Source organism: Xiphophorus maculatus, chromosome 5 (genome assembly GCF_002775205.1).
Source record: "Xiphophorus maculatus strain JP 163 A chromosome 5, X_maculatus-5.0-male, whole genome shotgun sequence".
Classification (NCBI taxonomy): domain Eukaryota; kingdom Metazoa; phylum Chordata; class Actinopteri; order Cyprinodontiformes; family Poeciliidae; genus Xiphophorus; species Xiphophorus maculatus.
The window spans coordinates 31063519-31133293 of NC_036447.1; the positions used below are offsets into that span (position 1 = coordinate 31063519).

A 69775-nucleotide genomic window follows, 5' to 3' on the forward strand; every position below is an offset into this window, starting at 1 on the left:
ACACACACTGGCTAAAATAGTTTTTTTTTCTTAAAATTAAGTCAAAAAGCAGTGTAGTTAGACACTACGAACCATTTATTAGAATAATTAAATTAAGCAAAATTATCTCAGACACTACTGGTTCAGATATTTTTTTATTTTGAAATTACCAAATTTATTCAAGTATCTTTTAGCTCATAGCACACAGCTCACACAAATGATTAGAATTTTGATCAAACATATGCAAATTGTTGTAGAAGTTTCATCATTGCATTGCATCAAATCCTATCAGTTTGTTCTCTAAGTTTCACAAGACTTCTTTACAAATTTCTCTTTAGTTTACTCAAGCATGCACTAAAGCCACAACTCTTGTAATTAATGTACGGTACTCTGCTGGAATGTGATGAACCTACCAGACCACCTGGGAGAAATCACAGTAAAGACAAAAAGGCAACAATGCTCTTTAACCTGTTTGACATGCCCAAAAGTCTAATGTGAAGCAGAATGATGGTGGTTAATTCCAGTAAAGAGGAGGGGAAAATGTTCTAAAATAAAGAAGGATAAAGAAGGTAATCAGTATTTAAAAGAGAGGCAGCACCGGAGGTCAGGCAGGGGTGAAAGTGGACAGAGGCTACCTGCTGGCTTTTTCCATATAAGGTCTTAGTCAGAGCAGAGAGCCAGGCCTGAGAGTTTCTCTGTGAATGTGTGAGTGAGTAAGGCAGGGAGGAGGGCCTACTGTACGTTTGTGTTGTAATTCATGTATTACTCATGCATGCTGCTGAGTTTTGAAATAGCTTAAAAACAGAGTTCAGATAAATTACTGAGAAATCTCAATGTGGTAAAATGTATCAAAAATATAAATAAATAAGGGGAAAAGAAGTTCCTGCAAACACCATTTAAATTAAAACCACCAAAAACACATGTATACCCTTAAAAAGAGCTTCATTCATTTCCTCAGACTAGTCACATGATCTGAGCTGTGCATTTTTCCCTCCCCATGTGACATCCTCCAATATCTCCTTATATGGACGTCATCCAAAAGCCCTCTTAAAGGGATGGTTCCCTGCCCTGAGTCTATACTTGGTGCTTGTGAGTCTAAAGCAGGATAATGCCTCTGTGAAAAGCCAACTCCCTGATCAGCTCATTCAGCCAGCCTGGATGCTGTCCTCAGCTGTGGTCACTTCCTACGTGCGTGTTTAACAACGGGAGAGAAAAAAAAGAGTCCCTATAAAACCCTGCTTCCCGTCCCTACTGGTGAGCTGGATTCCATATATCCTTATTAGGAACCCTCAGAGCTTGAAAGAATTCCCAGTGTCAGTTTATAAGTCTTCCCCCAGTGCCCTAATTAAGTTAAAACGGCGGCCTAACCCTGCCTCTCATTCTCAAGAGGAACACTACAATATTTGTTCAATTTTAGATTTAGTTTTTACCCCAATAAGTTGAAATGTTTGCCATGTTTGCAAGGTGAGCACGCATATTAAAATGAGTCATAACATGGCCACATAATTTAATGCCAACTCACCTGTTATGTATCATGAAGCCAAAAGGTGTTCCCTGCTCACCTATTACACAAGTGGTAACACGTAATGAGATTTACAGTCTGCTGAGTTTTGATGTTAAACACACCTCAAAATGCCCACGTGTATCTGTCACTCAGACCACTGTCATTGTGTGTGAAAGTGTATTAACATGGCTGACAGCAAACTTGAGATTGTAATTTTCCAGTTTATCTGTAGTAACTATTGTAAGCCAGGGCTTGTGTTTCTAAACACATCTAATTCATCTAAATCAGACAAATGATGAATATAATGGTAGGATACTAAAAAACTAGTATGTTTATGGGTTAAATCATGACAAAATAGACTTTTGCCTTTTTCCAAAAGCCATTAAAATCCTAATGATGAAGGAGGAATAAACAGGTTGGTGTATTTCCCTGACCCTGACCTCTGGCTGACTTAATAAAACTAATTCTTAAAATTACTTACATATGGATTAAGTTTTTCTTTTTTTGTGGCGCTTTTCTGTACTCCAGTATCAAGCAGAGCTGGTATTTGCATGCTCCACACCCAGTGGTTGCAGCGGAGCCAATCAGAAGGCGCTGTGCGGAAAGTTTGCCTTATATGGAAAGGGGCTGAAGCTCGAGCGCAAATAAAGTCCAGGGAATTATTGGCCTTCATTGCAGTCGACCTCAGACACTCGAGCACTAAACACAGCGGTCCAGACACTAAGCTGATAACTCTCCTTCGCAGAGGTAAGAGCAACGGATGTGGAGGATTTTTGCTGCACTTCTTTAATGGTTTCAGACTTTATACTGTTGTCGCTTTCGTCTTCAATGTTTTGTGATCTCGTTAAACGTATCTTTAAAGGTGGCTTAATTTGATACCCCAGAAAACCTTTCAGTGTCGGTGTTCAGCTTAGTGTCGTTGCATTTTTAAACGGTAACTTCAAAGCATCATGTTACCGCTCGCACTGACTTAAATCTGGCTTAAAACTGACCTGGCTTTCCAGTTGCGCATCAGCGTTAGTAACGCCTCTGATTCCTTGGCTTTCAGGTTAAGGTGCAACTTGTCTTTTTAAAATTAAAAATGGTTTGAGAAAGTGCAATTAGAAGCTGAGAAGTTATATTCAGCATCTTAAAAAGCCACGTCTGTACGACTTGGTCGATATCGTTTACTTCAGAAAATGGCTTTATTTCTTTAAGGGACTGCATATGCGACATTTGGATAATTTATTCTGTCCCAGTTACTCCGGTGAAGGGTGTGGCCGCCTGTCGGTGTCGCGTGAGGCTGGGGCTACTGCCGTGATGACTTCCGGGCCGGTGTGCCACTGCTGCCTTCAGGCTGCCCTCACTTTTTGCCTTTTATGGCCATGTCCAGACCGGTCGAGAAACTGCCTTTTGTTTCACAGCTCTGGATTTGACCGAGGATTTACTCAACTGCGACACCCAGCGTTCAGACGCTACAACAAGACTTTCAGCTACTGGATCTAAATTTTTCTTTCCCTCTTAGAAAATGGAAGATGAAATTGCAGCCCTCGTTGTTGACAATGGCTCTGGAATGTGCAAAGCTGGCTTTGCAGGAGATGATGCTCCACGTGCCGTCTTCCCCTCCATTGTTGGTCGCCCCAGGCATCAGGTATGAACTTGCCTCCTTCTCCCTTCATCTGAAAACATGATTGCAAACCTTATAGGGTGAAACTAAAACACTGCTTTTCCAGGGTGTGATGGTTGGAATGGGCCAGAAGGACAGCTATGTTGGTGATGAGGCACAGAGCAAAAGGGGAATTCTGACCCTGAAGTACCCCATTGAGCATGGCATTGTGACAAACTGGGATGACATGGAGAAGATCTGGCATCACACCTTCTACAACGAGCTGCGAGTTGCACCTGAGGAGCACCCTGTGCTGCTCACAGAAGCCCCCCTGAACCCCAAAGCCAATAGGGAGAAGATGACCCAGGTAACTAGTGTAATGTCTCTTCAAAGCTTTCTATTTGCAGGACTGTCTTTAAGTATTTCTTGGTCTTAAACTCCTCCTGTTCCTCAACTTGTAGGTTTCTCTTCCCTGAGCTGAACTTTTCATCTCTTCAGGTTTCTGTTTCCCTGCACTGAATAAATGACTAGATGCAGCATGGGCAATGAAGTTTTCAAATTGCACGTCTGTAGATTAGTTCTGACTAATCTGGTTTTCTGCTTGACTAAAAATGACAAAGCTCTGTCTTTCTAACTTTTTCTCAGGACTCTTGAATTCAGTGAGTAACAGTCCCCTCTCCTTCCAGATCATGTTTGAGACATTCAACACACCTGCCATGTATGTAGCCATCCAGGCTGTGCTGTCCCTGTACGCTTCTGGCCGAACCACTGGTATCGTCATGGACTCTGGTGATGGTGTGACCCACACGGTGCCCATCTATGAAGGATATGCTCTGCCTCATGCCATCCTGAGGCTGGACCTGGCTGGCAGAGACCTCACAGACTACCTCATGAAAATCCTGACTGAGAGGGGTTATAGCTTCACAACCACAGGTAAGCAAACTTCTCTGTTCACTGGAATAAGTTGCCTTAAGGTAATCTATGCCCTGACCATGTCAAAACCTGTTGTCCTCTAGCTGAGCGTGAGATTGTGCGTGACATCAAGGAGAAGTTGTGCTATGTTGCACTGGACTTTGAGCAGGAAATGGGAACTGCTGCTTCCTCCTCTTCATTGGAGAAGAGCTATGAGCTCCCCGACGGCCAGGTCATCACCATCGGAAACGAGAGGTTCCGTTGCCCAGAGGCCCTTTTCCAGCCTTCATTCCTGGGTAAGTTGCATTAATCTTTTAACAGTTGAATGCAATTTTTACTTTTTTGTTTTAAACAAATCACTCTGCTTAACAGGTATGGAATCATGTGGCATTCATGAGACTACCTTCAACAGCATCATGAAGTGTGATGTGGATATTCGTAAGGATCTGTACGCCAACACCGTGCTGTCTGGTGGTACCACCATGTACCCTGGCATCGCTGACCGCATGCAGAAGGAAATCACTGCCTTGGCCCCCACAACCATGAAGATTAAGGTAAGATAGAACATGGCAAGACCTTAATGCCTTTGGACTGAAACATTCTGAACAATGGAGAGTTCTGAATTTCAAATTGCTGCTTGTCTTTCCAGATCATCGCTCCTCCAGAGAGGAAGTACTCTGTGTGGATCGGAGGCTCCATCCTGGCTTCCCTGTCTACCTTCCAGCAGATGTGGATCAGCAAGCAGGAGTATGATGAGTCTGGCCCCAGCATTGTCCACAGGAAGTGCTTCTAAAAAGACTTTCAGTTCTAAACCTGCCACCTTCCCAAAAAAACACTGCTCCAGCCCAAACAGGTTCTGCATACCTGCACCAACACACTGTGCTGAGCCGACACCTCTTCCATTCTGTCATCACTCTGGCTATGACACTATGGCCCTTGATGGGGTGACACTACAGGAAGTAAAGAGCATCCCTGGCGGTGTGAATGTGTGAAACATGTCAGTTGTGTATGTCATTCCAGATGTCTTTGTTCACTACCTTATTTGCCTCTATGAAGGTTTATTCTCTGTTGGGCTTACTGTGTATTGCTTAATGTATAAATTATGTAATCTGAACTTTTTTTTGTTGTACTCAGCCTTAATATTTGGTCCAGTTTGTCATCATGCAAAAAGGACTTTTACATTTTGAGGTGTATGAAGGTTTGTGCATGGGGTGTTAAGTCTCTAATGTACACAACAGCCCAATAAAGCGCACATGTTTGAGATTTCTGTCTGCCTGATCTTGAGTAGGGTTGGGGGGGTTGGGTGGTTAAATGTGCATCTAAAATCAAACCTGTTACTGGCCTAACTCTGTATAACTAGTATTAATGCCTCCTAAGTTTAAAATGAGGGTCTTCAAAAGCTTTACATAGGAGAGCAAAAAGTTAAAAACCAGCAAAGGATTATTTTTTTTTTCTTTAGACTTGTAACAGTCAAGCCAAATTACTAATCCTGCTTGCACATATCTGCCAACAATCTTCAGTTGGGTGCACTGTTTGAACAGTTGGGTGAACCCAAACTTTACAACCATGGCTACATGGCAGTTGAGTTTGGGGAATGAGATGCACTTCCCAAATTGTCCAAGTTGTATTTAACTGTGCAAGGAGTCTAATTTGTAAATGTGAGGCAAGATGGAGTAAAAATGTATCTACCCTTTTAGTAGGGTGGGGCATGCAATTTATATAGCTGAAGATTTTACTGTATTTGTTGCACATTTAAAATTTTCAGCTAAAGTACTGTACAAAACATACCACAGACCTACATACAGTCATTTTTGTACATTTCTATTGGTTGCCTCCTGCATCACTCACCTGATTTAGAGGGTAATTGGGCTAAAAATGGAAACGCGTCAAAACGCCAAGCTAAAATCTAGAGCTATAAACTTGTGTACGACATTTCAAAGAAATGTCAGTTTCTGTAAAGAATAATACCAACTTTTTTTTTCCTCAGAGGATGGATAAGCTGTGATTAAACTGGAAAACTAAGCTAGGTGTCATGCATCAAGCATTTATCTTGAAATTTATGATGCAGTTACATGGGTCAATGACTCACCATGGTACACTTATGTTTAGCTTTGATTTAGAGCTCCATCTAAAATCCGTTATAAAAATTTTATAAATTAAAAATGTAAACTCATTCACTATGCAACATAATTCACATGTGTATTCTGTGTAAGGAGTTGAGCTTCATTTCTTATAGCTGGTCTAGACTCCTTTTTCATGAATCACTGCATTGATGGAGGTGCCTTTCACATTAAAGTGTTAATGAAACCCAACATGCTTTATTGGTGGCCTTCAGCTCATCACCATTTTATTATTCCAGAGTTTTTCCCCTTTCCTTTGCCAATTCTGCATATTCTTTGTGTATTTTAGGTCTGAAGAATTTGCTGGCCAATCAAGCACAACTAGACTGTTGTCTTTAATGGAGGTGTTGGTGGCTGTATGGACAGGTACCAAGTTCTGCTCAAAATTGAAGTGGATCTCCATAAAGCTTGTGAGCAGATAGAAGCATAAAGTGCTCTAAAGATGGCTCCACAGACTTTATGACTGAGACCAAACAGTGGACTAACACCAGCCGATGATGTGGTTTAATTCCCAAATTATTACTGACTGAACAATTTAATCGCCTTTAATCACCCTTCTCTATCTGACTTTGGGACTTTAATTCCAAATGAAATGCAAAACTTACTTTTTATCTTAAAATTGGATATCCTTGGTTTGTTCAGGTAAGACACGTTATCTACCTGGTTAAGAAGTGACTGAACTACAGTTGTAGCTCATTGGCCTGTATGCTGGCTGGCTCTTTGAAGCACAAACTCCAACCACACTCTGAAGGGTGTAGCTATCCCTCCTACTTAACCACTCCGTTATACAGTATTTCAGGATGAGAATGTGAGGTTTAAGAATCATTCAATTTAATAGTTCATCTGGTGTGGGGAGATTTAGATCTTTGTAGGTTGATGAGTATACGAGAGGCAGAAAGTCATAAGATCTTGTATCTTCTACCTGTTCCTTTTCAAACAAATTATGTAAAATTGCATGTCAATGGGCATGATTATTTTTTTTTTCTGTTTTTACTTTTTGTCTGTCTGAGATAGATAGATAGATAGATAGATAGATAGATAGATAGATAGATAGATAGATAGATAGATAGATAGATAGATAGATAGATAGATAGATAGATAGATAGATAGATAGATAGATAGATAGATAGATAGATTCTTCATGAACTTAGATGGCGGTAATGCTACTTATAGCTTTTGCCAATCGCCAATACAAATCACGAAGAAGAGAACGACCAGCAGGAAGTTAGTCCGTTCATTAAGATCTTCCCTGTGGTGCAGCCGCAAATATCCTCCGTGTAGCAGCTAACGGCAGCCTGTGGTTCGGTGTTTAAGCAGGAGGACTGGGACATGAAAGGCACGAGGGTTTAATTTCTAATCAATGTTTAGAAATAACGCACCAGCCATGACTGAGACTGTACCTGGGTTTATGGAGGGAATGGATCGACAGATCGAGCAGGTAGGTAGGAGAGGTTTTAACAGGGCGGGCTGGATATCTTAACTAACGTTTGTTAATTTAATCGCTTCTAAGATCAAGACATTCTGCTTAGTTTACCCTGGAGGTTTTTAATATTCAGATATAGAGAAACAGACTGGTAGGCATTTTGAAATGGTCTGGTGGATTAAGAGCGTAAAAGAAAAAAAAAGTAAGAAAATGTTGTCGACGATGCATTTCTTTTTATTATGAAAAATCATTTATTATCATAAATGATTATGCAGCATATTTTTTTGTACAAAATCTAAGTTACTGCATGTGCTGTCGCATCATGTAGGGCACATACACTCTGCCACAGGAAATGTACACGCAGTGTGAAAAGGTATCTGCTCTATATGTCATGTTTATTTTTAGGTCATAAATTCCTAGCTCAGGTTATTGTGATATCAGACAAAGATCATCTGAATTGTGTGACAACAACTACAATTTAAGTGTTTAGGATAAGAGCTTTGGTGAGACTTAGGCTGGCCTCTTTGCATTGATGTTTTAATATTAACACAGGACAAAAGCAGTTGAGTGAATCGTTAGGTTTTGAGAAACACACCGTTTGCCCAAATCCAGATAAATGCAGGCAAATCTTAGGGGCCCAAAACAGCCCAGGTGTTCATTAAAGCAAATAAGTGAAATATTGTTGGATATTCTTGAACTGCAGTGGACCAGTAGACACCCATTGACCACTGGAAATGGGCACCAGCCCCCCTTGCTTCTCTGCAAGGATAAGTGTGTAGATATTGGATGCATGGATGAACCAGAACATGGAAGGCATTTACTTTTGAGCTCCTGAAAGGAAAAGAGTGTGAGTTCCTTCAGCTTCCTAGCTCAGGTTAAAAAGAACCGCATTTCTTTACTGAGTGTCAGGAAATTTGATTCTGTAGATTCTGCAGAATTCTATCAGCAGTCCTGTCGCCAGAAACAGTCCTCACTTTGACTGGTTCTTGGTTGAAGCAACAACATATTTACAAATGTTACGGTTTACAATATCTTTTATTGGGTTATCTCAGTGAGCTGTCTCGTTAACTGACTGATATAACGGATCTTTTGTCTCTCTGCCAGGCTTTCTGTTACCAGGACACCATGTCGTCTGGCTCGGTTGGGATGTCGGATCTGTCTGATGAGATCCTGTTGTGTATCCTTCGTCATGTTCCAGTGTGTGACCTGCTGACTAATGTGGCAAATGTCTGCCAGAAGTTACACACACTTTGCTACGACAAGATGCTGCTCACAAACGTCAGATTTTCGGAAGAATATCGGGTAAAGGAATTAAAAGTCTCTTACATTCTTTGGAGATGATAAGACATTTCAGGACTGAGAAATTCTTTGTTTTAACTTTGTGTTTAGGTCAGAAACAACCACATGCACAGCATATCAAATACACTTTTTTTAGGAGATATCTGTACAGGTGCTCATGAGTCATAAAACCTTCCCTAACATTGACGTGTAAAACAGGCAGCAGCTCTGGTTTTAATAATAATAAGCCTTGTTTTTTCATTTTTTGTTTCCAGGCTGACGATCAGTTGGTTCGTCACACTCTAAAGCTGCTAGCCAACCACGTACAATCGCTCAGCCTCAACAGCTGCTACTGGCTGTCAGCCTCCACCTTAGACAAACTGGCACGATGCAGAGGAGTAACACATCTGGATGTAACCGGCTGCCGCCTCACCTCCCTTTGCCTGTCGCGTCTCTTATCCTCTTTGTCTTTGCTCAGATCGCTGGCGTTTGATGTTAGGTCCTGTTTCAACTCCGCACTGCTCAGCTCGGAAGCCGTTGATTCACTGAGCCGCCTCACGGAGCTGAGACAGACTCTGTTTACGCCGAGCTATGGCGTAGTGCCTTGCTGTGCTCAACTTCGCAAGTAAGAGTCTGTGGGATCAAAGGAATTGTGAGAAAATTGTAAGGTTAGGTCTTATTATGCACAGATACATATGCTCTTTGTATTTCTATTTCTGTAATGACATCACTAAAACTGATAACTGAAAAGGGGTTACAACTTATTTGTATCACTACAGACAACAATAGAAGCTCATAAAGCTCTCCAGAGAATAAACATCCAGCTTTTCATACACAGAGTATGAAGAATTTTCATCGCTGTGCATTTCCAGAATAGTGATTGCCTCATAGGTCAGTAACTGTCTTCATTGATGATATGAATCTGTCAATAACTGTCTAATAGTAAAGTCCAAGTTTATAACATTTATTTAATACTGTGTTAAAAAACAGTGTTTTTTTCTCCTAAAACCCTTTTTGGATGAGAAATATTAACGGAAATGAACTGATAATGTCACAAAAATGTCATCAATTTAATCAGAAGATCCAATTTTTCTAAATCAAATTAGAATAAAAACCTAACCTGACCTGACTGAGAAAAATGGATGTCATTTTTGGACTCAGCGATGCAAAATAATCCTAATTCAGTTGAAAAAACATAAACGACTTCCAAAAAAATCTCTTTTTGTTATCAACTGTTCCACTGGCTGTGAGGGGTATGTTTGGACAGTGTTAGAGTTGACTGTTTGCCGTTGTGTTTCAGGCTGATGCTGCAGTTTGACATTCCAGATGTGACCAGAGAGGGCATCGGTGTTTGCTGTCAGCTGATGGTCGGCCAGAGCAGCGTGCCACATTACGAACAGCTGGAGGAGTTCACGGCCAGACTGGCCCCAGGAGAGGTGAGTTATTTGGGATTCCTGTTAAACTATCCGTCTGATTCCTGTAATGTACGCTTTAAGAGATCAATCGATGTCTTTTCTGCACCAGGTGAACCAGACTCTGCTCCTTCTCTACCTTGCCGTGTTTAGCGTTCACATTCCAAAGCACCTCAGAGTTTTCCTGGTTTCAATTCCTGGTCCCAATCCGGCTCACTGGCCCGCTGCTCCCTCGCTGGCTCAAAGCCTCGGTCGGCGCGGAGACCTGGTGGCGCTGCAGCTGCCACGCACCTGGCTGGATCCACTGTCCCTGAAGCGAGCTCTGGAGGGAAACAGCCCCAAGCACCTGAGCTTCAGCCGCTGCCCTGCGTTGTGGCCGCAGGTCTTCCAGTCGCTGCTTGGCGGTGGAGTCAGAGATGCCGCTCAGCTCGTCAGCCTCAACCTCAGCGGGATCAACCATGTTCCGTACTCGGAGTGCAGGAGTGTGGAGGATCAGCTGGTTGCTGAGACAATGGGCCAGGTGGCTGCAACCTGCTCCAACGTTAAACACCTGAACCTGATGCACACGCATTATCATCACGAGTGCTCACCTGGGCTGGACGGACAAACACACTTGGGTGCCAGCCTGGGCAGATTCAAACACCTGCGGTCTCTGACCCTGCCTGCCTGCGCTTTGTCAGATGGTGTAAATCCCAATCACACCTCAGTGCGCAGCTCAACTCCCTCACTGCTGTTCCAGGGACTAAAGAAGGCCCCGCGTGTGGGTCTCCAGAATTACAGACCTGATTCGGAGCCTTCGTTCGCCGGGGACAGCATTTCTGGGCTGGTTTTGCTCACAGCTGGCTGTCACTTTTTAGAAACCTTTGAGCTCATCGGTCCAGGTTTTGCATCGGCGCTGCCTCGGCTCGAGCCGTGCACCCGTGCCAGCGTGGAGCCTCGTGGGATGTGCGCTTGGGCGCGAGGAGTTGGAGATGTGCACCTAGCAGCGCTAGACGCTTTACCTCGGCTGCATCGCTTGACTCTGGCTGGACTCCCTGGAGTCCTCAAAGGAACTGGACTGGTACAGCTGACTAGGAAGTGCAGAGACCTACGGGTGTTGTCCTTAGCCAACTTGGGATCTCTGAAAACCATGAACTACACAGCCTCCTTGCTGGAGACACTTACACAGTGCACACAGCTGCAGGAGCTCAGGTCAGAGGATGTCTTCGACTTTTCTTTTCCTTGTTCAGAAACATTTGGCTGTGCATGGATGGTGAATTCATAAACATAACCACATATTCCTTTAATGTAGTCTTCAATTTAGCTAGCATTATCTCAGTCAAGTTGGGATTTATATGCAGTCAAGGAAACGCTGGAATTTAATCTTAAGATTTGCAACTTATCAATAAGAACACCAAAAGATGAGAATTGAAGCAGTTTTTTCTGACATTGTCTGAATGTGTCCTTCCATTCATCCAACCATTTTTTGTCTATCTGTGCATCTAATCGTCTTTTAACAGATCCATCCATCCATCCTCACAGTGTGGTTTTCTGCTGAAAATCTGAAGTCTTCATTTTTGTTTTAGGTTAGAGCAGCCATACCTAAATGCCAATGCGTCTTTCTTTGAGGCCTTGTCCAGCTGCCATCGCCTGCAGCGGCTCTGTCTCATCTCCCGTAGCGGCACCTTCGACTCTTTGGCCACAGAGACCTTCATGGAGCGGTGTTGCCATGTTGTAATGTGCCACATGTTCATGGGCGGCACCCTGGCTGCCTGTCGGACACTGCAGAAGTCCCTGCTGGACAAGTAAGTGAAAATTAAGTTGTATTTACTGATTTCTTGTGCTTTTATTGTTGTGTCACACTTCAATGTTTCAAACTATCGAATATGTGTTAATATTAGATAAATATTACCTAAATAAATACACAAAGGCGTTTCAGTGTGATGACTCTGAAACACCTTGCCATTTCTTTATAATTTTCATTTCACCGACCCACTAATTGTAAATTCTTTACAACTGGTGGTTCGCTGGTTCGATTCCCGCTCCTCGTTGGGCCTTTGTTGTGTTTGTATTACATGTCCAAACACTAGGGGTCACTGCCATGCCAGTATCAAATGTTATGGGGTTTATACTCTTCTTCATGATATGTATGTGGGTGATGAGCATGGCAGAACAAAGTTGAGCAAATAATCAAGAGAAGTTATTTTTACTGACTAACACTCCGCCTCTGTCGCTGTGTCCTCGGGGAAAACGTCCACCTTGCCTGCTGGTGTTGGTCAGAAGGTTCGATGGTGCGATTATAGCATCATCCAATAAATTGGAGTCAGTTTTGTGCTTTCTCTTTCTGTTAGATTTTCAGCTGAGCGTTCGGCACTCAGTGTGGTCATCTACCCGCTACAACACGAGGACCTGCCCTCCGTCATCAGGGGCATCTCACTGACGCTGCTGGATCGGATAACTTTGTTTCAGAGCCATGTTGCGCAGCCTCCACATTTATCACCCATGTGACATCACCAGTGATCTGTAACGTAATTGCTGTTGCTGAAAATAAAATTTTGTGAAATACTATCTGTCAAGCTTCTGATTAGGTAACAGCAGCAGTGTAAAAGAAATACATCAGCATAACTGTTTTGGGTAATAATGGTTTGTTTAGTCGTCCATCTACACATGGTGCTGCTCGCGCATCTCAATAATAAATCACTTCAGTTGCTTAGTTTCTGTTTTAAAATAAGTGCCAACAATATTTGTAGAGAATGAAACTTTGTAAATGAAGCTGTGACACAACAAATGGTTTTTTTGGAGTTTTTAAATGATTTCTTGTGTGCATGTATTTTTCTACAAACTGGAAGTTTAAACAAAAGTCCACTTATAATAATGGTCTGTTCCTAAAGATGTGCAAAATATGATTTTTATGAATGAAAGTGTAATTGTTGCATATTAATTTCTTCACATTAAGCCACAAACATTTCCAGTTTTCCTTGATGAATCAAACCTGGTTTATTTCTATTTAATACAGAAATATCCTTATTAGTGATTATGCTCACTGTTTGGAAGCTCTTAGTCTGATATTTTAACTGTTTTGTGCCATGCTTGAAGTATTTCATAAAAATATGATTATCAAAAAGGAATCTTTCTGTTTTTTTTGTTTGTTTATTTTTTTTATAATGATTCAGTTGTGTAGTTTAATTTCTTAGGACAGAAAAATATTTACACTCTTTGTGACATTTATGGAGAGGGAAGGTTATTTACTTTTCAGGACAGTTACATTTTTCTCTTTTATTTGCAAGTAAAATCACCGTTAAAAGATGGTGGGGTCCCCTTACAGGACCGTCTCACAGTACATCCACTTCATAAACTATTTTATTTTGTTAAAGGTACAGCTGGTTTTACTTCAAGACTATCGGTTTTTGTTGCAGCACACATCCAGACCTCTGGCATTACATATAATTCGGAGTAGAGATATTCCACATATGGAGCCTTCATTGGATGTAGTGTGGGCTAAAGTGAACTTAGCGCCCAGAAATCCTGATAATAATCAAATACATTACATTGTTATACCCAATTTTATATATTTAACTTAAAAAAACCCTCATTTGATTAAGGTTGTTGATGATCCGATATTGGCAGGGGGGGTTTCATACGTTTTGGGAGTGCACCCCATGCAATTATCTTTATGACCAGTAGAGGGCAGTGTGTGCATAAAGTCTAGCATCACGGCAGACAGAATAATAGATTAATGATAGAATCGATTAAATGTGGGACTAGAAGGAGTTTTTTCGACAACTTGTTTAGCAGGAAGCAGAACCATATGTTGTGAACACATTGCATCGTCTAAATCCTCGTTTGTTTGCTAAAGTCTGGCGAATTTGCTCTCTAAATTATGACTCGGTTTCTATTTTTCAGGTCTGGACTACTGCGTCATTGAAGCATGGTTGTTCGGGTCAACATGGTTTCCTCCAAACAAAATTCGAGATTTTATATTTTAAAATAAATTGACTTTCAATTTATTTTAGAGATAGAGAGTCACCACCGTGAAAGCGCTTAAAGATGTTAGCTGTTAGATGTTTACGAGACTGGAGTAAAATATCTGTGACCAGGTTTTCTTTTTTCCCTTCGGAGGCGGGGATTCTAAAAACACATCTAGGAGGTCTCAGAATACCAAAGCGCAGGTTCGCAGTCCTCTCAGCGGCTCCATGTCGGCTCCCTGTCAGGTTTGTGTCCCTGTCCGCCTCTGTCGGAACGGATACTGGAGCCTCACCTGACCGGGAAAACTTCGGCTCCTTGTCTGAGGACATTTCCTCCAGGAGGTCGTTCAGGAAGAGCCGCCCGGACATCCAGGACCTGCGACACCGGGAGGATTTTATGGAGGAGGAAGAGGAGCTGAAGAAACCCCACAGAAGGACTGCGAGGAGAAACACTGCCTACTGGTACTTCTTACAGTGCAAGAGACTTATCAAAGAGAACAAGGTTTGCCTTAGTGAGCTGTCTTTGCGACTTCCTTCACCTCTTTTCTCTGTATTAATGTTTTTATTTGCTCCACAGCTGCAAGAGGCCTTGGATGTTTTCAGCAGCAACATGCTGAAAGAGGAGAGGCTGCAGCCGGAGGAGTTCAACTACTCTGTGCTCATTGGAGGCTGTGGTCGAGCTGGACAACTCAAACAGGCCTTCAAGCTCTACAACGATGTAAAGTTTAATATCTGCCTCTCTTGTCATTTTTGTCCCCTGCCATCATCCCTGTTTTTTCTTTTCTTCCTTGTTGTAGTTCTTATTTATTTCCAGTATTTTGAGATTTTATGTTTTTAAATGACCAAAAAGAATTGTAAAATCTGAAAAGTTGAGTCTGAAAAACGTTTGTAGTTTTTACATGTGGGAATCCAGATAAGTGGTGCTATTTTAGTGTTACACAATCTCACTGTTTTTGTGCTTTTTAAAAAAAAAATTATTTGACTGGAAATATTTTCAAACAGCCAAATTCGTTGGATGTTAAGCCTGAATATTGCGTATACCAAAACTTTTCATACTCTGGAGTCTAACCCTCCAGTTTACAGACCTTCCTAGTGACCCAGTCAGTGACCTCTGTAATGCTGTGTGTAATTGTTGCCGTGTCCTTCAGATGAAAAAGCGAGGTCTGGCTGCAACAGATGCAACCTACACCGCGTTGTTCAACGCCTGCGCCGAGTCGCCATCAAAGCAAGCCGGACTCCAGCAAGCCCTGAAGCTGGAACAAGAGCTCCTGCGTAAGAACTACCCTCTGAGCACCATTACGTACCACGCTTTGCTCAAGACCCACGCCATCACCAACCACATCCAAGCCTGTGTTCACACACTCCGGGTACGACAGCGACCTTCTCATGTCAGGGTGTAAGACGTTGCATTGCGTCTGTTAAAGAGTTTTGCTTGTCTTTGTAGGAAATGGTGAAAAATGGACACACTGTAACTCAGGAGGCGTTTCATTACCTGCTGATGGGCTGTTTGACGGACAAAGACACAGGATTCAGACTGGCTTTGCAGGTAATTCTGATTCTCCGGAGCGGTGAGCATTTTTTGAACTGACTGAATATTTTTAGTGCTTTTCAAATGCTGCCCAAATAACTTAGTTGCTTTTGACTGAACCAGAGAGTATACAGTACATAGTGCCCTCCACACTTATTGGTACTGCTGATAAAGATGTGTGAAGAAAATGTAAATAAATGAATATTCTGTCCAAAACAAAGCATTTCTTATTTTGTTGTTTAAAGATTGTCGTTTTGCTGCTTCTGTTAACTGCAGGTGTGGCGTCAGATGCTGCGGTCGGGGATTGTCCCAGACTCAAAGAACTATACTCTGCTCCTACGAACAGCCAGGGATTGTGGGATTGGCGATCCAGCCTTAGCATCAAGTGTTCTGCTGAATCCTGACTATGAAATTTGGAGGGAAAAGGAAGATGCGTCAGAAGCCAGTTACAAGGGTGTAATAGACATCGACCTTCTAGAGAGGCAGCTGTTTCTTCAACACAGTCAGACAAACAACAAGCTCAGTGAAGAGGAGAAACCCACCCATCTTATGCCAGTCAGACAAACTGAAAACATCTCACTGCCTTCTGATATAGTAGCCGACTCTACAGCCCCTAATCTGCTGGACCTTTTTGAAGGCAGAAGAGGGGCCATGCTCACTCTCAGCTCTGTAGACACAGCCTCTGACAGGTTGGCCCTTATTGGTGGAGCTAAAGGGTTCCTAGACAAGATGGAGGCTAATGGACTGAGTCCAGACCTGAAAACTCTGACGCTCTTGGCCGACATGATGGAGCCTGGCCACCAGTCCCTGCAGATGCTGTTAAAGGCCGCCAAGCAGCATCAGGTGAAGCTCGACGTCGCATTTTTTAACTCCGCCATCCGCAGAACTGTCAGAGTGAGCAACCCAGAGGATGTAAAGGTAACAGCACACACAAAACCAATCAGAAACGAAGTGAGTGTCAGATCCCCTTGAACTAGTTGCTGGTGTCCGTCTGTGCAAGTTATATTTGACCTACATGAAAACATGAGACAATGTTTGCATAATTACTTTTACTCTATAAAGCTACCACCTGTACTAGCTAGAGATATCTAGAGTAACTTTAAGTTCATGACATTTTCTAAAACACATCATTAGAGGTGCACTGAGTGCAGTTTTCTGGCTGATCTAATATGCATTTCCATGTGTTTATGGTTCATATTTATTGTGATTCTGTGATTTCTTGGCTTTCTATTTTTAATACATTTTCACACAATTCAAAAACCTTCTATGCATTGTCATAACGGGGTATTTGTGTGTAACATAACAAAATGTGGAAAAGGCGAAGGGCTGTGACTACTGTATATGTTATGAAAAACTATGCGTGTGTATATATAGTTTACATTCCTACTCTCCCCAGGCTGTGCTGCATGTGATGCGACAGAGAAATGTCAGCCTGAATATTCAGACATATGGATGTCTGGCATTAAGCTGCGATCGGCAGGAGGAAGGTCTGCAGCTGCTAACAGACATGCAGGTGACACTAAACAACCTGACACTGCACACAATACACACACAGCTGTTCTAACCACTTGACGGGTAGTAAACTGGTTTGCTTATCTCTGATTGTTTCTGCAGGATGCAGGATTTCGGCCCAATGTCCATGTGTTCTCTGCTCTGATTGGCCGGGCAACTCGGAGACTGGATTACATCTACCTGAAAACGCTCCTGAAAAGCATGAAGGACCTGAGTGTGTGGCCTAATGAGGTCATCATCCGGCAGCTGGAGTTTGCTGCACAATATCCTCCCAACTACAACCAGGTCAGAGCAAAAAAAAAACAAAAAAACAGTATAAATCATTTTAAATAATATTGTTTTTCACACCTTCCAGTATCATCCTCTTTAGTGTCATTTTCAGATGTTGCTTATTTTCTCATAATTCCCCTCTTTAATTCCCTCTCTCTTTGCTCAATCCCAGTATAAATCCAGAAACAACTACCTGGTGCACATAGATGGTTTCCGTGGTTACTACCAGCAGTGGCTGAAGGATTCAGCGGCTCAGAGCACTGAGGTGGAAGAGGAGCAGAAGGAGCAGAAGGAGCAGTCGGTGCTGCAGTGTGAGTCAGGCGCTGCGGTGGACGGACTGACTGAGGCTCAGAGGAACCACAGAGCAGCAGCCAGGAGACATTTTTCTCGAGGGAATAAGAAAAACATCTCCCAGTCTTATTAGGCTTTATCAATATGAACGCACTTGGGTCATACAATGGCTGAAGTCAGGAAATGTGGTTTTGTATTGAAAATGTTGATGTTATTATGGTTTATCATAAACTTGATACATTCTATCTGGTTTTGTCTTGTGATTGGTTGAGTTTATTATCCTTTGCGGTGGGACAGGCCAGTTGGGATCCAGTTTCAGATTTCCATCTGTGGGTGTAGAGTGAAGAGCTACCGCTGCCAGCGAGACAACCCCTCAGCATAATGCTGCTACCACCCTGCTTGACAGTTGGTCTGTTCTTGGGTTTGAAGTCCATTTGAAGAACCCACCATGACCAGCCACAAGCTGAAATGCCCCTCAGCAGTTTTCAGTCAGGTTTTTTTCTTAATCTGTTTAGTAGATCATGGCGGATTAAATGACAATAGAAGAATACCATCAGACTCGCGACTGTCATTAGAATGGAAATCTGTTATAAGTGCAGTTCCCGTTATAAGTTGTTATAAGTTGCAGTGCAGTATAAGTGCAATACTGCATAAGTTTATGCCGTATTTAAAGACAAGCAGTCCTGTAACTTGTGAATTTCATGGATTTTTTCTGATCTTAAAATATCTATGTACAGTAAGTTAATACTTTTACGCCAGGTAAAAATTATGATTTGAGATTTTAATATCTAGAAATGAAACAATTCAAATGAGAGTTCTGTCATACACCCATTTAAAAAAACTTCCTCTTTAATTTAAAGCCATAACTGAATTTCTGCTGTAAAGATGAGCAACTGGGCCAGCAGAGGGAGCCATACATCTGACATTAAGGTAAAGCATGAAGAGAAGCTTAAATGTGAATGTAATGTATGCAGAACTTCATAAACTTAATGTTATAAGTGGTTGTTTATTTAAGAAGTATAAATGTCTAGAATAAGAACCAGAAGACACAAGTGGTGACATGATGAGAGAAACTACAGCAAATAAAGTTTTTTTTTTCTTTTGTTGCTCCCAAAAAGCGAGTAGACGGCATCTAGTTCTGTGTATGATGAACATTGAAGTTCTCCTGCAGGAAGCTTTGGAGATGTTTTACACCATTAACATTCTCCTTACTGTGCAAAGATAAACTTCAGTCATCATTCAGTCTGTGGTAAAAAGGAGTTAAGTCATATTTGCACTTCAGATAAATAGAAAGATCTTTCACACGTTTGTGTAAACCGATAAAGGTGGTTGAATATTAACTCCAGTTTATAGCCTCAGAATCATACAAAAATGAAATGGGTAATAATTAAGCTGTTGCTTTGTCACACCCTTAGTTTATGAGCAAGACAGCAATGAACAGAGGTAAGAGGAAAACAAGGACTTAGATGCAGGTTCCATACAATTTGCACAGGTGAAGGACGGGAGAATTTCAAAGAGTTGGATCAGTTAATAAGAGCCAACCATGATGCAGAAGAGGAAGAACCTGTTCCATAAAGAAAGCAGTTTAACATGTGACTGTCATCAGTTTCTAGGCTCTTATTTATGCTTCTGTTTCTGCTGCAAACAATAAACATGTTAATAAAGATGAATGTGAACTCAGACTGTGGCTGCCGTCTCCACTACAAAGTATTTTGATTCCAAAGTAATGTGAAGATTGTTTATCAATGAAAAAAATTGAGATTGTTTTCTTTGCTCCGTTTTGCAGACTCTCTGTAAAATGTAATATTGAGTATTTTTATTGAAATGAATCCGCATATTCTTTGGTGCCTAAACATTTCAACTTATTGTTTGGCTGCTACATATGATGATGTACATGATCGATATCAGTTCGATAACTGACCTATAGAACGGAGTCGAAAAGAAGGTGAAAACTTGAAATGAACCCCTCTGTTCATAATGTGCCTTAACCCTCTATGGCATGGCGTTGCCCTCAGGCAACAAACCACATAGCTGTACCTCACATTGCTCCTTTATTTTATTTTTTGGGGGGCATGATTTTTGACATATTTTTGTCCAAAAAATAGTTCTTTTATGAATATAGTTTTTGTTTGATTTGTATTTCATTTCTCATAATCAGTGTAGACAATCTTGGTGTTCTAGACCAATGTTACCCTGAGGCAACAAACCCAAATCTGGTTCCAGGAGGTGTCAGAGTCCGATTTTATGATTGACATGTAATTAGGGACCACCAAGCTCCCAAAGAATGCAGGAAAATATTTCTTCCCCACAAAAATAAAAAGTCATGCCATAGAGGGTTAAATAGAGCAGTTATTAAAATATCTAAACTATGTTTTCAGACTGTTTTCATGTTCCCTTTTTATGGAGGCTTGTTTGCTTTGAAAGTGAAAAAGCGGAAATATATTTCTTTCTTCACTTATGCGACTTGACGCAAGGCCAGTCCATCACATGTTTTCATTCCTTTGGGTGTAAAAACTTGCTACCTTGAAACAGAAGCGAAAGAGGAACAGAAATCTCGGGACGAAGGTTGTGTAGGAAGCCTCATGACCGCAGCCACAGGGAACTTGCTAATCTACGACACTGAAGTTGGTATCTGATTCAAGCTTCTGCTTTAGTGAAGAACTATTACACATTTTCCCCCTAAACATTTACTCCACTGATGTTCAATACGTTCAGGGTGAAAAAAGGTAAGAATCACCCTTTTCTAATGGCATTGCTGAAGCGTATAAAACCTGGAATGAACGAAGCTTTTACTCACAACATTGTTTTAAATAAACTTTAAAAAGTGAATTTTTTCACAACAAGCTCTTTAATTCCTATTTGAAAAAGTAAGAGCAGCATGTTAAAGTTCAGACTACAAACAACTTTTCAAAACTATGACATGGGTGTTCCACAAGGATCTATCTTGGGACCATTGCCATTATGTTATACATTAGTGACTCACCACAAAACTGCAACAATGTTCAGAGTCAAATGCATGCAGATTATGATGATACCTGCAAAGACTGTACAGTAAGTAGACCACATAGGTACTGAGTTTGCCATTGTGTTACCTGGCAACGCCTGATAAACAGTGAGAACGCACCAAACGTACCACAAGGGAATTTAGAGTGACCAATTGACCAAACATGTTTGGAGTATCTAGAGACAACTCAGGCTTGAAAAGATCAATAATAATAATAATAATAATAATAATAATAATAATAATAATAATAATAATAATAATAATAAAAATAAACACTATTACAATAGGTCTTCCCAGCATTTTTGCTGCTCAGGCCTAATAAGACAACAATAATAATATATTATCTATTCATTATGTAACACACTTATCCTTGTGGGGACATGAGGGATCTACATATGAGTTCACCAGGCCGTCACAGGCAACAGAGACAGTCAGGACAAACAACCATGCACACACATCTAAGGAAAATTTAGAGAGACCAGTCAACCTGGCAGTCGTGTTTCTGGACTGTGGGGGGAAGCCGGAGTACCTGGAGAGAACCTACGTATGCACAGGGAGAACATGTAGACTCCATGCAGAAAGAACCTGCCCAGGCAGGGATTTGAACCCAAAACATTCTTGCTACAAAGGACAACTACGCCACTGTGCAGTAATATAATATAATATAATATAAATTATATTTTATATTATTTTATTTGCACAGTCTAATTTGTTTGGTTCTGTCACTCAAATCTCAAACTGATTTACATTTTTTAAGCCTGAAGGCCTTAAGAACTGTGTAATAGCCCTTTATTTGAAAGGGCTTCAGAAGAACCGATTCTGAAGCTAGAATTCAGACGCTAACTTCAGCGAGATTTTCACACTGTAAAGTTTTTAGCGCGTCAAAGACTGCAGCTGATAAATAAGACGCAGTTTCCGTTTGCTTCAGCTTCTGGCATATCCATGTCTCACCATGGCCGAAAATAACTGCGCAGCGTGTTTGTAACTCTCCGGCTGTTATTATGCTGTCCAACAGAAACAGCTGACTCACTGACAGAGAGCCAGGCTGAGGCGGTTCCACGCCGCGACATGGCGGTGTCCGACCCACTCGTTCCTGCTGCTGCCTCAAGGTGAAAGTCGACGGTGGGATCCTCCGTGGGCTGAGCCGTCACCGACTGAAGATGATTGGCTCACCGGACCTGCTGCCCTTCACCGGCAGCGGGGGGTTTGAGGAGGACGGAGAGGAGCCGGAGGTCCACACTCTGCCTGAGGAGTTCTCTGTCCGCCTTTTGCCGCCTCACAGCCCCTGGAGAACAGCAGCCCAGTTTCACCGGGACTTTATCCTGGTGGCTGAATTCTCGGAGCAGGTGAGCGCTTCATTTCAGGTTGATTGGACTCAGTCAGTCATTCTATGTTTACTTTTTATGTAAATAAATAAAAACCAACAAATAACGAAATGAATGAATGAAAATGCACAAATGACTGATTAAATCAAATACTAAAGAAATAAGTGAATGAGAGAATGAATAAGTAAATTAATAGGGAATAAAATTAATACACAAGGAAATGATAGAGATAGAATAAACAAGCAAGTGATTGAATGAATGGATAATTAAATCCACGTGCTATTCATAAAATAAACGAGTAGTTATGTAGAATAAATGAAAGAATGAATTATTAATATTATATATAATATAATATTATTAATGTCGGTGTTTGTGATCTTTGAAGGGATCCGCAGAAAGTACATTTAGGGCCCAAACGTCACATACTAAAGATTAAGGTCAGATCTGTGGTTTCCAGCTAAATGTATATTATTCAACATGACACCTGAAAATATGATCTGGTTCTAAACCAACACTGTCTGAATCCGTTCTGTTATTCGGAATCACAGAACTGTAAAGTTTTGTGATTGTAAAACACAATATTGATAAAGGTTTTGAGCTATTTCTCAAAAAGTGTTTAAATCACTGTAGAATAAAAACTGTCCAACTGACCTTTTTAATTATAGGCAAAAACACAAAGATAAGCCGTGGGCTACTAAAGGATTACAAAATGCATGTAAGAAAAAGAATAATCTATATAAAGAATTTATAAAATATAGAACTACTGAAGTTCTACGTATATTCAAAACATAAAACCGATAAAAATGAATGAACTATTATGAGAAAATGTAAGAAGGATTATTATCCTTCTTTAGGGTTCATAAGGGAATATAGTAAACAATATGTAGCTTTATAAGAAAGAAGTCTTCCGATACGATTCACCCTTAATAATTTAATTATTTTGACCAAACCCTGGATGAATATTTTGTAATGGTGGAGGATGGGGACAATGAGAAATACATCCTTAATGTACTTTAACCATGTAGACAAAAAATAAATTATTGAAATAGTTTATCAATATAAGAATAAAACAATCAATGTACTGGAATGGAATTAACATGACTTATTAAGAAAGTAACTGATGATATTGCAGACCAGCTGACCTACATCTGTAACGTGTCATTCATAACTGGAGCATTTCCAAATACTATGAACATTGCAAAAGTCATTCCTTTGTTTAAATCTGTCAATCATATTTTAATAATTATAGAGTAGATAGAGTAGAAATTTTGTCAATTTTCTAAAATACTATAAGAAGTGTTTAGTAAAAAGTTAGATAATTATATTGAAATTATCTAAAATAATTTCAATAAAAAGTAAACTGACTGACTGTGGCTTCAGAGAAACCAACATCAGTGGGATTGATGCAGTTAACAGAAGAAATCATAGACAGTATGGATAAAAGCTCATTTGTAATTGGTGTATTTCTTGTTGTCAAGAAACTTTTTGATACCATCAATCATGACGGCTTACTCAAAAAGCTGAGAAGGTTTGGAATTAGTGGGGTGTCTTTAGAAGCTTCATTGGACAAAGTTTATAGAAAGAGGTCATCAGAAATCAGATTTATTAAACATCATAACTTGTGGGGTCCTGCAGGGGTCAGTGTTGAGTCCCAAATGATTTAATTTGTATATAAAAGACACACTCAACGTATCAAACCTGCTAAAATACATTATATTTGAAGGTGATACTTAGTGTCTTTGTATCGTCTGTGCTGGAGAAAACACCCAACAACTCTCAGAGGTGGTCTCTACAGAAATGAAAAAAAACTAAAACATTGGTTCAAAAACAATAAATTATCATTAAATTAAAGAAACTTAAAAACCGCAATAAACAAGAAAATAATGCAATCAAAATAACTACTGACAGCGTTTGACTTAGAACGAGTCCCTGACATTACATTTTTAGGTACAACATCGGATGATAAATTTAGCTGGAAACCACAGATCTGTAAAATCAAAACTAGTCAAAAGTGTTGCTGTTTTGATAAGATGTCCTGGACAATGAATCTCTGAATACTTTATATAATACACTCATTGTACCACATTTCACTTATTGTGTGTTGTATTTGACTTATGTTCTGTGAAAAAACAGAACATAAGTCAAATACAACTTGCACTGACATGTCAGTGTGTGGGGTAGATTTATGGAATGGATTAGTGTAATAACATGAAATTATGTATTTTTCATGGTTGTATGATCTCACAGATGAATTAAATAACAAAAAAGAGCATTGTTGTTGCTGTTGTATGATATCAATAAAATGTCACTTTTTCAGGAAGTATTTCTCCTTTTTAAGAGAGAACTGTTCCTCGAATGATTCTTCATTAAAACAAAACACCAGTCACAAAGACAAACTCACACACGAATGTTTTTCTTCCCCCAATACCAAACCTTATGAGAAAAAGACAGTTTGTGCTCTTAGCTGAACCTCATCATCTTAATTCAACATAATTTAACAATACATTATAATGTTAGATATGGCTATGATGAACATCAGAAAAGAAACAAAATCCTTCTGTTACTCATCATATTACCAAACAGCAGTGGAGGTTAGTTAAGCATCAGTACAGGTTTTTGGGTAAATGTAAAACAAAAAGCAGTTTGTTCACACAGAACGCGGCTGTTCATTAGATCTTTAAAATGAAAATCCAGACTGGTGGTGTTGGTTGTGGTGTAAATGGAAAAGCGGAGCAAGTCATTTTTTTCAGAAAAGAATCCAGACATCTTGTTGCTCTCAATGATAAATTGGATACATCATCTTCTTCTGTCTTCCAGGTTGGTCCAAAGCCTGTCTTAACAATACCAAATGATCCAAAGGTCATCGGCTCGTTTGACCTTAACCACTTCTCCGTCCGCATTATGTCTGTGGACTACCAGGCGTCCGGCCCGGGTCACACAGCCCCTGCTCCGCCTGGACCCCGCCTCAGTTTCAGCGAGGACTCCAAGGTAATCCTGGGAGACTCAGCAGACGACTCGTTTGCGTACGTTCATCACCTGACCCTGTACGACCTGGAGGCTCGGGGGATGGTGCGACCTTTCTGCATGGCCTACGTCTGTTCGGACCGGACCAAGCTGATGGAGAACTTCTCTGAGCTGTCCGAGTGTTTTTCTCAGGCCTCTGACAGTTTGAAGACGGGAAACAGGCAAGCGTTCTCCTCTGAACTGCAGAGAAAGTTGCAGGAGCTCGAGTAAGTTCTTGTTTGTTTGTTTGTTTGTTTGTTTGTAGTAATAAAAGAACAAGCTGCTTCAGCTTTTTGGGATTGTTGCATCAAACCAGGAGGTTACCAATTCATTTTGAGTAAATTTGTCTGGAAGCTGATTGGAACAAATTCTAAGGATGCATAATTAAGCAAATTGGTATTTTGAGCCAATCAAAGGAAGACCTTCAAAAACAGACTTTGCTGTTGGTAGCGAAATTCATCTTAGTCTAGATGACGAAAAGAGAAATTATTTTTAATTATTAAATAATATTTCAATTTCCTCATTAAGTGGTTCACAGTCAAACAAAGAATGCAATATTCCTATAACCACATCCTTCTACTCCACACTATCAGAATTTGCTGTCATTATGTTGGCAAATAGGCCAATTCTTTCAAATGTTCTGCAGCATATTAAGGTCTGCGATGGGTAAAGTACAGCAGAACTGTCTGTTTGCTCAGCAGAGCCTTGAAACGTGTGAGAAGCATGGAGCCCCGTCAGGAGCCTTTTCCATGACGGGATGAAATTGGAAAATTTGTTACATTTTCAACAGATTTTTTGTTTCTGTTAACAAAAGAAGAAAATGTTATTTTGATGTTTCATATTTGGATGGCAACCTTAATTTCACAACTTTCAACTCTTTTTAACTAATAGATCATGTTATTTTTTGGTTTACTCACAGAACACTTCCAGGTAAATGTACTCACTCAAAAATCAAAACAGGTCATTTTCCTACTTTTAGTTAAACCAGACCTGCGTTCTTTTTACAAACAAAATAAATGTATCAAATCAGAAGCTTTAAAGATTTCTATATTTACTATCTGATTATAACAACTACATGTTTTGTCCTCAAATGTCTGGAATGTTATAAAAATGCTTGACAAATCTAGAATGTTGAACGGGAATATTTGTAGAAATCTTGGACCTAAGAGGAACTGTTCATATTTTCTAACAACCCCAAAACTGTTCCAGTCAGTTCAGCCTGATAAAGATGTAACGTGTTTTTGTGGAATTGGTTCAACTGATTCAAATAAATGTATTTATGTGGCAGTAATTCTTTATAAAGGTTTGTGTTGACACATTTCAAATTAGCAGTGCTAATAGAAGGAATACAGATTTATGTGCATGAATGAGAAGCAGGAGAAAAAGGTTTCCTACAGGTTTCCAGTTGAGGAGTCAGACTGCAGTTTTGATTGGAGATGGTGCCACGATACAAAGACAGGAGCTCAAATAGTTCAGAGTTAAAAAGGTTCAGTTTGAGATTGATAAGGATAAAGGTAGAAAATATGGTGGAAAAGAGGAAAAAAGTCCACAAAGGAGGATAAATGTGCAGTAGAAGGAGGAACAGAGAGAGACGATCCACTGTTGTTACACTTAAAGGAAGCAGGAAGAAGAAGATAAAAGTACAAATCAAAAAGTTTTTTTTATATCTAATTAGTTGTTGAGCACTAAATATTCAGATATATATTTTCTTATTTGCTAGATCTGTCTCAGAAAAAAACATTCAGGGTTAAATCTTGCATTTTGGTGTTTTTGCAGCCTGGATATGGCAGAAATATTCCTTTTTTCTGACTTTATTCTGTTCTTTTTGAGAAATAAAAATCTAAGACATATGGAATTGGAAGTGCAGCAAATGTGCAGAAAACCTGCTTATTCTGATTTCTCAGAACAAAGTGTGTGATTAAATTCTGAACAGTGAGGAACTGAGAGTTGTCTGTTGACTGAAGAATCCCTCTGACTGCTGCAGGTACAGACGGAGGGCCCTGCTGCAGGACACACACGCCTCCACAGGAGCAGGAGGCAGAGCTGATGAGCTGGAAGCTTTAGAGCATCTGATCCTGAACCACAGAGAGCTCCTTCGCCAGGTCACATCCTACCCAAACAGAAAACTCCAGCAGCCTGACTTCCTGCCCTACGACACGGCCGACCTGCCGCCTGAGCCGTCCTCTCCCTGCCTTCCCTCCTCTGCCTCCTGCAGGTCTGAGTCGCTTCTGAAGCCACTGGAGGAGCTCTGCAACTTCTACTTCCTGTCCCTGGTGAAAAACCAGCTATCAGACACAGAGCGGCGTCTGCGTGGCGACAGGAGCGTCCTGCGAACTGCTCGCGTCTCACAGCTACTGTCCAGGAAGGTGAAACTTACAAACTTCCTGTTTGAGCTGTGCTGCCCTGTGGATGCTGAGGAGGAAGAGGAGGAGGATGAAGCAGAGCGGGTCTTGGGGAGCACCGTGGGAGCTGTGGGAGGTCAATCAGAAAAGCATGGTGGGGAGTTGTTCTCCTGTGTGGAAGAAATACAGATAAAGATGGAAGGAGGGGGAGGCGGGAGAGCGACCCCTGACCCCAGCGCGTTCACAGACGTGATGGGCAGCGTGAGCAGCAGCGACAGCATCGAGGTTCTCGGGACGGAGAAGTCGTACCGGAGTCAACGCGGGGCCGTTGTGTCCGACAGCAGAGGTACGTTCTCAGAGTGATGGTGGAAGGGAAACAAAAACCTGCGTCTCTAAACGGTATGAAAGATTTTCTCCTGGCCTTTTGGAGAAAATTGAATGACTATTTTCAGTCTCTGATGAACCAAATTAAGAACAGCTGCACTGCTAAAATATAGAACCTTACCCAAATAGTTTTGGTCTTATTTCTAGTGCAGATATCTTAGCACGCTTGAGAGAAGATGAAACTAACTTAAAAACATATTTTCAGCAATAAATATGTGCTTGTTTTAAGTCAATAATTCCTGATTGTGACGCTTCAGACCGTCACAATGTTTCAGAAGTTGTTTGCTTGACAGAAGCTCAAGTGATGTCATCCTCTTGTGATGTCATCAATCCGAATGTACACAAGATACAATTTTACTTGTGTAGCATTTTTTTTCTTCAATGTTGCTTTTCAAAAACTGGACTTTGAAATCCTGGGTGATTAAATCTATACTTAATAATTCATCTGCATTTTAATTTCTATTGTACATGTTGGTGGAAATGATACGCCACCTCATGGTATCTTTAATACCTGCATGATTGATTGTGACTTTTATCAATCAAGAAAAGTTGTTCTAATCTCCTGTGCCGTCATCAAGCATTTTACATGATAAACTGTTTAGTCAAAAATCATATTTCGGAGACGAGTCAGTCTGATATGAAGCATCAGATTCTCTGACTCTAGGCAAGTTTTCTGAAACAATCCAGTCTGTAGTGTTAAATGGAATCGATTCCCAGCCTGGGGTCTTCCTCCATGGAGTCTATATGTTCTCCCTGTGCTTGCCTTAGGTCTCTCCAGGTACTCCCGTTTCCTCCCACAGTCCAAAAACATGACTGTTAGGTTGACTGGTCTCTCTGAATTAACCTTAGGTGTGTGTGTGTGTGTGTGTGTCCTGTCTGTCTCTGTATTGCCCTGTGATGGACTGGTGACCTATCCAGGGTGACCCCGACTCTCATCCTCACCAGCACCCTTTGGGACCTCAATAGGATGGATGGATGGATGGATGGATGGATGGATGGATGGATGGATGGATGGAGTTTTAAATGGGACATTTGGACTTTTCCATAGATTAAGTAGATAACAGTTTATTGTGTTATTTCCATCTTGTTTCTATTGTACAGTTAATGATCTGTGTCTCGTTCTCTCAGCAGAGTGGTACAGAAGCACATCTGAAAATAATTCAAACTATGCCTTTTAGCAATTTATCAAGTAACTAAACTTCCAAAAATGATCCATTTAGATCTCTGTGTTTTATTGCATTTTATTACAGCAATGATCCGATTGAAAACAGTCGGTTCAGCAGTTTGTGTTGTTCTGCACAGAAACCCGTGTCGGGACGACAGACGTGATTCTCCAGCATGCAGCAGGAGACGCAGGCCTTCGGCACCTGCGAGCCCCTGCCAGGCGTGCCAACAGCGAGGACAGCATCGAGGTTCTCAGCACGACTGAGTCCATCGTCCCTGACGACCTGTCCGCCATCACAGAGGAAGAGGCGGAGCATCACACTCTGACCAATGGATTTGAGGAAGAGGAAGAGTCAGAGGCTGACTGTAAGCCTGACAAAGTCCTCAAGGAGAAGAGGATGAAGAACACTGCTACTGCAGGGGACGAAAGTGGAGAATCTGCTGGAAGAAAAGAACTTTTGGAGGAAATAATGTTCAATGTACCAGACAAAGACAATTTACTCACAGAGAAGAGTAACGAAGTCCATAAAGACAAAATGAATAAACTGGTCCAAGGTAACACATTTACTGTACATTTAACAACATATATAACTATTTTATCCCAGGTAGTCAGATCTTCTTGTAATTTTTAAGAGATTTTTGGACTTAAAAATCTTTCAAAAGGTTTTAGACGACTTTACCTGCCAGTCCCTGTACCTGACATAAACTGTGCAGTGTGTGGTTCTGCTGGCACCAGCCCACAAACTCCTGCACTAGAAAAGCTTACCGGTTTTCTTTGCTGTAATCACGTGATGAATCTGTTTCCACGCAGCTGGAGATGCAGTGGAGTCGAGGCAGAAGAAGACGAGGCCGGTGTTTGACCTCCATGTAAAAATGGCTCCGAAAAGCGTCGGGGCAGAGGGAGCTCTGCGCACGCCGCCCTGCGCTCCTCTGAGGCTGCTCAGCGTGGACGAATTCTCCGACTGCACCAGCTTTACCAGCAGCTCAGAGCCACCATCTCCCACCACAGTCAACCTCACCAGCACATGTGTGGACAAGAAAAGGAGGAGGAGGAGGGCTGGCCTGCGAGCCCTCCGGTTCATCAAGCAGCTCTCCTTCTCCCAGCATGCCATCTTCTGTCTGCTGATTGGCCGGCCGCTGGTCGTCATCGGTGGAGACGAGCAGCTGGTGAGGAAGCTGGTGGACGGCTTGAGGCTCTTCCTGCCAGCTCCTGGTGCTGACGGGAGCGCCGTGATGTCATGTTTGGCCACGCCCCTCCAGCTGACTGACCTGCTCACCTGGAGGCTCATAGGAATACACAGGTGACTGTTATGTGACTCATTCATATCTCTGCATTGGTTTGTTGACATTAATTGTCCCAGAAGTTTTTGATATAAACTAGGGCTGCACTGATTGCAGTTTTCTGGCCAATTACCAATCTTTATGAAGCCTGACACGTCGACAAAAAAAAAGCAATTTATTTTGTCTGAAATGTTGTTAAATATAGCAAGAAAGTTGCCAGTAGTGAGGATGACGTGCAGACATGAGCTGGTGGGCCGATCTAACAGTCAAACCTCTAACAGGAAAGCAGAAGAAGACAGTGGCTGATTTTTAGACCTTTGTTGAAACAGATAAGATCGACTTCACATAGAAGTATCGGCCGATCACCAATCTCCCAAAATGAAGGAAATTGGTGCACCTCTAGTACCAATCAATACATTTAGAACATTTTGTAATCCTTCTAGTCCTTCCACACAGATTTGTTAATTAAGGTATTCGTGACCAGATAAAGCTGATCTTTCTTACACAAATAGCAGCTTTTAAGCTGCATGAAACTTTTGTATGTGTGTGCATATAATGAGGTCAGTAACTATTGTTGCACCGCAGAAAACATTTCAATAGGTGAGTCGATTCAGAGGCAAAGTTCCATCTGCAAGAACTTCATACTTCTATATGTCATAAGATCCTGCTTGGTTTTCTTCTCCAGATCATCTTCCAATGCATCATCTTCCATCCTTCAGTCTCTGACTCAGTTGAGTCGTTACATCGCTGTGCTGGACCTGGATCAGAAGACGCTGCTCTGTCCTTCATATGCCGGATCCCTGGTCAGCTTCCTAGCCAACCCTCACACCGGCATCGGCCGCGGCCTCACCTACCTGCTGCACCTGGAGAGCTGCCTGACTGCGCTGGCCAACCGGGTGCTGCTGCAGACCTTCACCGCTGCTTCCCAGCTTCACAGAGCCATCGCCAAGGAAAAGGACTCGCAGCAAGCACCACAACTCTGCAGCAGTGAAAATGATTTTCGAGTGATGCACTTTCTGACTGACCTGATCACGCAGCGCCACACCGGACATGGACCGCCGCCTTTCAGGTTTTCCTACAGCTCAGTGCAGCTTCACAGGAACACATATCCAACATAAACAGACTGAGGAGCGGAGCAAGATGCTTTTATTTTGCTACATGCCCTCCATACAGTGCCTTAGGTGTAATTAGCAGTTGCTGTATGTGCACAAAGGATTGTTCAAATGAATATAAATATGTGCACATTTAAGACTCAAACGAATATGAATGTTAACTCTCTACAGCCATCAGCTTGACCTGGAGGTGGACATGAAAGAGCTGGTGCAGACCTCCACCCTGAACAGGTCACCTTCCATCAAAATTAAATTACACCTTCATCATAAATTCATACATATCAATAAATAAGCCAAAGCAAACAAAACCTGTACACCGGATGGTTTCAGTTAGTCTGGTACTGTGACTTTAGCTAGTTTTTTCCTTTTTTTCAGAACAAAAACCTTTTTGTCATTTTGATTATTTAAGCTAGTCAAACTATGCAACCCTAAGTATAAATGTCATGATTATAGACGATGTAAAACAAAGCAAATCAGAGAAATCAAAATCTGCAATATTTCTTTTCAAGATTTATTTAATAAAATCCAAAGCATATGAAACCCTAAAATTGAGGGTTTATTTTTGTTAAGTTTTTTAATACCGACTGTCAGCAACTTGCATCCGCATAAGTGTTGAGCTTCCTAACTTTAATGCATAAAATAAACTTTTTCAACAATAATGACTGAAAGTTTTCCATTTTGAAGAATTTGCCTAATTTTGACTGCAAAAGTTTTAACCTAATAATATATGAACATTACTTTGGCTTTAAAAATCAAACAGCAGCTAAAGAGTGCAAAATTACTGGAATATATTTTATTTGTATATGTAATAGATGTGATATATTCTATTGTTTATGATTACTTTGAAAATAAAGTCAGAGAAAAGAACATGGCCAAACACTGGAGTCATTTATTAAACCAGATTATCTCAGAAATCATTAACACTGATGGCAGTTTGATTCCTAATGAACATGAAAGAAAATCATTAGACAGGAGCAGAAACAGAATTCATGTCCACCTTAGCAGCACTCTGCAAATATTTGGTTAATCTTCAAAAGTAGATTCAATAAGACTGTACAGCAGCAGAGCTGCTCCGGCTGTTTTAAATATGAAAGTAGAAAAAAAACAGTTAAATGTTTTTTAATAGTATGGAAATAATTATTTTTCCATCTGAAATGTTCATTTTGCTGTGCATGTCTGTAAATCAGACCTGCACAGGAAACTTTATCAACATAAGCAAATAATTAAATGAAAACTAATTTCAGTATTAGTTTGTTCTAAAGTTATTTTTTAAAGTTATCTTTCAGCTTTGTCTAAATTGTTGAAGTAGATGACTGATTTTCAAACTGCATAAAGCAACATATCTACAGGTAATGGTCTAAAACCAGTGTTATTGTACAGTGCATCAAAAACCAGTTTCATTAAATTACATGCAGAGAAATGGGTGAATTCAAACTGAAGATGTGTTTAGTGCAAAAATGTTTAGTTTAATAAGTGGCAACAAAAGTATGAAAGAGTTCTCTCTTTCTCTGTGTGTGCGCCACCTGATGAACATTCCTACCATCCACCGCGCTGCAGACAGAGGTTCAGATGTAAAGCACATAACAGCAGATTCTTACTGTTGCGCAGCGTTACTGTCATGGTGCTTAAAGTAAGCAAGAAATCCAACAAAAGTCCCACATGGCTTCACATTGAGATAAAAAAAAAAAAAAGAAAAAAAACCCCAGTCCTTTTTGGAAGACGTGGGCTCAGCACAGGCAAGATCATCCAGGTGAGACTGTAGAGCTTCAGAGCTGAACCTCTGAAGGAAACTTTACTTGGAAGGGCTTGATATCAACAACCAGCTGATTTCCTGCAGAGTTAAAAGAAAAAAAGAGAAGAGATTATTGGGGGAAAAGAACACAAACAGGCTGCAACAAAACCTGATTCACTTCTTTTTGCCTTTTTATAAACTGTACAGGGTTAGGGTTGCATAACACAACATTTTTTTCTTCCAAACAGAAATTTCTGTTTGAGAGCAAGGCTCCTTATTTTTACTCCCAGATCTTTGTTCTTACTTTAAAACAAGAAAGAAAGCTGAAAGTCGGCCAATATTCCAGAAGTGCTCACCATCTTCCACTTGGATTCATCCCAAAGTTCTCCAGGACTGATTGAGGTCAGTCAGGTTCCTCCAGGCCAGGCTTTGTGTTTTGGAGCCGGTTTGATTCCCAAACTCCTTTCATAATGTCAGAAACATCAGCAGATTCTCTGCACTACACTCTTTACTTCAAGTGCTGTTTCCATGGCTGCCAAGCCCAAACTTACCCCTGACCCCAAAAGGTCCCACTGCTCCGATGTTACTGTGCTGCATCAGGCACTTTGCCTCACACCTGCTGATGTCAGCTGCTTGGCCATGGAATTGATTGAGACACTTCAATTCAATAAATAATAATAAATGCCTCTTCTGCTGTTGAAATCCATTACTTTGCGCTTTATATTCACTGTGGGATGAAACCACCCAGGTGTGTTTTTTCTCTGCTCCCTCCCAGGACAAATGGCCACTCAGCTTGGTAACAGTAAGACCATGATGGTGATGTTGCTGCCCTGTTTGGGGAGCGTCTGGTACGCTCACAAGGGTTCACCAGCAGACAGAACAAATCTGAGTGCAGGTCACAAAGAGAAGCAGGTTTAGATCAGAGCAGGAAGATTCTGCAGACGGAGCAGATCTGAGCTCTCACTGTGAAAACGTGTGCTCCGAGTTTGAAAAGGGAAACTCCTTCCTAATAACTGAATCTGTCAAGAATATGCTACGGGACACAAATAGCTGTGTCCACTCACGTGTGCACCATGAGCACACACATGATCCCACCACACAGACTGACCACATTCAGGACCAGGACTCTGATCCGGGCCCCTGTCCTCCAGCTACAGGCATGTCCCTGCTGTTAAGCTCTGTTCATCAAGAAGTTTGAAAACCTCCATGTTGAGCTGAAGGTTTATGATATTTGTTACAATAACAAAAACTCCATTTGAATCAGATTGGATCATCAGGACGACACAGGCAAAGTCAAAGTTTTAAGGGGTATTCCACCACAAAAAATAACAAAAACACCCAAAAAAGGACAACCCAACCATAAAAGTCAGAATGAATCTGATGACAGTAGTAAATGATAAATACAACAACCATTTTAAATGACAAAACAGAAAAACATGCCTATCAAACAATGAAAGATGTGTTTTGCCTTTAATACCATCATTAGTGCTTTTGTATTTTGGACTTATCAAAATCTTTTTATACTGAACTTGCATTATTCTCAGCTGATGAAAAGGGGAAATAACACAAAAAGCCATTTTAAAATGTGGACCTATGGCCTAGTAGAGATAAAGCAGGTTTCATTTACTCCATTGTTTAATCAAGAAATCAAACTTTGGCTTCAGAAGAAAAAAAAATTTGCTCAACAACACAACTCATGATTTTGTATTACCAACACAGATTACAGATTCAGTCTTCAGGCTAAAGGGAAAAACAAACAAAAACCCTAAATTTCAATATTTCCATCTGAACAACATGGTTTTATTGAAAATGTTTTCTGAATCTGTGGTACTTCAATAATTAGCCAACATGGACTGCAGTGCAGCCAGATGTAAACATTTTTGACTTAAGGCCCAGGACAAAGCTCTGGCCCATCGCCATGACAACATGTCCTCATACCTGGTGTGTTTGACGACTCCTGTGCGATCTCCTTCAGGAAGGACTTGAGACGGTCTTTACTGGAAGTCATGCCATCACACAGCCACTGAAAGGCCCACAAGTTGTCCTGCAACACAGAATCAAACCCAAAAACCAAAATGGTTCATTAACACACTTTAGTTTAAAAAAAAACAAAAAAACATTTTCTTACATTAAGTTTTAATAATAGTTCAGATTTATAAATCACATAGGAATCTTAAATCTTATCTTAAATGTATTTTCTGCATTTGCCCCAAAATTTATTATATGATGTTTGTCAAATGGATATTTTAAAATGTAGCTTTTATATTAAACAGCTGCAATCCAAAAAAAATAAATAAATAAAACAAACAGAGTTCGGTGTGAATCATCCTAAAAGTTTAGCATAAAAATGCTAATCAAATCATCAGCTTCCTACAAAACCTAATAAGCTCTGGTTATCATAGACTTCATGTTGTCTGTGTTTGGCTGCTAGTGCCGACCTGAGGCTAATAACCTCATCACCAGCAACAAGCGCACGTTGTTTTCATATGGGGAGACGTTACCTTATAAGCATGGAGAACAGGCAGAGCTGGACTAAAAGAACCCTGAAGGATTCTGACACCCAAGGCTCCTGTTACCAACAGTAACAAGGCCTGATCTGGGTATGTCTGAGAACAAAAGCATACAACCTATTACCACAGCAGTATGAATGAGTCACATATTTGATACAGATATCTTTGCAAACTTACCCTGAGAAAGCAGCGGGAAATCTGTATGTTGTAACCCTGCTGATTGAGCTGGTCTATAATGGCATCCCGCGACTCCTGGACCATCAGGAACAAGACGGACAAACTTCAAACATTGAGCATTAATCGATAACAGATCCCGAGTCTCAGGAGCAACTATTAAAACTGAAGGACATACGTGTAGAAACTGTTGGCTGGGTACGGGCAGGCCAGTCGGAGAGCCATGAGGCGAGCAGACCACTTTCAGTAAACTGGTCCAACACCGAGACTTCAGGAGAGAACCGGACACAAATCTGTCAAACTGTCCAACACGCAGCCTCGCCACAGTTTATAGGATATAAATACGAAACATTTTAGGGTTAGTCATTTTTTTCCCACAAAAAATAGAGCAAAGTTGGAAAATCTGTGTGGGAAACACTAAGTAATGCCCTGGTACAGCACCATTTATACACAAGGTCAAGCTGCTTTTCACTACAATAAAGAAACTGATGTAGAGAAGGAGACAATATAGAAAAAATAATAAGAGATAATAAGAGAAACAGTCATCATATAAAAAGAAATATTTACTACAAATTCAATGATAAAGAAAAGTTAAGAAATGACATAAAGGAACTTATAAAACAAGTTTACGGAAAATCTGCAGTACACTAATGTTTTCAGTCCTGGTTGTTCTTTTAAGGTGTTTGAGACGTTGGATGAGCCGAGGCGTTTACACTGGTCTCATCTTACTCTGAAATGTATCTGAGGCCGACACAGTCAGAGCCCTGCTGACCAATAAGCAGCCTTTAACCCAGTCGTGGGTTAAAGGAGCCGTGATGTGAAGGCAACAGTTTGGACCTGGAGGTGCAAATGAACACAGTTGGGGTAAAACAAGAGGCTCCAGGAAAGTAGGTTCATGTTTTCTGGTCTCATTGTCCAAAAACATTTTTGGATCTTGTTTTGTGTTTCTAGGAATTATTCTAAACTTTGTCCTCAGACCAGTTTTTTTTTCTTTTTTAAGGTTTTGTTTCCTCTAGTGGCAGACAGAGAAGAGGAAGACATGCAGTGAGTGGGCCAGAGCTGGGAATCAAACCGGGAAAAACTACTTTGTCACCTAGTCATGTGGCGCCCCCATCAGGCCACTTTACAACACTTGAGTATTTTGATCAGTATAAAACATTTCAGCCAGCCTTTCCAGCAAAAGCACCACAAGGTGCGACACGCAGAAGAGCTAAAGACCTGAGAGCTCCAGCTGGACTACAGGCCTGAGTCACAGCCAACCTGGACTGTTCTAGAATCAAGAGGACAATAAGCTGAAAAAAGTCATTTGAAAATCAATGCATGCAAATCTCAATGAAATAAAGAAATGTTTAAGAAATTTGGACTAAAATTCAATCTAATTTGAGACAGATAAAATAAAACAAGAGTTAGTGATGCTAAAGGTCGTTCCACTAACTATTAGGAAAATGGTAAACTTTGTTTTTCCCCACAGCTTTTTCTATTCCTTTTAGCCATAGTTTAAATAAAATAAAGTTTTTACACTTGAAGATATAATTAACTTGTGTTTTTCTGCCCCCTGAACCATTACAACTGAAGAGTGTTTTTCTTTTAGCATAGAGATACGCCAGATATTCATGAAACATTTCAGCAGAAACGAGAGCTGCAGACTTACATCTGAGTAGACCGACGAGGAGCATCTCTGGGCTTTGAGAGCAAACTTCACCAGCTCAGACCTCTTCAGTGGCACAGCATCTACACACAGGAGACGTGTTAAAACCATTTCTCTTCACGTTTTGTTCAAAACAAACAATCTTCTTTCTGACCGTTAATCGGTTCCCAGGATGCCCCAGCGAAGCAGAGATGCTCCGGCTGACTGACCGTCAACCTCGGTGTCGTCGCCGTCTCAAATATCCGGAGGTAGAGGAGGAAAATGGCCGGAGTGAAACGGGAGGCGGGGGGGCTGGCCGGGGGAAAGAGGCTTTCCAATGCAGACCCAAACTCTCCCAACTTACACTTGAAGAAAGGAATGAGGTCTTGGAGGTGCCGATACCTGATTCCAAATCAGGAAATAAAACAACTTACTACTGTTTGTGTCTGAATGATTTACATATCTCCATCTAGGGATGAGCTTTTTCTTAAAAGAAACAGAAACAGCCAAAACCAAGGAGGTCTGAAAAATTGTATAAAGACCTAACAAATGGGAAATAGAAATAAAATACATATTTGGACGATCAAGTGGGTCAAAATCTTCTCTTCCAAAAGTGATAACTTAACTTGAGATGTTTTTTGAAAGACATGAAACTTACAACAGAAATTAACATTTCAATTTTCCTCTTGATTTGATCGAACAAGCTTACCAAGAAGTCTTTAAGATCTCAGAAATACAAGTTGATCATTTTGTTGTACCAATCAGAAAACAAGACAATGTGCAGAGGTAGAAATGTTATCTTCTCGATTAACTGGTTTCTGTGTTGATGAATAAAACTTTCTCTTTATTTACTCCCAGTTTGTGCTCAGACGTCACATGAATCCCAGGCTGGATCTTCATCCTGCTCACTGTGCATAGAGACAAAACAGACGCGGGTCCTCTTCCAGCCTCTGTTCCAGGAGCTGCAAACCTTTTCTTCACTGCTTTGACTGTGTGTGTATAAACCAGCCTCAGCATAAAGCCATTTTCTTGGTTTATATCCATTTTCCATCTTACTTAAAATAAATATTATCTTTCCCATTTTAAATAGCAGCTATAAGAAACAAGCCTCTTTGTCACATTATATTTACACCCAAAGAAAGCAGGAAGTCATGAATTACTAATCCGAAGTTTACAGCATGAATCAACTAAAACAGTAGAGCAAACATCTCATTTCATTGAAAGCAGTTTATAGTGGGACCAATAACAGCTGATTTTGTTCAAATCAATTGTTCCTTAAAGGTTTATTTATTCACAAATTAGCAAATTGGATGTCATTTTTTAAAATAAAAAAAAATAGGGCTGCACCAAATTTATCGGCCAGTCGATTTATTGGTGCCGATTTCCTTAATTTTTGGAGATCGGTGATTGGCCAATTTTGACATGTGAAGCTGATCTCATCCAGTGAGCTTTTCTACCTTGGCAAAAGTCTAAAAATCAGCCACTGTCCTCTCTTGTTCTCCCGTATGAGAGGTTTGATTGACAGTCCGGCCCACCAGGTCATATCTGGATATTCACAGTTAACAATAGTTACCTCGATGTTGCCAATTCAGCAACATTTCAGACAAAAAATGGCCAAAATCGGAATTGGTAAGTTAGGCTTTTTAAAGCTCTGTAATCGGCGATCTGAAAGAAAATTGCAATCAGTGTAGCCCTAAAAATAAGCATTTCAGTGAGATGCTGCTGCTATGTTGGAAGCCGACACATTTAGATGCCATAAAATGCTAAACACACTGGTTATTTTTATACAGCAGAACGTGGGTTAAACTCACAGTGTGGTGTTATCGGTCAGGACGACTCGCAGGTATCGACACAACTCTCTGTACCTGCACACAGTTAAAACACAGGATGCATCATCGTTCCTCTGGAGACTGACTGTATGGACAAATATTAACATGGTGTGAAGTAGCACACATGCTAACCTGGACTGAAGCTGGAGCAGTTCAGTTCTCAGCAGAACCACAGAAATGGTTTCGAGCAGGACGTCCTTCTTGCCCTTGTCCTTCCGGAAGCCCGACACATTCTGCCCCTTCAGCACCGACACCAGCAGGACGTCCTGCCAGTGTCGGATGGTCAGACTGCAGCACACGGATGAAAAGTTACGTCCAAATATGAAGCATTTGAACCTTTAGAGTTAAAATGCTTTGATACACACCTGTCTTTTAGCGGCCTCATGTCAGCTGGGAAACATATCCTGTTCTGGTAAAAAGTTTGCAGTTTTTGCATAAACAATGGCGTAATGTCACCCATTACTATACGTCTCTGTACTGATGATATTACTCTGGAAAAAATACCATAAAAAGCAAATTTATTATCAAAAAGAATGACTGGAAAAAAGCATGAATTATATATACATGTTAACATGTGTTTGCAACCAATAATGTCAGGTTCAGACATTCCTTTGTGAGCACCAAAGTGTGTTTACCAAAAGATATTAAAAATTCCTCAAGGATTATAAAATGTACAAACTTAATAATGCTGCATCACTATTCTTTACCTGTGCAATAATATTATTATAGTTTCAGAGATTGTAGCAGCTGAAGATGAACCCATGAACCTGTAAATGTTAAAGAAAGAAAATTCAGTGAAATAGCAAGAGAAGGTGAGTTTAACAGCTGATGATGTTCCTACACTTTAATTCCCAAATTCTCTACTTTTCCAGACTCTAATTAAAGTTTGCACTCCATTATTGGCCCATTTTAAAAGTACAAATATGGCATTATGTTATGATTTACTGTAGGAATATCAGATCTGACAACATCTATCAGGTTGTCAGGCAGGTGGAGACGACACGAAGACAAACAGATGATGAATAATGACTGGAAATATAAAAATACTCCACATTTCCATCATTAGCCCTTAAACCTAACAAATCCCACATCCTGAGTTAAATTTAGAAGCCGCCTCCAGTTTGCTCACCCCAACACTTGAAAATGTCTCATAAACTCTTCAGCAGCTCCAAGATGCAGGATGGCTGCAGCCCGACTGTTCTTTTTCTCAGCTTTATTCAGGAACAGGGTCACACACTCAAGCACAGGTCTATACCTGGGAAACAAAGAAAAAAGTTGGCTTATTATATGTTTTTAAATGATATAATGTCATCTGTAGTTTCTCAACTTTTTCAAGTAGGTCTCCTATAAAATCTTGAAAACTGAATAAGATTATTGCAGCACTTTTCACTTCTAAAGGCAACGCTTATTCGTTCCGCAGTTTTTTTTTTCAAATGTATTGTTTAAGTTCTGTTTTAAACAGCTCACCTAGAGCTCAGATTCTGCTGGTCCATTTTGTAATCTGGCAGCTTCGCCTGATTCAACGTAATGGAGGAAAACAGAGCCGACAGTTCGTCTCTGAAGCTTTGCAACATCGTGTCTGAAAAGGAGTTGGACAAATCAAAGTAAAAAACAAAGAGAAAAAAAAAGGAAACTTTAATAAAAGCAACATTTAAAATGACCAGACGCCTTTAAGTACATGATGACGTTTTACACCTGCATTACGAAGATGATGGTCGACTTCTGACAGGGTGAGGTTGAACCTCTGCAGTTCCCCCAGCAGAGCCGTGTTCCTAACGCTTTTCCAAAAGTCACTTTTGTTGTGGCTGTTGCAGTGACACGCTCCACTGCAGCACCACATTCCACACTGACACACAACCACGACACACACCGTTAGTTGATCACACATCTGGAATTCTTGTTTGATCAAAAACGACGCTCAAGCCAGCACAACTGATTTCAGAGACATTTTGAGGCTTCAGCTGAACCTGACAGAATCCTGGAGGAGTTTTATTGAAGCAACAACATCTAAAAAGGTGCAGCAGGGGCCCCACAAGGAGTAAGAGCAGGGGTCCCTGATCTACAGATTTGTAAAGCAGACATTTTGAAGAAGAAAAAAGTCTGAATCAGCAGATAAAACCTACAGAATAAACTGTACATATTGACCAGGAAAAGCCTGATCGGTGCATCTCTAGTAAGGGATATAAAAACATCCTCCTCACGCACCAGTGACGCCAGCTTGTCGCAGACGTAGCAGAAGCACTGATCACAAATAAGTTGATTATTGGCCATCGGAGCAGTCCTCTCGCAATCTGTAGGCCTGAGCAGGACAGAAAACAAGCAGTGATTGTCTGCTATGCCACGAAATTATTCTACGTTAGTCTGCGTTAGTGGGTCTGTGGAAGAGTTTCCTCACATAAAAGGGTGTATGGGGCAGTCGTAACGGGCGTGAGGAAGCACGTCAGGCCGACGGGAGAAGGTGACCACCAGGTCTTCATCCTGTGGGCTTACAGGTAAAACACCACCTGAAAAGAGAAGGATCAACTTTTTGTTGGAGGCATTCAGACAAACGAATCAAAAATATTAGAAGATTTGAAAAAAGCAACGTTACCGGTCTTCTTCACAGCTTCCACTTCCACAATGAGGCAGGAAGTGTCTTTATCATCTTCGTCATCACTGAGGATGATTATTTCCTCACTTTTTCCTGAGGTCCCCATCATAAATCTGTAAGGCAAAAAAACAAAACAAACAGAGATTCGGTTTACAAAGAGGAGTTCCGACACTCTCACCATCTTTGCCAGAGTAACGACTGCAATGGTTTTTAAAGGTCTCGGCAACGTCAATCACTTTCTAAGCACTACGCTATTTTCATTCGAAGGAAACGTCGCGCGAAGTACGAGAACCTATTTCACTCTTCCACATAAAATTCACTGCCAAGGTTTAAAAATGTAAACACATTTAATTAGCTACTTTACTTACCTGTAAATAACTCCAACGCCCCCGAAATATTTTGTTCTCCGCGCCAGCTGAGCTTGGGAGGATGTGGTCTCTTCTTCTTTGACAAACTTTTCGGCTCTTGAACAGCTTTTCAAGTACACCGCCACCTACTGTACACAAGCGTAAACTCACTTCTCCGAAGTGTTTCACTCTAAAAAAAAATCATGGGGTGTAAATATTTTATCTACATTTTTCAAATGCTTTTTGGCTCCAGTTCTCTGTCACCATCCTCTTTGCTTTTCTCCGTGTTTTTGTGCAATTTCAACAGAAATATAAATTCTTTTCCAAGGGCTTTACCAACAGGTTACTAAATATGACTGAACTATTCCTTTAAATAATTAAATCAAAAGGGAGGCGCATCTGCGTTCAAATAAATTTTTGTCACTGTAAATCAGTCCATTGCATTAAATGAAGCTAACAAATATACAAGGAAGCTGAATCTAGTTTTGCATTATGCGTTTCCCAATTCCAGTCCTCAGGCCCCCCTGCCCTGCATGTTTTAGGTGTTTCCCTTCTGTTACACACCTGGATTGAATCTATGGGTGATTAACAGGCTTTTGCAGCACTTGATGGTCATGCAATCATTTGAATCAGCTGTTCTGGAATAAAGGCACATCTAAAACATGCAGAGTAGGGGGGCCTGAGGACTGGAATTGAGACATGCAGTAAATAAAACACTATTGATCCTGTTTTTTAGCAATAAACAACACAGTGCTGCTGCCAATAAGTTTTAATGGAGGATTCAGCCAAATTCAAAGACATGTCAAACCTTTTCCTCACTCTGTTATCATCCCCTTAATGCATTTATTCTATTTAATTTATGTTGCTTCACTGTGTTCTTTGTTTTTCTTTCCCATAGAAAGTACTCCAGGCTCTTTGCTTATGTTTTTTTCCCTAACCACTGAAAACTCTTGGGTTAATACTTCCATGTGTAACTGTATTTCTTTCTTGGACATGGGTGGCTATTTAATATGTTTTCTTTAATCTTTTTCCCCATAAAGACTAATTGTCAAGTATTGCTTTCCTGGCTTTCCTCTGGTCCTATAGTCTCAAATGGCCACCAATCAATCACAGATTGCAGAAGATTTCTTTTTAAGCAGTGGAACTTTTTCCCTGTCACAATATGTATTTGCTAACTGAAGTGCTGTAAAGTCATTGGATCTTTGGAACTCCCTGATGTTCTCTGTATAAATAACTACTTACCAACTGGGATAAAACAATTAACAGATTTCAATATATACTTTTGATTAAATTTAACGGTTTGTAATTGAATAGTATCAGACTGACTGGAATTGGGTCAAAGTTGATACGACCTCTCCCTGTGTCTTAATCCCTGAGACGTGTTTGTTGTCAAATGGAACAATAGAAATGAACTGAGTGCAGAATAAAACCTAAAATTACAATAAGTGAAGTAGTAACCTATTGAGTCCTCTTTCTTACAAACCGGAAATAAAAAAATAGATTCTACAATGATCCAAATTATTGGAAACAACAAAGGAAGGCTTGTAGGAACAATGAATGTAGCAGGACAGATGTGGAGAAAAAATGGTCAAAATAAAATGTTTCTTATTGTTATTTTAGCTTGAACCTGTGGCAGTCTTTCCTTCTTGTCAGTTCCATAATCTCACTGGTTTACTTTATAGCTACACAATAAATAAAAAACATGTATTTACCTCTAAATCTAAAAGTCTCCAAAGCTGTTTTATAGTGTTATGCAGATGCTGAAAACTAAATCTGAAATAATGGAGAACAAATCATGAATATTAACACAAATTTAAGTCTACCTTTAATTACTGGGGAAGCTGGTTTATTTATCTGATTACCATTACTATACTGATGTGATATGGACAGCAAACACTATGCAAGATTGTAGGGTAAATAAGGACATTAATATTTTATTTGCTTTCATCCTCACATCCACACACACAAGAAACATTCAACCAAAATCAGATGAGATATGCCCACAAAGGTTACATTGTTTATGAAGTGCATAAAATGATGAAACTTGAGATAAATTAATGTTTGACATGAACTGCAAAGTCAAGAAAGAAAACACAAAATGTTGGCGCATGATTGTTTTTCAGATAAAGTTAAACAAATCCAAATGAGGATCAAACACATTTATCAAACCCATGCTGCGGAGGTTCTCTGTCCTGCATAGGTAGAGTATTCAAATGATTTTTAAAAAAAATAATGGAGCAATACTGCAAATACACAAACAGAAATAAAAGCCTTTAATTTATGAATGTGCAAAAAAAAAAAAAAAAAAAGGAAACTGGCAGCAGAGTTGCATCCCAAAGTATTAACGTTTTGTCCTCCATTTTGTCCATTGGCACGATTTGTCTTCTGTTTGGACTTTTCCCAGTTTAAGCATCACGCTGACAATCGCTCTGCAGACGCGTCATCTGCCTTGTCACAGGGACTGCAGCTGTTGGCATCAAAGGAACTTCTGAATCTCTGTGGAGGTCCAGGGAGTCAAATGAGCAATATGTCAGGATCTGACACTGCACAGTAGAGCATAAAGCCCATCTGGTCTACTTGATCCTCAGACAGACCATTGAGCAGATTGACGGCCGGTTTGAAGTAACTGTGTAACGCCTCCTGCTCTAGATGACCAATAAGCTCAGTGATACACTGCTGGAATCTGACATCAAGGCTGTTCTTAGACCAGTCGCTCTCGCTGTCGCTGAGGTGCAGGATCAGGTTGGTTAGCGGGGCGGCCTGGAGGTGTCGCAGAGGTGGGCTCAGTTTGCACACGGCCTTCAGGATTTTAAGCATCAGCCTGCGGCAGCCGGCGTCGCCGGCGTCCAGTTGGGCCAGGCGCCGAGTCTCCCAAGGGTAGAGGGAGAGGTGCCAGGCGTTTACCCAGGGGGAGGTGAGCTGAGGCTGGGCAGTCAGGACTACATCGCCCTCCCGGAGGACGGGCAACATGGAGATGAAGAGCGGTTGGTTGCTGCTCTCTGCTTCGCTTTCAGGCCTGTAGGATCACAAAAACAGGTGTAAAAACATTTTCACCATTTTACAATTTCAATCAGCTGATGATCAAAATCTGCCAATGTGCAGCTAGATCAACTCAAAAATAAAATATTTTCTGTTCAGTAAATACACAGTACCTCCAGTTCACTGGACAGCATTCACACATGCACATGCGCGCACACACACACCCATACCCCCACACACATGCACGCACGCACGCACGCACGCACGCACGCACGCACGCACGCACGCACGCACGCACGCACGCACACACACACACACACACACACACACACACACACACACACACACACACAGAGGAATGTGAATATCCTAAGCAGACACATGTAATCAAAAGCCCAGTTAGAGGCACACATTTGATAATAACATAAGGTTTCATATGTTGAATGTATCATTCTTAATACTATATATATTTACAAATAAATCCATCAAACTCTTGTTACTGAGGGAGGAAAACTCCATGAAAACTATTTTCAGTATCTGTGAGATACTTATCACTGCAGATAGCAGAAAATTGTTCTGTTTCTTCTTTTAGACTTCCAAGCTTTGTTATTTTGGAAATATGTTGGATTTAGCAAAGTTGGCAACCACATAGAAATCCTAAAGTTAATGTATGGATACAGAACAATCCATAATATGAATTCAACATTCACAAAATAAATCAGTTAAAAGTTAAAATGCAACATGTTAGTATACAAAAAGCTACCATGGGAGGAGCTCAGTGAACAAGTTTGAAACATCAAGGACACACACACACACACACCGGATCTCCAGCCTCAGCTCAGGCCCTCCCAGGACCGGTCTGACCTGACAGTCCAAAGTGCTGCTGATTGACGGCCAGTTTGCAGTTTCCATGACAGCCTTACTGAACATGTTCACCACAGTCTCTGCTGACAGGTAACCTCCCACCAAGTACCTACAAAATCCAAAGGTAGACATGTCAAGCTGAACACAAAACATATTCATCAGCAGTATCCCCCTGTTTTGACTCCAGAGTAACTGAATTTTGCTGATCCTAAAACTAAACAGACAAGCTAACAGGAACCAAGTTGTGGTTAGGTTAGTTAAGATAGATTAACTGTGAATTTATAATCAAATCAAAAGAACTTGTGATAATACAAATTAAGACCTAACTACTGTAGTCAATCGATTAAAAAAATATAGTCAGCTTAATCACACTAGCACTGTGATTAATCACGATTAATCACTATGCCTAACTCTCTAATCTTGAAATATCAGTATGAACAGTTGTGGTTCTTCCCTAAGCAAACTCATCCTTCTGCTGCACTCCACCCAATTAAAGTGCAAGCAGTTATCTGGGTTTTTGCAGCAGAAAGCAGGTAATGTAATCTCCTTGTACTCAAGCTTTCTCCACTGCACATGCATTCAAGAAGTAGCAAACTTGTTCAGGGGACAACTAGTAGATATTTTATATTCTACATCTCGGGTTCCCCTCCCCTTTCTGATGCTGCCCTGAGCAAATGCCCAGATAACTCAGATCAAAAAACCACCACGGTATGCACAGGTTCAAAAAGCTGTTTAAGAAAATGTTTTATTGTCTCAAACCAAAGATCTCTGAAGATTCTCAGTGTTTCAGGTTTTTAATACTCAGGAAAGTTTAAAGGAAGTCATTTTGTTTTAAACATTAATTTATAAATGTTTCTCTCCATTCATTTCCTATGGAACTTGTGGAATGAGGCAACAGTCCTCATCCAGTCGGCATAATTCATACATGTGAAAGTTTGACCTCATACATGTAAATGTGACACGCTGGCTAAACATTTTCAACTTTAGTTGCTGTCTGCTGTTGCTGAAAACTTTCACTTTTTGCTGTGGTTTGTTGCAGTGTGGAATTCATAATCTGCTGCTGTGAACTAGGTAACCTTCTGCAGGGGAGAGACTTTAGCTCGATATAAGTAGTTCAGTTAATCTGCACTATGCAATATTAACATCCTAAAATGTTCATTTTAATCGCACATGTTCACATTGATAGCCCTACTTACAACACACCATGACATTGTTTAATGTGTGTGAGATCACCTGTCCCAGTAACTGTGTCCTCTAGGGAAATATTCCAGGTTGATCCGTCGGACCATCCAGTGCAAAGGATGTGTTAGGAGCGTCTCCTCCCCAGGAATGAGGCGCCATAATGAAGGCTCCAGGTGCAGAGGCACCAGCAGACATGCATGGTCTGCACTGACCACCTAAATATAAACACACATTAAAACACTCTGGGAAGATTTTTGCAACACCCTGCTACAAAACAAAAAAAGATGCCAGTTATGAAAAACTGCATCTCCAAACAAGAGAAGAAATGACCATTTATGCAAAGTTACCTGTAAATCATCCAGGAGAGAACCTCCGAGGTTCATTTCTCCCAGAGGCATGTCCGGATGACGGCTGTGGAGAAAGCCCTGGATCTCAGTGCAGATATCCAGAGCCAGAGACTGAGCCTTCTCCACCTCATGTGGAGCCAGCACCACCCTGCTGGAGTAGTACTGCTGCAGACGCTCCTGAGCCATTTCAAAGACAATATTTGACATACACAATATTTCAACAAGAGACAGCAAAAGGAAAAACAATTACACAAGTCTTAAGATTGTTTCATTCATCAAGTGCATTATTTCATAGGCCTGTCGCAATAAGCAATAAATTAATTAATCATTAAAACAAACTCAATAATTTCCAATTGCATGATTTATTGTTCTTCTCTCCTTCTATCAAAAACTGTCTAGAGTCCAGTGAATTGTTCCCAACAAGCCACAGTTTTGACGGGCAATGTTTAAAGATAAATCTTAATTCACTTTATTTTTTGTTCTGTTGTTTTGTTTATTAATTTTGGATACTTAAATCTGGACTAAATATTAACCTGTGTGGAGTTGCAAAATTTATTATGGCGACAAGCCTAATATTTCATCTATATATGTGTTGTTAAGTGCAAAAAATGACACCAGGTAGCAATAACATAATGATCACAAATCTAAAGTGTGATTATTATGAGGATTTTTCTGTTAAAGGGACTTCAACAGATATTTGTTGATTGCAACAATCAACAAAGATTGATAAGGCTTTTAGCTCAGTTTCAAATGATTACATAAAAGCTCAATATTTACTTAGCAGCAGCATTTCAAACATCTAAAAGTGCAATATATAAGTAAAATGGAGTCTTCTTTAGCTTGTGTTCAGATACGTATTTTGCAAGTTTTATCAAAACTCCTCAACATAAACAGCAGCTCCCAACAGTGCAGGTGTTATGACTTGATTTTATCATGTAAGTTCTGATTAGATCAGAGGTGAACTGTACCTGCAGTGTGAGCACAGAAAGCTGGGACTTCTTAGACTTTGCTTCATGTTTAGGCTGAACTTCAGAAGAGGACACTTCAAGGTTTTGGCAGAGATCAGCTGGTTAGGAGAAAATAGCTGGCATGTAACATCAGTGTGTTGACAAAGAAAAATAAAATCAGGAAATGGTACATTTTGTGTCATCAAAATGTCATCCATACCTGTCTGTTGTTTAGTTGCCTTAGAGACGTGCTTCATTACAACGCCCTCTATTCCCTTCCTGAGCAATGTTGGAGAAGCAGAGACTAAACTCAGCTCTTCCCAGCTCTCTGCCATTTTCTGCTCCACCTTCTCATTTTCTGCTGCACGGCCTGCACGCTCGATCAGCTAAACACAAACACTCGTTTTTTTAGACCTCTAGTCAGAGATGAATACACCAACTATTTTCATATATTAGTTTTCCAAAACGGAAAACTAATTTACACCCCCAACCAGAAGTCTTTACATTTATATATATTTAAACGAATATATACAGTGTATATATATAAAGGGCAGTTGTTAAAAGTCAAAAAGAAGTGTGTTTCCCTCATGTTTAAAATGGCCTTTTAGATTAGAAAAACTATGTAGTCATAACACTATATGACTTTACTTTGGCATCCAAACTCCACACTACCAGGCCCTGAAATGAATTGGCTAACTTTTTTACGTAGAAAATTCAGAAAATTAGAGGGATAATCTGTGCATCAATATCAAGCCCACTACCAATCTGGACAAAATAACATTCTACAAACTCAACCAAAAAATAAAAAACTTAGAAGAAATTATAAATCAATTCAGCTCCACCTCCTGTCAACTATATATCATACCCACAGCTTTCCTTATATTTCTGCCTGTTATTGTAGCTGATCTGATTCAAATAGTAAACTCATAGCTCTTATCATGTGTTTCCCCCCAGGCTTTAAAAACAGCTCTTTTCAAAGCACTGATTAAAAAGAACAATCTGGACAGATAACTAAGAATTACAGGCCAATCTCCAACCTTCCATTCATCAGTAAAACTATTGAAAAAGCTGTTTCAACAGTAAAATGGCTTCCTAACGATGACAAATCGCTTTGATGTCTCTCAGTCCAGTTTCCATGAGGGCAGAGTTTAATGACATCCACATAAACACAGACTGTGGAAGAGTCACAATGTTGGTTCTGTTTTACGTCAGCACAGCATTTCACACTGTTGACTGAAGTGAATCTCACATAAAGAACAGAATTTCTTTCTTTCTCAATCCTGGGACACATCTTATTCAATATCGACATGATCCCACTAACTCAGGTTATAACAAGTAAGATTATTCGCTACCATCACTGTGCAGAAAACATTCAAGCACTGAACAGATGTATAAAACAAATCAATGAATGTATGTGCCATAAGCCATCAGCTGAATAGAAACAAAACTACAGTTATTCCTAAAGAAAAACGATCAAGAGTCAGTGCTGAGCTTCAGTTACTACCGCTAGAAACTACTACTGAACACCCCAAAGTTGTTGTATAGTGATGAACTCTGACCTGCATCCTCAGAGACACACAAAGAGTCAAGACAGCTGCAGCTGATCCAGAACGCTGTTGCTCGCATTCTCACTAAAACCAGGAAGATAGAGCACATCACACCAGTTCTAAAGTTCTTACATTGGAGCTCAGAGAATAGACTTTAAAATACTTCTGTTAGCTTATATATTACTGAAAAGATTAATACCAAAATACAGTACATTAAAAACTTGCTGTTGTTGTATCAACCTTCCAGACCACTCAGGTCTTTTGGTTCTGGTCTGAACTCAAGTTCAAAAGCGACACAACAATGGAATTCATAAGTAGAAACCTGATTATTTGAGTCATATGTCAATTTCTGCACCTCCTAAATCCCTTCTTTTCCACATGCATGACAGACAGACTGGTAAAGGTGTAGTGATGTTGCACTAAAAACCTCAGGAACACTTACTCTTTTAACTGCCAACGTAGCAATGCCCAACAGAGCAGCTCCTCCGACTCCCAGAACCAGCCGAGCGTTGGACAGCAGGAAGTCAATCACCGTGGCAACGCCATCTTCTCCTCTCCTTCGACTGCCCTGGAAGTTCATGGCTCGTTTTCTATGATTGGAAAAAAACAAATAACAGAAACATGTGACATTAGCTGTCAGAAGAGAACAGTTACATTTCTCTTAATCAATACATCTTTATTCCTAACACAAGAAAAGTCCGTAGTACAAAGAGATAAAAACAAACACATACAAATAATAAATATGATGATATGTTCTACATTGATCATTGAGTTTTAAATAAATAATAATGGCATTCCCCAATCTTGAGGTAGATCTGCCTGATCTCAGCAGCCCACATCTACACAGCTTTATTTACAGACAGATGGCAGTATTAGGCTCATAGTAGGACTGCAGCACTGTATGGACAAAGTATCATCTGCATACATCAGCTGATTTATTATGTGGTCACCAGCTACACAGCCTGTTATGCAATAATTTAAACAGCTTTGACAGTTCATACACATAGATGTTAAACAGGTAACGTCAACTCTTACTTCAGGAATGCAAAATACTGCAAGCTTGACAACTTAGGTGCATTAGAAAAACCTATATAGTCCACAAAGGGCTAACGATGAAGGATACTGATCCAGCGTTGTCTGGAAATGAATAACTTGACTTGCATATTTATCAGACAAAACTGAGGAACTCTCTTTGATTAAAGTTGAATAAAAAATCCTCTGAGAACCAAGACATATTCAATTGCGCCCAGTCTCAGTTTTGGCGATTGGCTTAAAATATTCATTGAACAGAATTGCTTTTCTTTTTCTTAGTTAGAATACAGATGCATAAGGTGATATCTTCCTCACTGTAAATCGCTGCTTCATTACACACTTTCATCAAACCAAAAAAAAAAAAAGTCGCCCATTGCACACCTTTTGATTTACCGAAAGGTAAACACAGCCAGTCATATTAGACTGTATTGTTATACAGCCTAATATCATAGTTTCAGGTCTGATAATTTAGCTTAAAACACGTTTAATCAATTACTGGCCTTGTCTTTGTGGACATACAAGTGTTAAATAATCTGATATAAATGCCAGAAACGTAAATAAAAATGTAAAAAAAGTACGAAGAAATCGAGAGCGCCCACACATCCACAAAAAGCTTGAAGCATTACTTTGGATTATGAAGTACGTGGCCTCTATTTCGGTCAGAAGAACAGGGTACATGCTCTATTTATAAAGCTGAACGTTGCCTAGGTCACACTAAGCTGAGTTAAATGTATAACCATCTTTCTAATGAAGTTTTAGTCTGTGCAACGACATATTTCAAAATAGAGTTCATATCTCAGTTTCACCCTGTTACAAGGCTTGAGGTCAAACTGCACCAGAAAATAATAGATAACAATAACAGATGTATTGTTTTGAAGACAAACATCAAAACATCTTTTGAAAGGCAACAAAGAGCAAAAATGTATTTTATTTTACGACATGTCCCGTCACTCTGAATATGAATAACATTACCTGGCTCTAAAATTACAAAGATATTTTACACTTTAATCCCCATTTCAAATAATAACGACTACCACTTCTGATAGCTAGTTTAGCTAGTTAGCTAGGTCAGCTCTAAATGACAGCCAAGTTATATAAGGTATTAAAAATACTCACCACTTACAGCAGAGAGCTGTGCGCTCCTCAAACCATGAATGTTTGGTGAAAAAAACGCAGTTAGCTACCTTTTACAAGAAAAAACTAAGTTCTTTTATAAACTGTCATAGCCATTATGCTAACAGCTGTTTGCTTTGACTTCTTCTTGTGTTCACTTCACTTAGTTTGTGGAGACTCAGCAGCTACCTCTAGTGACCAACCAATAATATTACAGTGAGCAGTAAGAACTTTATATCGCTAGTAAACTTACGTAAACGAGACGTACTAGTCATATTTCTCAAATTTTGGCTGTCAATTTCTAATTTTCAGATCAAACTGAAAAAAAAAATAGTTATTTTTTTCTGTGGAGCCAGCTTTCAATTTTGTGTCCATAAGACAAAAACTGTGTCTAGCTTTAAGACTAGTCATAAACTAATCTTGATGACACTGGCCACAGGTAGCTTATTCTGAGCTTTTTATGGGGGTAGGACAGACTGCTTGTTTCTTCTCTCTGCTTTTTTTTCTACTACTCTCTATTCATGAAATATTTCTAGATGTTTATAATAATGTATCAAATGTATGCCCAAGATACACCTTGCCCTTTGTTTCTTTTCTGGAGGGCCCTTTTAATGCTCCAGGTTAATAAAAATGGCCTCCAATTGTAGAGATAGTACTTTATCAGTTCCAGAGGACTCCAAGCACTTCACACCAGTGTTGTAGTCAAGACCATCTAACCCGAGACCAAGACAAGACCAAGACCAGAGTGTATCAAGACCGAGACAAGACCAAGACTTTTCGGGTCCAAGACCAAGTCAAGATCAAGACTGAGGGAAGTCGAGACCGAGTCAAGACCCAGACCCACGACCCGCGCTACATGACACAATAAAATATGAAATATGATCAAAATTGCTAATCAAATTGATCTGAAAGAATCACATTTCTATAAACACACCTTGATATTAAATACTTAGAGCTGAAATAAATTTAACCAACATTAAAAACAGAACAAACTCTTTGTTCTGCTTATCTAAAAAGATAATGCCATTGGCATTTGTCCATATCATTTAGGGTGACCATATTTTCATTTGGGAAAAGCAGGACAACTTGGAGCGCTGGGGGATCTCTGTTCCCATGCATAGAGATGTCTGTGGCATGCACTCACTTAACTAATGGAGAGTTTTATATGTTTTTTAATAATGCAAATTAATTTTTTTGTTTCTTCTATAGTATATTACATATATTTTACTTTCATTGAAAGGTAAAAAATAAAAGTAAAAGCTGTTTTCAGCCTCTGCTTATAAGTGTTTAAAGTTAGTCATATTGCTGTTGCAGAAAAACAAACATTGCTAGTTTTCATTAGATCTCATTAACTGAACCAAGCAACATAAAACATTGTCAACACTCTGCCTCTTAGCATGGTACTTTGCTTTGCTTTTCAACTTGGTTGGAGGTAGATCGATCCCAGAGAGACGACTTCAAACTGACTTTACAAACCATTTTAACTGAACACCAAGTTAAGAGGATTTTTGCCTGTGATGGGACCTTGGATTTCTTGTTATGAAGGGAGTTGAAAAGTTGTTAGGATATATCACAAGAGGCAATGACATTTTTGTAGAGAGCTCTGAGGACGAGAGATCAAACTACTATGATTTTGACATTGAACCCTGAAGACCAAAAGGACATGGAAGATTCCTCTAAGGATGAGAAAGTTACCATCAAAACCACAACTACGGATTTGACAGTAAAGGCATCAGAAGACTTTGTTGCTTTTGAAAGTGTCAATGGTCCTCATGACCAAATGGACCTGGATGTGTTTGCTTGCTCACAGTTTGAGTGAGTTACCTTTACAACCACACTACTCCAACATAAAGAGAAAATGCTTTTTCAGTGACACCAATGTGTTGACCCTGATACTCCCATGGTCAGTCAGTCCAGATGATTTAAGATATCCTTCAATTCCTGACCCAATCTTTGAAATTCCTGTAAAAAGTGGACCTCAGTGGTACCATCTGTCCTCAGTCACTTGCTGCTTGTACTTACCTGACAAACAGCAGGTTAGATTACCCACCTTTTTTCCAATTGTTGAAGAGCTGCTGTTGAGTGGCCCTCCTGGGGACTTCCTTATGCTGCTTTGAGATTTCAACGCTCGCGTGGGCAATGACAGTGAGACCTGGAGGGGTGTGGTTGGGAGGATCGGCCAGCCTGATCTAAACCAGAGTGGTGTTCTGTTATTGGATCTCTGTGCTCTTCATGGATTGTCCATAACTATTTAAATTTGTTCATGAGTATCCTCATATGTACAATATCCCATTTTTACATGCATGTATGAGTTGGAAAACAAGACAAATACAAAACCTAAATTTCTGCACATTTGTTGACTAACATTTACTAATTTAGATGTCTACGCATGCATTTTTAATTGACAATAATCTTACGCCAGTCATAACTCCTTGTGTTTTCATAGCAACTAAAACAAACAAAACCCTGACACAGGTTGTTTGACATCATCGTATCCATGAGAACCTCTGTGTGATGTCAGTGATGTCATAAATGTTCAAAGAGATACAAGAATTCTCAGTTTGTTTTTCAACTTGGTTGGAGGTAGATCGATCCCAGAGAGACGACTTCAAACTGACTTTACAAACCATTTTAACTGAACACCAAGTCAAGAGGATTTTTGCCTGTGATGGGACCTTGGATTTCTTGTTACGAAGGGAGTTGAAAAGTTGTTAGGATTTAGCACAAGAGGCAACAATGTCCTTGTAGCGAGCTCTGAGGATGAGAGATGAAAATACTTTGCTTTTGACATTGAAACCTGAAGACCAAAAGGACATGGAAGATTCCTCTAATGATGAGAAAGTTACCGTCAAAACATGGAGAAAGAAGGAGACCATCTCTGGTTCATCAAGTCTGATCATGATGAGTTTCATTTTATCTGTGCTGCAAACTAAGAGCTGTGACTCAGTTTGTGTCTCAGTTTGTGAGTTATGGTAACCTTCATCAGGTGAAAACTTCACATCTTGTCTAGTATTGCTTTGCTCACAGAAAACCTTCTTTTTGACAATTTGAAATATTTAAAACATTTCTCTTTTCTTTTTCTTGTGTATTGTAGAAGTTTGCTGTAATTTCTGACACATTTGTGATTAGTGTAAATTTGACTCACAGCTTTAAATATTTAACTAATGGAGTGTTTTATATGTTTTTTAATAATGCAAATTAAGTTTTTTGTTTCTTCTATAGTATATTACATATATTTTACTTTCATTGAAAGGTAAAAAATAAAAGTAAAAGCTGTTTTCAGCCTCTGCTTATAAGTGTTTAAAGTTAGTCATATTGCTGTTGCAGAAAAACAAACATTGCTAGTTTTCATTAGATCTCATTAACTGAACCAAGCAACATAAAACATTGTCAACACTCTGCCTCTTAGCATGGTACTTTGCTTTGCTTTTCAATTTGGTTGGAGGTAGATCGATTCCAGAGAGACGACTTCAAACTGACTTTACAAACCATTTTAACTGAACACCAAGTTAAGAGGATTTTTGCCTGTGATGGGACCTTGGATTTCTTGTTATGAAGGGAGTTGAAAAGTTGTTAGGATATATCACAAGAGGCAATGACATTTTTGTAGAGAGCTCTGAGGACGAGAGATCAAACTACTATGATTTTGACATTGAACCCTGAAGACCAAAAGGACATGGAAGATTCCTCTAATGATGAGAAAGTTACCATCAAAACCACAACTACGGATTTGACAGTAAAGGCATCAGAAGACTTTGTTGCTTTTGAAAGTGTCAATGTTCCTCATGACCAAATGGATCTGGATGTGTTTGCTTGCTCACAGTTTGAGTGAGTTACCTTTACAACCACACTACTCCAACATAAAGAGAAAATGCTTTTTCAGTGACACCGATGTGTTGACCCTGATACTCCCATGGTCAGTCAGTCCAGATGATTTAAGATATCCTTCAATTCCTGACCCAATCTTTGAAATTCCTGTAAAAAGTGGACCTCAGTGGTACCATCTGTCCTCAGTCATTTGCTGCTTGTACTTACCTGACAAACAGCAGGTTAGATTACCCACCTTTTTTCCAATTGTTGAAGAGCTGCTGTTGAGTGGCCCTCCTGGGGACTTCCTTATGCTGCTTTGAGATTTCAACGCTCAGGTGGGCAATGACAGTGAGACCTGGAGGGGTGTGGTTGGGAGGATCGGCCAGCCTGATCTAAACCAGAGTGGTGTTCTGTTATTGGATCTCTGTGCTCTTCATGGATTGTCCATAACTATTTCAATTTGTTCATGAGTATCCTCATATGTACAATATCCAATTTTTACATGCATGTATGAGTTGGAAAACAAGACAAATACAAAACCTAAATTTCTGCACATTTGTTGACTAACATTTACTAATTTAGATGTCTACGCATGCATTTTTAATTGACAATAATCTTACGCCAGTCATAACTCCTTGTGTTTTCATAGCAACTAAAACAAACAAAACCCTGTCACAGGTTGTTTGACATCATCGTATCCATGAGAACCTCTGTGTGATGTCAGTGATGTCATAAATGTTCAAAGAGATACAAGAATTCTCAGTTTGCTTTTCAACTTGGTTGGAGGTAGATCGATCCCAGAGAGACGACTTCAAACTGACTTTACAAACCATTTTAACTGAACACCAAGTCAAGAGGATTTTTGCCTGTGATGGGACCTTGGATTTCTTGTTACGAAGGGAGTTGAAAAGTTGTTAGGATATAGCACAAGAGGCAACAATGTCCTTGTAGAGAGCTCTGAGGACGAGAGATGAAAATACTTTGCTTTTGACATTGAAACCTGAAGACCAAAAGGACATGGAAGATTCCTCTAATGATGAGAAAGTTACCGTCAAAACATGGAGAAAGAAGGAGACCATCTCTGGTTCATCAAGTCTGATCATGATGAGTTTCATTTTATCTGTGCTGCAAACTAAGAGCTGTGACTCAGTTTGTGTCTCAGTTTGTGAGTTATGGTAACCTTCATCAGGTGAAAACTTCACATCTTGTCTAGTATTGCTTTGCTCACAGAAAACCTTCTTTTTGACAATTTGAAATATTTAAAACATTTCTCTTTTCTTTTTCTTGTGTATTGTAGAAGTTTGCTGTAATTTCTGACACATTTGTGATTAGTGTAAATTTGACTCAGCTTTAAATATTTAACTAATGGAGTGTTTTATATGTTTTTTAATAATGCAAATTAAGTTTTTTGTTTCTTCTATAGCATATTACATATATTTTACTTTCATTGAAAGGTAAAAAATAAAAGTAAAAGCTGTTTTCAGCCTCTGCTTATAAGTGTTTAAAGTTAGTCATATTGCTGTTGCAGAAAAACAAACATTGCTAGTTTTCATTAGATCTCATTAACTGAACCAAGCAACATAAAACATTGTCAACACTCTGCCTCTTAGCATGGTACTTTGCTTTGCTTTTCAACTTGGTTGGAGGTAGATCGATCCAGAGAGACGACTTCAAACTGACTTTACAAACCATTTTAACTGAACACCAAGTCAAGAGGATTTTTGCCTGTGATGGGACCTTGGATTTCTTGTTACGAAGGGAATTGAAAAGTTGTTAGGATATATCACAAGAGGCAATGACATTTTTGTAGAGAGCTCTGAGGACGAGAGATCCAACTACTATGATTTTGACATTGAACCCTGAAGACCAAAAGGACATGGAAGATTCCTCTAAGGATGAGAAAGTTACCATCAAAACCACAACTACGGATTTGACAGTAAAGGCATCAGAAGACTTTGTTGCTTTTGAAAGTGTCAATGTTCCTCATGACCAAATGGATCTGGATGTGTTTGCTTGCTCACAGTTTGAGTGAGTTACCTTTACAACCACACTACTCCAACATAAAGAGAAAATGCTTTTTCAGTGACACCGATGTGTTGACCCTGATACTCCCATGGTCAGTCAGTCCAGATGATTTAAGATATCCTTCAATTCCTGACCCAATCTTTGAAATTCCTGTAAAAAGTGGACCTCAGTGGTACCATCTGTCCTCAGTCATTTGCTGCTTGTACTTACCTGACAAACAGCAGGTTAGATTACCCACCTTTTTTCCAATTGTTGAAGAGCTGCTGTTGAGTGGCCCTCCTGGGGACTTCCTTATGCTGCTTTGAGATTTCAACGCTCGCGTGGGCAATGACAGTGAGACCTGGAGGGGTGTGGTTGGGAGGATCGGCCAGCCTGATCTAAACCAGAGTGGTGTTCTGTTATTGGATCTCTGTGCTCTTCATGGATTGTCCATAACTATTTAAATTTGTTCATGAGTATCCTCATATGTACAATATCCCATTTTTACATGCATGTATGAGTTGGAAAACAAGACAAATACAAAACTTAAATTTCTGCACATTTGTTGACTAACATTTACTAATTTAGATGTCTACGCATGCATTTTTAATTGAGAATAATCTTGCGCCAGTCATAACTCCTTGTGTTTTCATAGCAACTAAAACAAACAAAACCCTGTCACAGGTTGTTTGACATCATCGTATCCATGAGAACCTCTGTGTGATGTCAGTGATGTCATAAATGTTCAAAGAGATACAAGAATTCTCAGTTTGCTTTTCAACTTGGTTGGAGGTAGATCGATTCCAGAGAGACGACTTCAAACTGACTTTACAAACCATTTTAACTGAACACCAAGTCAAGAGGATTTTTGCCTGTGATGGGACCTTGGATTTCTTGTTACGAAGGGAGTTGAAAAGTTGTTAGGATATATCACAAGAGGCAACAATGTCCTTGTAGAGAGCTCTGAGGACGAGAGATGAAAATACTTTGCTTTTGACATTGAAACCTGAAGACCAAAAGGACATGGAAGATTCCTCTAATGATGAGAAAGTTACCGTCAAAACATGGAGAAAGAAGGAGACCATCTCTGGTTCATCAAGTCTGATCATGATGAGTTTCATTTTATCTGTGCTGCAAACTAAGAGCTGTGACTCAGTTTGTGTCTCAGTTTGTGAGTTATGGTAACCTTCATCAGGTGAAAACTTCACATCTTGTCTAGTATTGCTTTGCTCACAGAAAACCTTCTTTTTGACAATTTGAAATATTTAAAACATTTCTCTTTTCTTTTTCTTGTGTATTGTAGAAGTTTGCTGTAATTTCTGACACATTTGTGATTAGTGTAAATTTGACTCACAGCTTTAAATATTTAACTAATGGAGTGTTTTATATGTTTTTTAATAATGCAAATTAAGTTTTTTGTTTCTTCTATAGTATATTACATATATTTTACTTTCATTGAAAGGTAAAAAATAAAAGTAAAAGCTGTTTTCAGCCTCTGCTTATAAGTGTTTAAAGTTAGTCATATTGCTGTTGCAGAAAAACAAACATTGCTAGTTTTCATTAGATCTCATTAACTGAACCAAGCAACATAAAACATTGTCAACACTCTGCCTCTTAGCATGGTACTTTGCTTTGCTTTTCAATTTGGTTGGAGGTAGATCGATTCCAGAGAGACGACTTCAAACTGACTTTACAAACCATTTTAACTGAACACCAAGTTAAGAGGATTTTTGCCTGTGATGGGACCTTGGATTTCTTGTTATGAAGGGAGTTGAAAAGTTGTTAGGATATAGCACAAGAGGCAATGACATTTTTGTAGAGAGCTCTGAGGACGAGAGATCAAACTACTATGATTTTGACATTGAACCCTGAAGACCAAAAGGACATGGAAGATTCCTCTAATGATGAGAAAGTTACCATCAAAACCACAACTACGGATTTGACAGTAAAGGCATCAGAAGACTTTGTTGCTTTTGAAAGTGTCAATGTTCCTCATGACCAAATGGATCTGGATGTGTTTGCTTGCTCACAGTTTGATTGAGTTACCTTTACAACCACACTACTCCAACATAAAGAGAAAATGCTTTTTCAGTGACACCGATGTGTTGACCCTGATACTCCCATGGTCAGTCAGTCCAGATGATTTAAGATATCCTTCAATTCCTGACCCAATCTTTGAAATTCCTGTAAAAAGTGGACCTCAGTGGTACCATCTGTCCTCAGTCATTTGCTGCTTGTACTTACCTGACAAACAGCAGGTTAGATTACCCACCTTTTTTCCAATTGTTGAAGAGCTGCTGTTGAGTGGCCCTCCTGGGGACTTCCTTATGCTGCTTTGAGATTTCAACGCTCAGGTGGGCAATGACAGTGAGACCTGGAGGGGTGTGGTTGGGAGGATCGGCCAGCCTGATCTAAACCAGAGTGGTGTTCTGTTATTGGATCTCTGTGCTCTTCATGGATTGTCCATAACTATTTCAATTTGTTCATGAGTATCCTCATATGTACAATATCCCATTTTTACATGCATGTATGAGTTGGAAAACAAGACAAATACAAAACTTAAATTTCTGCACATTTGTTGACTAACATTTACTAATTTAGATGTCTACGCATGCATTTTTAATTGACAATAATCTTGCGCCAGTCATAACTCCTTGTGTTTTCATAGCAACTAAAACAAACAAAACCCTGTCACAGGTTGTTTGACATCATCGTATCCATGAGAACCTCTGTGTGATGTCAGTGATGTCATAAATGTTCAAAGAGATACAAGAATTCTCAGTTTGCTTTTCAACTTGGTTGGAGGTAGATCGATTCCAGAGAGACGACTTCAAACTGACTTTACAAACCATTTTAACTGAACACCAAGTCAAGAGGATTTTTGCCTGTGATGGGACCTTGGATTTCTTGTTACGAAGGGAGTTGAAAAGTTGTTAGGATATATCACAAGAGGCAACAATGTCCTTGTAGAGAGCTCTGAGGACGAGAGATGAAAATACTTTGCTTTTGACATTGAAACCTGAAGACCAAAAGGACATGGAAGATTCCTCTAATGATGAGAAAGTTACCGTCAAAACATGGAGAAAGAAGGAGACCATCTCTGGTTCATCAAGTCTGATCATGATGAGTTTCATTTTATCTGTGCTGCAAACTAAGAGCTGTGACTCAGTTTGTGTCTCAGTTTGTGAGTTATGGTAACCTTCATCAGGTGAAAACTTCACATCTTGTCTAGTATTGCTTTGCTCACAGAAAACCTTCTTTTTGACAATTTGAAATATTTAAAACATTTCTCTTTTCTTTTTCTTGTGTATTGTAGAAGTTTGCTGTAATTTCTGACACATTTGTGATTAGTGTAAATTTGACTCACAGCTTTAAATATTTAACTAATGGAGTGTTTTATATGTTTTTTAATAATGCAAATTAAGTTTTTTGTTTCTTCTATAGTATATTACATATATTTTACTTTCATTGAAAGGTAAAAAATAAAAGTAAAAGCTGTTTTCAGCCTCTGCTTATAAGTGTTTAAAGTCAGTCATATTGCTGTTGCAGAAAAACAAACATTGCTAGTTTTCATTAGATCTCATTAACTGAACCAAGCAACATAAAACATTGTCAACACTCTGCCTCTTAGCATGGTACTTTGCTTTGCTTTTCAACTTGGTTGGAGGTAGATCGATCCCAGAGAGACGACTTCAAACTGACTTTACAAACCATTTTAACTGAACACCAAGTTAAGAGGATTTTTGCCTGTGATGGGACCTTGGATTTCTTGTTATGAAGGGAGTTGAAAAGTTGTTAGGATATATCACAAGAGGAAATGACATTTTTGTAGAGAGCTCTGAGGACAAGAGATCAAACTACTTTGATTTTGACATTGAACCCTGAAGACCAAAAGGACATGGAAGTTTCCTCTAAGGATGAGAAAGTTACCATCAAAACCACAACTACGGATTTGACAGTAAAGGCATCAGAAGACTTTGTTGCTTTTGAAAGTGTCAATGTTCCTCATGACCAAATGGACCTGGATGTGTTTGCTTGCTCACAGTTTGAGTGAGTTACCTTTACAACCACACTACTCCAACATAAAGAGAAAATGCTTTTTCAGTGACACCGATGTGTTGACCCTGATACTCCCATGGTCAGTCAGTCCAGATGATTTAAGATATCCTTCAATTCCTGACCCAATCTTTGAAATTCCTGTAAAAAGTGGACCTCAGTGGTACCATCTGTCCTCAGTCACTTGCTGCTTGTACTTACCTGACAAACAGCAGGTTAGATTACCCACCTTTTTTCCAATTGTTGAAGAGCTGCTGTTGAGTGGCCCTCCTGGGGACTTCCTTATGCTGCTTTGAGATTTCAACGCTCAGGTGGGCAATGACAGTGAGACCTGGAGGGGTGTGGTTGGGAGGATCGGCCAGCCTGATCTAAACCAGAGTGGTGTTCTGTTATTGGATCTCTGTGCTCTTCATGGATTGTCCATAACTATTTCAATTTGTTCATGAGTATCCTCATATGTACAATATCCCATTTTTACATGCATGTATGAGTTGGAAAACAAGACAAATACAAAACCTAAATTTCTGCACATTTGTTGACTAACATTTACTAATTTAGATGTCTACGCATGCATTTTTAATTGACAATAATCTTACGCCAGTCATAACTCCTTGTGTTTTCATAGCAACTAAAACAAACAAAACCCTGACACAGGTTGTTTGACATCATCGTATCCATGAGAACCTCTGTGTGATGTCAGTGATGTCATAAATGTTCAAAGAGATACAAGAAATCTCAGTTTGCTTTTCAACTTGGATGGAGGTAGATCGATCCCAGAGAGACGACTTCAAACTGACTTTACAAACCATTTTAACTGAACACCAAGTTAAGAGGATTTTTGCCTGTGATGGGACCTTGGATTTCTTGTTACGAAGGGAGTTGAAAAGTTGTTAGGACTTAGCACAAGAGGCAACAATGTCCTTGTAGAGAGCTCTGAGGACGAGAGATGAAAATACTTTGCTTTTGACATTGAAACCTGAAGACCAAAAAGACATGGAAGATTCCTCTAATGATGAGAAAGTTACCGTCAAAACATGGAGAAAGAAGGAGACCATCTCTGGTTCATCAAGTCTGATCATGATGAGTTTCATTTTATCTGTGCTGCAAACTAAGAGCTGTGACTCAGTTTGTGTCTCAGTTTGTGAGTTATGGTAACCTTCATCAGGTGAAAACTTCACATCTTGTCTAGTATTGCTTTGCTCACAGAAAACCTTCTTTTTGACAATTTGAAATATTTAAAACATTTCTCTTTTCTTTTTCTTGTGTATTGTAGAAGTTTGCTGTAATTTCTGACACATTTGTGATTAGTGTAAATTTGACTCATAGCTTTAAATGTTTAACATAGGCCTACATAATCCTACAATAACATGATATTTACAGTCGGTTTATTAAAAATGCTTTTCAGTAAAAGTCAACAGCAATAACTCCAATAACAAATGATAATTTTATTCAAAATGTATTTATTAAAAAATGCTTAACAATTCCTGTAATGAATGAATAGCACCACAAAATGGGATGTCTTTGAGCGCGTCGTGCGCCACTTCAACAGAATGAGGTGCCAGAACACCATCAACAATAGCCTCGGTCTTAGTTCGGGCACAACTAAATTTTTTGGCAGTGTCTGAATCGGAGAGGGTCTTTTTCAACAATGAACTCGTACAGTCCATAGATCGATAAGTGTTGTGATGTTTCACTGTGTGGAATGACCTTGCAGCCTCCGCTGCATTCACTGCATCCTCGTTCCCTGGTTTAACAAAGTACTGTGTGACCGAGCTAGCACTACTCTCAACTCGGACAGCTGTTTTGTGTTTCTCGGTCCAGGTGGCTTTTCAGATCCTTTGCACCTCCATTGGACACCGAGACATATGTGCCCGCTTTGCACACTGTGCACAAAGCCTCCCATTTGTCTCGACTCGGTCTGAAAGCGGGGAAACTCTTTTGTAAATCGTCGGTAAACATAGATTTGCGCTTTGGCATGTTGTTGGCGTACTGACAGCCACGCTATCTATCTTCTGATTAAGAACAGGGCTGCCCGCACTGACGCGGCTCAGGGATTACGTCACACGCAGCGCCGTGCGCAGTGCCCTAGTGCCTGTAAATTTAATGGTCCAATGAAGGTAATTTAAAAAACAGGACATTTCCTCACTTTAAAAAAAAAAACCCGGGACGCCCGGGACAGGACGTGAAATACGGACATGTCCCGAGAAATACGGACGTTTGGTCACCCTAATATCATTCATGTCAGAAATCACCACTTTCTGCACCAGGGCCGGCCCAAGCCTCCATGGGTCCCTAAGCGAAATTTGGTTTTGGGGCCCTTTAGTTCTGCGAACAATGTGGACTGGCTGTAATCAACAGCTAGACTATTAGATCATTCGCACACCTGCTATAAACTTATTGCATCTCTGGCAGTGCTGTTTACATTATATCCTATGCATGTATAACATACATGTATACATTTATCGGCCAGTTGATTTCTGGGCACCAATTTCCTTAATTTTGGGGGATCGTGATTGCCCGATATTTAAATTTAAAGCTGATCTTATCCCCTGATCTTATTTTTGTCAGCAAAGGTTTAAAAATCGGCCTCTGTCCTCCTCTGCGCTGCAGTGAGAGGTTTGACTGACAGACCGGCCCACCAGGTCAGGTCTGCACGTTTATAGTTAACAATGCAGTAGCCATGTAGCCTGATGGAAAACATTTTGCTAGACAATGTCAAACATTGAGAAGTTTTAATTATTCTTATCAAACGTTATCAAACACGGCGTTTTGAAACCAAAAAAACCTCAGAAATATACAGAGCCAAGCGGGTGTAACAGACAGAAAAGTGTGTATGTACGTATGTATGTATGTATGTATGTATGTGAATTTTACCCAAAATAATAATAATAATAATAGTATGTATTTATAATGAGATTTTTCATCGATGCATATGTTTAGACCCACTTAGTGGTGTGATGATTAACTGCACGCAAAGGGTTCTTCAGGAGCTCTCACGGCTTCTCCCACCAGAATTCTGAGGAATGCTGGTGGAGGTAGGTGCAAGTGAAGCAGCTCTTCACTACTTTTTTTTACTTAGGGTCATATTTTTCTAGTTCAACAATTAACAAAATACTGTAAAGTCATTTAACATCTACAAATATAATTTGTAAAGTTTTCTTGTGGTTGGGCTGGAAAAATATGACCCTATGAGTGGGAGCTGCACCAGTTGGTGTTCGTGGCTGACCACTCAGTCACGACACTAAGTGTGTCTTTTATTTTTCAGCTGTGGGGCCACTTGCATGCAGTCAGAAGTCACATTGTGAAGAGTGTTTTATTCTTTGTCGTACTAGGTGGGTTCAAAGTAGAAATTAAAGAATATATTTTTTTAAAAATTATTTTGTGAATATTGTAATTGTTAACTGCTATGGCAGTTGACTGTTATTTTACTGTTTTGTGTTGTTGAATGTTATTTTTGGAATAAGACTGTTTTGTTTTGTTTTTGAGGAATTGTTAGCTGTTTTACTGTTTTAAAAACTATACGACCACATCTAAAAAAAAAACAAAACAGAAAGTTTGTGAGTGATGGTTACCTTCATCAAGTGAAAACCCCCCTGATGGGGCATTTCTGCTTGAAATGCCCCATCAGAACAAAGAAGTCCCCAGGAAGGGCTCGCTCCAGAACACCTCCAACGACTCCGAAAAAGGTGGGTAATCTAACCTGCTGTTTGTCACGTAAGTACAAACAGTAAATGACTGAGGACAGATGGTACGACTGAGTTCCACTTTTTACAGGAATTTCAAAGATTGGGTCAGGAATTGAAGGATATCTTAAATTGTTTGGACTGACTGACCATGGGAGTATCAGGGTCAACACATCGGTGTCACTGAAAAAGCTTTCTGTCTTTATGTTGGAGTTTCAGCTGTCACATCATTCTGCAATTCCACACATATAACAGTTTAGAAGAGTAGTTGTAGTGACCTCTCGTTGTTCCTTTGGTAGGGGAATGACAGGACCAAGGTTACGAATAATACAGGAAGACTTCTGACATTGTTCACAATAGTCAGTTGTGTTAAATAATATATTGGGCCAGATAGTGCAACATATAAAACAAAAGGACTCCTGGCTTGTCCCAATGTACAAGCCAGGAATAAATGAAACCTTCATGTTTCAGTGTTTCATTTATTTCATTCTGAACTGCAAAGACTTCATCTGGGGGAAATACAGTATCTTCCTGAATGGTGGATTGCTGTAAAGAAAAACCTTGCAAACAATGACGTCTCTGTAAAAAGTCCAGATACTGAGCCACAAACCTTCAGGTAATACTCAAGTTCATAAAGCTATACGTTGTGGCATTCGTCCAACAGTTGAAGCATGAGTTGGAAAATTTGTGAAAGTACATGGTTGGCTCAAGATTTGCATCCACTCTGTCGAAATCATCTGTGTCATTTTGAATTTCATCTTGTGAGTTTTCTTCTGCTGAAGAGGATTCTTCTAATGATGAATCCTCAGAGATTTCTTCGAAATTTGTCACAATTTCCTTGCTGTTACAGCTTGGATTCACATCCAGGTCCATTATGTTTTTGGAAAGACTGGTAAAGACATTTTTTGTAATATCTGTGTTGGCAAAGAGTTAAGTGTGGTTGTAAAGGTAACTCACTAAAACTGTGAGCAAGCAAACACATCCAGGTCCATTTGGTCATGAGGAACATTGACACTTTAAAAAGCAACAAAGTTTTCTGATGCCTTTACTGTCAAATCCATAGTTGTGGTTTTGATGGTAACTTTCTCATCATTAGAGGAATCTTCCATGTCCTTTTGGTCTTCAGGTTTCAATGTCAAAAGCAAAGTATTTTCATCTCTCGTCCTCAGAGCTCTCTACAAGGACATTGTTGCCTCTTGTGATATATCCTAACAACTTTTCAACTCCCTTCGTAACAAGAAATCCAAGGTCCCATCACAGGCAAAAATCCTCTTAACTTGGTGTTCAGTTAAAATGGTTTGTAAAGTCAGTTTGAAGTCGTCTCTCTGGGATCGATCTACCTCCAACCAAGTTGAAAAGCAAACTGAGAATTCTTGTATCTCTTTGAACATTTATGACATCACTGATGAGAACATAGAGATTCTCATTAACATGATGATGTCAAACAACCTGTGTCAGGTTCTTGTTTGTTTTAGTTGTTATGGAAACACAAGGAGTTATGACTGGTGTAAGATTATTGTCAATTAAAAATGAATGCGTAGACATCTAAATTAGTAAATGTTAGTCAACAAATGTGCAGAAGTTTAAGTTTTGTATTTGTCCACTTTTCCAACTCATACATGCATGTAAAAATCTGAGAGCTGTGTGTGTCTGACACCCTGGACGAGAAAACCAAAAGAAAGAGAATGTGATGAATGACTGTTGCAAAACCTGTTGATCTATGTGTTCAAAATTCTTTCTTTTATCATCTCAATAAATTATACATAAATTTATAGCTATATAAATAAATGCATGAATAAATGAGCCAGAAAAGGGTAGAGTGCCTTCTCCGGGAGGATGTCCTGCCCCAAGTGGAGGAGTTGAAGTATCTCAGAATCTTGTTCAGAAATGAGGGAAAGATGGAGCTGGAGATTGACAGGCAGATTGGTGCAGAGTGTGCAGTGGAGCGGTGATGTGCTGGTCTGTCGTGGTGAAGAGTCAAAAAGTGAGGCTCTCAACTTACCGGTTTCTACATTCATCTACGGTCATGAGCTTTGGGTCATGACCAAAATAAAGAGGGCACAAATACAAGCAACCGAAATGAGTTTTTAGGGTGTCTGGGCTTTCTGTTAGAGATAGGGTGAGAAACTCAGTCATCCAGGAGGGACTCAGAGTAGAGCTGATGCTCTTTCACATCAAGAGGAGCTGTTTGAGGTGGCTAGGGCATCTGGTTAGGATTCCTCCTGGATGCCTTCCTGGTGAGGCACATCCAACCGGAAGGAGACCAGAGGAAGACCAGGGACACGCTGGAGAGACGATGTTCCTCTGCTAGCCTGGGGATTCCCCCAGATGATCTGGAACAAGTGGCTGGGGAGAGGGAAGTCTGGCCCTCCTTACTTCAAATATTCAAGGATTTTATTTTTTATTGTCATACCACCTTGCTTGATTGTGGTACAAATTTCAGACTCAGGTCCCAGATTAAGAAATTTACTACACACAAAGTGTGTGGAAAATGATAAGAAGAAAATGGATGGATGGATAAATAAATGCACACACCCCCACACGCTTGATACACATAGCACAATAGTATGTAGACAGTAATGTTAGCTAACTTGGTTGCCATTTCATTGTGTTAAAAATGTTCTACAAATTGTTCCACAAATGTTTAAAAAGTGAAAAATAAAAAAAATATATTTCAAATATAAAATAATTCTTGTGTGGAATAAAACATAGTAGAAAATATTATATATCTAGTCTTTATAGAAGAGTGTCTAGTCAAGCCATATGAGTTACATTGCAACAAAGGGAGAAGGTGCTCTGATCCAATGAAACCAAATGTGATCTTTTTAAAACCGACACGCTATGCGCTACATTTAATGGAAAACTATCACAGCACACTACCCTCAAAGTAAAACATGGTGGCATAGTTCATCCTGTTTGAATACCTTTCCATTACATGTAGCACTAATAAAATGCACTGAATTTTACTGTTGTACTGAGGCAAAACAAAATGTAAAAGAGGAAGTGTTGTGAATTTGGAAGTACACTGTTTAAATATAATAATACTTTATTGATCCCCTAAAGGGATCAATATAAAAATCATGAAAAAAAAATCTAATATCCCACAGCATTCTATTCATTACCAAATTATTTATGTTCTATTTCATACTACATACTGTAAATTCCACATCTGCATTAAGAAACAAATAGGAGTTTAAGAAACTACCAACCAAGTTAGGTCTTTATTTTCAAACATTTTTTAAATTAACATGATGCACACATCCTGTATTCATTTAATAACTGTCCCAACTTTTTTTATATTTGATTTGGCTTAAGTCTGTTTGTATAGTGACATGCAAAAACAGGGGAAAAAAAAGATAAAACCACTCAGTGGGTTTGTTTGTGCAAACCTACTGAGTGGTTTATTCAACAGTGTTGTATAAAGTACTGAAATCTCAGAGTCAAGTAAAAGTACAAGTACCTCTCCAAAATATGACTTTGGTAAAAGTCGAAGTCACTGACTGAAATGTTACTTGAGTAAAAGTCTTAAAGTATCTGAAACTTCTTGTACTTAAGTATGGAAATTACTGTAAAAATGGATGTACTCAAGTAATGTAATGAAAAGTACAAGTAAAAAGTAAAACAAAGCAAATGCAGGTTGAATGACATTTTTTATATTTTGGTAAACTTGTCAAATACACTTAAAATAATGTACACAACCAAGTGCAGGCAAAATTGAACCTGCTAATAGATATACCTGCAGGCATCATTTAGTTAAGAAAATTAGGTGCTTTACCTATAGCACAAGGTTAACTTAACCTGCTTTACAACTGAACCAGCTTCTTAGTATACCCTCCAGGACAGAAAATACAAAGTTTTTGTAAGCCTTAAGTTTTCCCTTCAAGTAAGGTCAGTGCTGAAAATGAGAAAAATAAATAGTACAGAAAATGCGGCCAACATGAAGAAAAAGAGCTGTTACGATTACTCCACTTCACAAATCAGTGAATCAGTCAATAGGTGGTGCACACAACTGGTCATTATGCAAAAAAA

At 39.7% G+C, this 69775-nt stretch overlaps 6 protein-coding genes across 9 annotated transcripts; 4 read left to right on the forward strand and 2 right to left on the reverse strand.

Moving 5' to 3' along the window:
• The first annotated feature begins 2121 nt into the window (after positions 1 to 2121).
• Positions 2122 to 5243, forward strand: LOC102218394 (actin, cytoplasmic 2). The gene is made up of 7 exons (XM_005811956.2): positions 2122 to 2230; positions 2988 to 3113; positions 3196 to 3435; positions 3755 to 4001; positions 4085 to 4276; positions 4353 to 4534; positions 4630 to 5243. The coding sequence occupies exons 2-7, from the start codon at positions 2991 to 2993 to the stop codon at positions 4771 to 4773; spliced, it is 1128 nt and encodes a 375-aa protein (XP_005812013.1). The 5' UTR covers positions 2122 to 2230; positions 2988 to 2990; the 3' UTR covers positions 4774 to 5243.
• A 2097-nt stretch (positions 5244 to 7340) lies between these two features.
• fbxl18 (F-box and leucine rich repeat protein 18) lies at positions 7341 to 12762 on the forward strand. The gene is made up of 7 exons (XM_005811968.2): positions 7341 to 7538; positions 8628 to 8825; positions 9077 to 9426; positions 10102 to 10237; positions 10326 to 11404; positions 11779 to 11997; positions 12544 to 12762. Exons 1-7 carry the CDS (start codon positions 7461 to 7463, stop codon positions 12698 to 12700), a joined length of 2217 nt encoding a protein of 738 aa, XP_005812025.1. The 5' UTR covers positions 7341 to 7460; the 3' UTR covers positions 12701 to 12762.
• Positions 12763 to 13989: 1227 nt separating this feature from the next.
• On the forward strand, positions 13990 to 18003 carry LOC102221245 (pentatricopeptide repeat-containing protein 1, mitochondrial-like). Its single transcript, XM_005811967.2, has 8 exons — positions 13990 to 14659; positions 14735 to 14875; positions 15306 to 15524; positions 15602 to 15703; positions 15962 to 16603; positions 17082 to 17198; positions 17300 to 17482; positions 17640 to 18003. The coding sequence occupies exons 1-8, from the start codon at positions 14240 to 14242 to the stop codon at positions 17889 to 17891; spliced, it is 2076 nt and encodes a 691-aa protein (XP_005812024.1). The 5' UTR covers positions 13990 to 14239; the 3' UTR covers positions 17892 to 18003.
• Positions 18004 to 20409: 2406 nt separating this feature from the next.
• On the forward strand, positions 20410 to 33100 carry LOC102220980 (guanine nucleotide exchange protein smcr8a-like). 2 transcript variants are annotated; one of them, XM_005811966.2, is made up of 7 exons: positions 20410 to 20484; positions 21778 to 22108; positions 24905 to 25317; positions 27075 to 27778; positions 29119 to 29535; positions 29792 to 30281; positions 30947 to 33100. In XM_005811966.2, exons 2-7 carry the CDS (start codon positions 21923 to 21925, stop codon positions 31377 to 31379), a joined length of 2643 nt encoding a protein of 880 aa, XP_005812023.2. In that variant the 5' UTR covers positions 20410 to 20484; positions 21778 to 21922; the 3' UTR covers positions 31380 to 33100. The 2 variants fall into 2 exon arrangements, with proteins under 2 accessions (XP_005812023.2, XP_023189615.1); XM_023333847.1 differs by lacking the exon at positions 20410 to 20484 and having other exon boundaries at positions 21281 to 22108; positions 25007 to 25317.
• On the reverse strand, positions 32247 to 42277 carry LOC102220719. Its single transcript, XM_023333848.1, has 18 exons — positions 42204 to 42277; positions 41836 to 41948; positions 41641 to 41749; positions 41451 to 41544; positions 40941 to 41091; positions 40713 to 40824; positions 40375 to 40500; positions 39953 to 40012; positions 39611 to 39736; positions 39378 to 39533; positions 39228 to 39281; positions 37592 to 37818; positions 37441 to 37520; positions 35968 to 36057; positions 35793 to 35867; positions 35607 to 35711; positions 35044 to 35149; positions 32247 to 33204 (listed from the first exon to the last, which is right to left on the reverse strand). Exons 2-18 carry the CDS (start codon positions 41942 to 41944, stop codon positions 33140 to 33142), a joined length of 1845 nt encoding a protein of 614 aa, XP_023189616.1. The 5' UTR covers positions 41945 to 41948; positions 42204 to 42277; the 3' UTR covers positions 32247 to 33139.
• A 1814-nt stretch (positions 42278 to 44091) lies between these two features.
• LOC102220456 (mitochondrial dynamics protein MID51) lies at positions 44092 to 52350 on the reverse strand. Of its 3 annotated transcripts, none has more exons than XM_023333079.1 (8): positions 52204 to 52350; positions 50491 to 50638; positions 48722 to 48887; positions 48523 to 48620; positions 47555 to 47731; positions 47259 to 47422; positions 45982 to 46134; positions 44092 to 45198 (listed from the first exon to the last, which is right to left on the reverse strand). In XM_023333079.1, the coding sequence occupies exons 2-8, from the start codon at positions 50626 to 50628 to the stop codon at positions 44697 to 44699; spliced, it is 1398 nt and encodes a 465-aa protein (XP_023188847.1). In that variant the 5' UTR covers positions 50629 to 50638; positions 52204 to 52350; the 3' UTR covers positions 44092 to 44696. The 3 variants fall into 3 exon arrangements, with proteins under 3 accessions (XP_023188847.1, XP_014329150.1, XP_023188848.1); XM_014473664.2 differs by having other exon boundaries at positions 52197 to 52350; XM_023333080.1 differs by lacking the exon at positions 52204 to 52350 and adding an exon at positions 50061 to 50132 and having other exon boundaries at positions 50491 to 50582.
• Between the last annotated feature and the right edge of the window lie 17425 nt (positions 52351 to 69775).

Bases quoted from the DNA above. Each gene is read 5' to 3' on its own strand.
- LOC102218394 (XM_005811956.2), top strand. From the start codon at position 2,991: ATGGAAGATGAAATTGCAGCCCTCGTTGTTGACAATGGCTCTGGAATG. The intron at 3,436-3,754 runs GTAACTAGTGTA...CTCTCCTTCCAG, and splicing joins ATAGGGAGAAGATGACCCAG to ATCATGTTTGAGACATTCAA. The intron at 4,535-4,629 runs GTAAGATAGAAC...TTGTCTTTCCAG, and splicing joins CCACAACCATGAAGATTAAG to ATCATCGCTCCTCCAGAGAG.
- fbxl18 (XM_005811968.2), top strand. From the start codon at position 7,461: ATGTTTAGAAATAACGCACCAGCCATGACTGAGACTGTACCTGGGTTT. The intron at 7,539-8,627 runs GTAGGTAGGAGA...TCTCTCTGCCAG, and splicing joins TGGATCGACAGATCGAGCAG to GCTTTCTGTTACCAGGACAC. The intron at 8,826-9,076 runs GTAAAGGAATTA...TTTTGTTTCCAG, and splicing joins GATTTTCGGAAGAATATCGG to GCTGACGATCAGTTGGTTCG.
- LOC102221245 (XM_005811967.2), top strand. From the start codon at position 14,240: ATGTTAGCTGTTAGATGTTTACGAGACTGGAGTAAAATATCTGTGACC. The intron at 14,876-15,305 runs GTAAAGTTTAAT...CGTGTCCTTCAG, and splicing joins CCTTCAAGCTCTACAACGAT to ATGAAAAAGCGAGGTCTGGC. The intron at 15,704-15,961 runs GTAATTCTGATT...TGTTAACTGCAG, and splicing joins GATTCAGACTGGCTTTGCAG to GTGTGGCGTCAGATGCTGCG.
- LOC102220980 (XM_005811966.2), top strand. From the start codon at position 21,923: ATGATTGGCTCACCGGACCTGCTGCCCTTCACCGGCAGCGGGGGGTTT. The intron at 22,109-24,904 runs GTGAGCGCTTCA...TCTGTCTTCCAG, and splicing joins TGGCTGAATTCTCGGAGCAG to GTTGGTCCAAAGCCTGTCTT. The intron at 29,536-29,791 runs GTAACACATTTA...GTTTCCACGCAG, and splicing joins AATGAATAAACTGGTCCAAG to CTGGAGATGCAGTGGAGTCG.
- LOC102220719 (XM_023333848.1), bottom strand. From the start codon at position 41,944: ATGATGGGGACCTCAGGAAAAAGTGAGGAAATAATCATCCTCAGTGAT. The intron at 40,825-40,940 runs GTGTAAAACGTC...ACTCCTTTTCAG, and splicing joins CCATCATCTTCGTAATGCAG to ACACGATGTTGCAAAGCTTC. The intron at 36,058-37,440 runs GTAAGTCTGCAG...TCTCTCCTGAAG, and splicing joins CCTCGTCGGTCTACTCAGAT to TCTCGGTGTTGGACCAGTTT.
- LOC102220456 (XM_023333079.1), bottom strand. From the start codon at position 50,628: ATGAACTTCCAGGGCAGTCGAAGGAGAGGAGAAGATGGCGTTGCCACG. The intron at 47,732-48,522 runs GTACAGTTCACC...GAAATGGCTCAG, and splicing joins TTTCTGTGCTCACACTGCAG to GAGCGTCTGCAGCAGTACTA. The intron at 46,135-47,258 runs GTGATCTCACAC...TGGATTTTGTAG, and splicing joins GGACACAGTTACTGGGACAG to GTACTTGGTGGGAGGTTACC.